Genomic DNA, 71,059 nt, shown 5'->3' with positions numbered 1-71,059 from the left:
AATTTTCAGAAAACTTGCAGTAACAGACTTTTTCCCCCTGAGCCATTTGAAAGGCAGTAGCTGCTATGATTTCCCTCTCACCCCCACATATCCTGGTGCCCATTTGTTTAACAGACATTCCCTGACATGACTCCAATACAAACATCGAGATTGGGAAAGTAACACTGATACACTGGGGTTGAATCCTCACACCCCAGTCAAGTTTCTCCAATTCCCAGTAACCTGTGATCAATTCCAGCAGGGTTCCAGCACAGACCACATGTTGCAGTGATTTGTCACGCTTTCTTTGTCTCCTCCTGTCTTTCCTTGACTTGTACATCCTGAGCACTTTGAAGACCAGGGCCCAGCCATTCTGTAGAATGTCCTTAGCTTTGTTGTTTGTCTGATTGATTCATGAGTAAGAGACCTGTCTTTGTCAGGAATATCACAGAAGTGGTGCCATGTACTTAAAAAAAAATTATTTATTTATTTGAAAGGTAGTTTCAGAGAGGAGAGGGAGAGAGGGAGAATCCTGCATCCCCTGGCTCATTCCCCAAACAGCTGCAATGGTCAGAGCTGGCTTGATCTGATGCTAGGAGGCAGGAGTTTCCTCTGGGTCTCCCACCCAAGCACTTGGGCCATCCTCTGCTGCTTTCCCAGGTGCATTAGCAGGGAGCTGGATTGGAAGTGGAACAGCCAGGCCTTGAACCAGTGTCCATATGGGATGCCGAGGCTGCAGATGGCAGCTTAACCCACTACAGCACCATGCCAGCCCTGCCATGTACTGCTCATTGTGTCCTATCGAATGGCACATCTGCTTTGGCTATTACAGCACATGCTGGGCTGTTTTCCTACACAGATACACCTGTCATCCCACCTAGGGCCGGACATCCCTCATCCCCTGTTCAATCTGCCTGGACTCTCAACACCCACACTAGGCTACCCTTTTCTTTTCTTTCTTTCTTTTTAAAAAATATTTTATTTATTTATTTATTTATTGAGAGGTAGAGTTACAGACAGTGAGAGGGAGAGACAGAGAGAAAGGTCTCCCTCAAAATGGCTGCAACGGTCGGAGCTGCGCCGATCTGAAGCCAGCAGCCAGGAGCTTCTTCTGGGTCTCCCACGCGGGTACAAGGGCCCAGGCACTTAGGCCATCTTCCACTGCTTTCCCAGGCCACAGCAGAGACTGGATCAGAAGAGGAGCAGCCAGGACTAGAACCGGCGCCCATATGGGATGCCAGCGATGCAGGCGGAAGATTAATCTACTGTGCCACGGCGCCAACCCATAGACTACCCTTTTCAAGAACATTCCCCTCACTGCACGTGGGCTTTGAAACACCATGCCAGGCCACACCTCCACCCTCAGACCATCAGTGCTCCACTACCCTGAGCCACCTCAGCCATCCTCCAAGTCTTCTTTAGCTCTGCCACTCTGAGCTACGCCGAACCTCTGCATGGGCAGCCCCGTATCCCACTTGAGCCCAACTCCTTGCACCAGGCCTCCCTCCTTTGTGGAAACTCTCGCACCCCACTTCTCTGATATTCTAATTCTGTAAAGATTTGTCCTGTCTATTTGTATTGTCACTTTTCTCTCAAACTAGAGGAATCTGTGGATGTGTTAGTAATAGTCTCTCAGTAATGTATCGTGGTTTTTTTGTTTTTTTTTTTTTTCAGCAGATCTAAAGTACTTACAAAATAAATATAAGCTTATTGGTTCACCTGAGATGTTCATTTTATAAACACATCATGATCCCTGATGAGGCGATACCAAACATTTAATGCATTAGTAGTCATTGTGTTTGCATGGCCTTCCATCAAAATCATGAAACCCATTTTGCTTTCTGTTTGATAAGAATCACAGTGAATTATCTTACCAGTTTCCAAGTTATAACTGCTCTTTTTCAGTGGTAGGATGCTGAGTTCATTCTGTTAATTTACTTAAGTTTATTTTGGTTTTCCATCATAAAAATAATCATGCTACTTTGATTGTCATAGACTAATGAGGAAAGAACAGGGCCAGCTAAATTCACAGATGATGCAAGTGAATGCCACATGAATAACGGTGCCCAGCATAAATGAGGCTTTACAGGAGTTCAAACAGAGAGACATGGCCGTAACACTGAGTCACTGCAGGACGCATGCTAGCATGGGCTGAGCTCAGAGAAGCCAGGCAAAGCAGGTCATAAGCACACATATTCGTTTGATTCTGTATTTATGTGACTTACCAACTTGTCAAAATTCTCCCTGAAGAACTTTTGTTAAATGCTTTTTTTTTATTAAAAAATATTTTATCAACATCATATCTGGAGGAGCACCATTTTTTAAATCAGTGGACCAATTAAAATAATGAGCTGATGGTTTTAACGAATAAACCTGATGGGACGATAAATGGTGACGACGACGACAATGATGACTGTGAGTCAGGTGACTGTCCTTCATGTTTAAAATCAAGTATGTCAGCCACTGACTGAGACATAAAATTCATAAAAATGTCACACAGTGCTTTTATAAGTGCATGTGTAAAGCATCACAAAACCCAACATTGGTTATTTAGTTTCAGCAAAATACTGTCATCTTCCCAATGAATTAATGCTTTTTATTTGAATGTAGCCAGTAATTTTATTTTTATTTGATCTGTAAATTTACTTTTTTTCCCTGTTGTTTTAAAAAGTTGTGATAAAAACACATAAAGTGAAATTTAGCATTTTAACTTTTTTTTCTTAAAGATTTACTTATTTATTTTGGAAGAGTTACAGAGGGAGAGGGAGAGACAGAGAGAGAAAGAGCTACAACTACCAGGGCTGAAGCTTGGAGCTTCCTCTGGATCTTCCACGTGGGTGGCAGGGGCCCAAACACTTGCGGCATCTTCCGCTGCTTTCCCCAGGCCTTTTGCAGGGAGCTGGATCAGAAGTGGAGCAGCCAGGACTCAAACTGCACCCATATGGGATGCTGGCATCATAGGCGGTGGCTTTATCCGCTAAGCCACAGCACAGGCCCACAACCATTTTTAAAGTATACAGTTCAGTAATGTTCTGTCTGTTCACTTAGTTGTGCAGTAGAGTGCCAGAAGTTTCCCCCTTTATATCGGTATAGTTTTTAATGAGCTACATGTATTTTAAAAATTATTTATTTATTTGAGAAGCAGAGTGACAGGGAAAGGCCGAGACAGATAGAGAAGGAAAGCTCCAATCCACTAGTTCACTCCCCAGATGCCCTCAGTGGCTGGGGCTGATCCAAGCTGAAGCAGGGAGGGCAGGAATTCCAGGTCTCCCATTTGTGTGGCAGGAACCCAACTGTTGGAGCTGTCACCACAACCTCCAAGGTCCACATTAGCAGGAAGCTGGAGGCAGGCACCAGAGCTGGGAATCAGACCCAGGCTTTCCAATGTGGGATGTGGGTGGTTTAATGGCTAGGCTAGATGCCTGTTGCTGTACAACTTTAAGGAAAAGCAAAGTGAAAATTATTTAAGTCAACCAGCAGAGCTTTTGAAAGAAATTTTTCTTTGATAGAAAGAAAAAAAAAGAGATTTAAGATACTGGGGGCCAGTGCGGTGGGTAAAGCTGCCGCCTGCAGTGCCGGCATCCCATATGGGCACCGGTTCGGTTTCTGGTTGCTCCTCGCCCGATCCAGCTGTCTGCTATGGCCTGAGGCAGCAATAGAGGATGGCCCAACTCTTTGGGCCCCTCCACCCATGTGTGAGACCCAGAAGAAGCTCTTGGCTCCTGGCTTCGGATTGGTGCAGCTCTGACCATTGTGGAGTGAACCAGCAGATAGAAGACCTCTCTCTCTGCCTCTGCCTCTCTATAACTCTGCCTTTCAAATAAATAAATACATTTTTTAAAAAATATACTCTGACCTGCGTAATAACAATTTCCCTTTAAAAATTTGTTCAACCAACCCTCCTGGCATTTCATCGTGGCTAGCTTCTGGAATGGGCTGTCTTGGAAATGACAGTGAGACCTCATTCCTTGCAAAAGCAGAACCAGAGGAGCGCATAGCAGTGTTTCCAATCTAAATTCAAATTTCCTTTTTAATAATAGGGATAATGTTAATACAATACTGCCTTTCAAATTGCTTTTCAAAATACTTTCAAATCCATTATCCTATTTTTTAGGCCCCATTGTGAATCTCAAAAGTAAGTCTTCTTTAAAGTCAAACATCATTGCCAAGTTTTGATATGCTATACCTTTAATCATTCTAGCCAGTGCTGCCAGGGGCCTCACTCCCCAGCAAGAGGTTAGCGGAGAGAAGGCTGCCTCCAGATGCTGTGATTGTTCTGTAGGGCTGCCAGGGAATCTCCCAGGTCTTATTAAGAAAACAAACTATGCTGAATAGCTCCTCTGAAAACTAGATCAGGTTTTAAGCTCTGATCTCACTTTGTTGACCTCTCCTAAGGCTTCATATTTAAAAAAACAGATTTATTTTATTTATTTGAATTACAGAGAGAGAGGCAAAAGAAGAATGGGCCGGGGCGGGGGGTGGGGGTGGGGTTGGAGAACCATTCAACAGCCAGTGCTGGGCCAGGCTGAAGTCAGGAGCCAGAACTCCATCCAGGTCTCCCACACCGGTGGCAGGGGCCAAGCACTTGGGCTATCTTCCATATCCTTCCTGGATGCATTAGCAGGGAGCTGGATCAGAAGCGGAGCAGGGCCGGCGCCGCGGCTCACTAGGCTAATCCTCCGCCTTGTGGCGCCAGCACACCGGGTTCTGGTCCCGGTTGGGGCGCCGGATTCTGTCCCGGTTGCCCCTCTTCCAGGCCAGCTCTCTGCTGTGGCCAGGGAGTGCAGTGGAGGATGGCCCAGGTGCTTGGGCCCTGCACCCCATGGGAGACCAGGAAAAGCACCTGGCTCCTGGCTCCTGCCATCGGATCAGCGCGGTGCGCCGGCCGCAGCGCGCTGGCCAAGGCGGCCATTGGAGGGTGAACCAACGGCAAAGGAAGACCTTTCTCTCTGTCTCTCTCTCTCACTGTCCACTCTGCCTGTCAAAAAAAAAAAAAAAAAAAAGCGGAGCAGCTGGGACTGCAACTGGCACTCTGATATGGATGTCAGTTACAAACAGTGGTTTAACCCACCGCACCATAACACAGCTTAATTATTTATTTATTTATTTATTTATTTTTGACAGGCAGAGTGGACAGTGAGAGAGACAGACAGAGAGAAAGGTCTTCCTTTGCCATTGATTCACCCTCCAATGGCCGCCACGTCCAGTGTGCTGTGGCCGGCGCACCGCACTGATCCGAGGGCAGGAGCCAGGTGCTTCTCCTGGTCTCCCATGGGGTGCAGGGCCCAAGTACTTGGGCCATTCTCCACTGCACTCCTGGGCCACAGCAGAGAGCTGGCCTGGAAGAGGGGCAACCAGTACAGAATCTGGCGCCCTGACCGGGACTAGAACCCGGTGTGCTGGCACCGCAAGGCGGAGGATTAGCCTAGTGAGCCGTGGCGCCGGCATCACAGCTTAATTTTTAAACAGAAAGCTTTTATGTTATTGTTATTAGGATTTGCTATTTGACTTCTTGGAAATAAGGTAATATTTAAGGTCTCCATAAATAATCATGGGATGAAAAGGACAAGAATGGAAGGAATATTGATTATTTACTGCATACCAGGTACTATTCTAGAAACTTTCTATTGTTCACCTTACCTAATTCTGACAACCTCCCTGGGAGTCAGTTCTGTTGCCCCATTTTACTGGCTGAGACTCCGAGAGGTCACATACCTCGTCAGTAAGTGAACTGAGGTTCAAATCTGGGTTTCTCTACACCATGCGAGTGAGAAATGGGAAAATACATCACAGTCTCAGCTTGGTCAGTGTTTCCTGCCAGTTTTTGTCTGGGGAACTTGGACAATGCCAGTCCTCATTCTTGGAGAGAGTTTCTTTGTCCATTCCAGCAGCTTATCATTTTCTGCCTTCTTGCTCTGTTATGTGAACATTTAGTGGACAGGCTCAACTTCAAACATTTCCCACACCCTACTTAGCCAGGTATGGAAATCACTTTGCTCCTCCCCTGCTGGGTTTCTGCCTTCCGGGAAGCAAAGGTTGCATTGCAAAAAGCATGTCCTCACATCCCCCACCCCCACTTGCTGTAATGCTGTGAGGCCCTTTTTGAGATAAAGCTCCACACTGCTCTTAAAAAAAAAAAAGTTATTTATTTATTTGAAAGAGTTACAGAGAGAGGAGAGGCAGAGAGAGAGAGAGAGAGGGAGAGAGGTCTTCCATCCGCTGGTTCACTCCCCAGTTGGCTACAATGGCCGGAGCGTCCACACTGCTCTTTAGAGAGGTGCGACAGATGCCTCGTGGCTGCATTGTCATTTATTAACTTCATATGCTCGGGCCGTGGTGCTTTTACATATGTTCTCCACTTCTTACATTCTGTCTCTTCATCTCGGATCTCATTTACGTGGTGATTTATAGAGACCTTGAATATTATCATCTACAGGGTGTGCGTGTGAAGGAGGAGTGAGCAGATCTTCTGTGTATCAGGAAACACCTGCTTCTTTGAAGATCTGAGCTGGAAACTGTGGAAGTGTGAACTCAATCCTGGGGCTTCCTGAGGATCCGCTGTCCCAGCGCGGTGGCACTGCCTGCCTGCCGCCTTAGGTGGTTCGTGAGCTCTTCCCGTGTTGCTGTCCTGTCTCTCTGCTAGATTTTACATAACGGGGAGGCAACAGCACGTGCTGGGCACAGGGCCTTGCGCATCGTACGCATCTCGTTGCAAGTCGGAGGCTGTTTGCTGCCCTGTTGGTTGCCATGGGTGCTGCTGAGCTCACACCCTGTGACCTCTCTGGGGTTAGCTTTTAGGGGGCAGTTTCACTGGAAACAGTGGCATGATGGAACCAGACACCACCCCCGCCCCCACCCCCGCCCTGATCACACTGGAGACTTCTGCTTCATGTGTCTTCCCAAAGAATGTCCCGGACACGCTGGTACCCAAAGACCCAGTTTAAGACCCTGAAGCCCACCTTGTGTTGCTTCCCGAGATACTGGGATGCTGGCTTACTGAGAAGTGGACTCATGGCTGCTTTTTAGACACTGTGTGAAATGACCTGAATACTCCCCTCGCTGAATCTATCTGCCTTGTGCCTTCTCCTTGAGTTTCTCCTTTGTGACACCTGCACAGAGCAGGCTGAGCAGCGCCCTAGACTGGGGGAGAGGGGGTCAAATGGGAATGGAATGAGTGACTGGCTTCACCTTAGGGAAACCTTGTAAATGAGCTGTGCAAATAGCTGCCTAAACAAAACCCGATGTGCTGAAGCTTGTCCAAAGGACTAAGGACATTATTTTTAAACTCAACTGTTCGTTGGGTGAACTGTGGTGTTACTGTTGGATGTCTTTTACAATTGTTTTTAGTTGTATTTATTTGAGAAGCAGAGAGACAGAAAGCTCTCCTCTGCTGGTTCACTCAGCAAATTCACTGCCTTCAACGAAGGTGAGAGCTAGGAACTCAAATCTCCAGGGTGCACATTAGCAGGACACTGGAATCAGGAGCAGAGCTGGGGCTCAAACCCAGGCACTACAATACGGAACACAGACATCTGAACCAGTATCTCAACTACTAGGCCAAGTACCTCCCCTGCGCTATTATCAGAGAATGTTTTTAAAAAATATTTATTTTTTATTTAAAAGTCAGAGTTACAGAGAGGCAGAGGCAGAGTGAGAAAGAAGTCTTCCATCTGCTGGTTTACTCCCCAGGTAGCCGCAACAGCCGGATCTGCGCCGATCCGAAGCCAGGAGCCAGGAGCTTCTTCTGGGTCTCCCACACAGGTGTAGGGGCCCAAGGACTTGGGCCATCTTCCATTGCTTTCCCAGGCCGTAGCAGAGAGCTGGATCAGAAGTGGAGCAGGCAGGACTCAAACTGGTGCCCATATGGGATGCTGGCACTGCAGGTGGCGGCTTTACCCGCTATGCCACAGCACTGGCCCCCATCAGACTTTTGAGCAGTATTTCTTACTATAGGACAAGAATACAAACTATTAGAAATGGTGGAAATTTTGATATGGCTGTTTTTTATTTGACCTAGGTGAAATTTAGATACAAGGTTGACTTTACAAATATTACTTTTAAAAGAAGGTTTATTTTTGTATTTGAAAGGTAGAGTAATGGGAGGGTGGGGAGAACAGTTATGTTACATCCATTGGTTCATTCCCTGACAGCCTGCAGCAGCCAGGGCTGGGCCAGACTGAAGCCAGGAACCAAGGATTCCAGCCAGGTCTCCCACATGGGTGACAGGGGCCATCATCCACTGCCTCCCAGGCTCATTAGCAGGAAACTGGATCAAAAGTGAAGTAGCTGGGACTCAAACCAGACTCTCTGATAAGTGATGCTGGTATCGCAAGTGGCAGTTTAACTCACTGCACCACAATGCCAGTCCCGTCACTATTTTTTTTTTTTGGACAGGCAGATTGGACAATGAGAGAGAGACAGAGAGACAGAGAGAAAGGTCTTCCTTTGCTGTTGGTTCACCCTCCAATGGCCGCCGCGGCCGGCGCACCACGCTGATCTGAAGCCAGGAGCCAGGTGCTTCTCCTGGTCTCCCATGGGGTGCAAGGCCCAAGCACTTGGGCCATCCTCCACTGCACTCCCTGGCCACAGCAGAGAGCTGGCCTGGAAGAGGGGCAACCGGGACAGAATCCGGCGCCCCAACCAGGACTAGAACCTGGTGTGCCGGCGCCGCAAGGCGGAGGATTAGCCTAGTGAGCTGCGGCGCCGGCCCGTCACTAATTTTTAAAACCAAAAAAAAAAAAATTGACTATTTAGTGAATCATTTCTCAGGCAACTTCAAAATATTTTCATGACAAAACCACCTTGTCAAAACGTCAGCTGTCATTACTGTCAGGATGCATTCTGGAACCCTTTCTCCGTGCAGTCCTCCTAAATTAGCAACTTCTCACCTACCGAGGGTTGGGAAAGCAAATGCCGGTCCTTGGTAGAAGCATGTGTACAGTAAGAGTTGGGGAGATCTGAGTGCAGGCCTGATGGCCGTCTTGGGAATAAGGGTGGGACAGGTGTAGCGCCCACACGTCCTGCATACTGTTTAGTCTGGGAGCATTAGCGAATGAGACCCTTCCCACCATGGACACCAGGACTTACTAGGGACAGAGGTGAGGTCGTGTGTGAAGCGGTGGCCAGGGCACTGTCTGGGAGAATAGGCCTCCAAGAGAGGGCAAGGGTGGTGGTGCCGCACTTCTGGTTGGTGGGGCGAGGAGCATGGGCAGAGGCAAGGGCAGGCTCTAGCACATTGAGTGTGAAGTACAGCTTGACAGTGATGCCTGGAGCTGGCCGGCCCTGGCTGCACCAGCTCTCCTCAGGTCAGTTGTTCTGCCACAACCTCGTTTACAAACTGTCCATTTTCCAGGAGCCCACTGAGAACGGGCATCTTGTTTTGAAAGTCAGTGTGAGAGGCCAACACTGTGGCGTAGTGGGTAAAGCTACCGCCTGCAGTGCCGGCTTCCCACGTGGCTGCCAGTTTGAGTCCCGGCTGTTCCTCTTCTGATCCAGCTCTCTGCTATGGCCTGGGAAAGCAGTAAAAGATGGCCCAAGTTTTGGGCCCCAGCACCCACGTGGGAGACCCAGAAGAAGCTCCTGGCTCCTGGCTTTAGATCGGTGCAGCTTTGGCTGTTGCAGCCATCTGAAGAGTGAACCAGCGGATGGAAGACCTCTCTCTCTTTCTCTCTCTCTCTCTCTCTGTCTGCTTTTCTCTCTGTGTCAGTGTGAGGCTAGAGTAGCAAAATTTTCCCTCTGAGTCAACAGTAGGAACAATGAAAACACGGGGTGGGGGGACATTTAGAAGTTGACAGAAACTGTATACGATGAAGAAACTCCACATGGACTACAATTGCTCCCTCCTATGACTCTCCTCCCTTGTCTTTTTATCTTGGCCATGTAAAAATGAAAATTTCCGTAGCTTGGAGCTGTTTGTAGGATCTCCACCTTGTGAGTAGGTTCCAGACCCGGGAATTGACCCGCTCCCCACTCTCTTCAAGTTCCTGAGTCACTGAACTTCATAGACAACCATCCATAGACCGGATGATAGAATCAGTGAATCCCTGAACTCAAGTTACCCTTGGCCCACATCCTGAATCCCACGGGTCCCAGCCTCACCTCAACACCGTTCTCTCACAGCGCCAGTGTGAGAGCAGGGCCTCGCCAGCACGCCTGGATGAGCACACGAACAAGCAGCTCTCTGCAGAGGGCCCCGCCAGGAAGGTTGCTTAGGCCAGGCAGTACCTGCGGCCCAGCTGCCGCTCCGTGGTGGGGCTGGCAGCCAAGCCAAGTGCCAGGCTTTTCAGAAACAGCCCTTTTGATAACACTGATTACATTTCCCCCGCTAGAGCCCTGGGCTCATTGAGCAACAGCCAGCTTCTCTGGGTAACAAAGAGGAGGGGAAAGGAATCCAAACACAGGTTTTATTATAAAAACCAGGGAGTGAGAAAAGGATGTTTATTCTGTAAGATAACACACCTGCTCGGTGCCCGGGAGGCTCATTTGCATCAGTTGCCATGGCAAACTCGTTATACTTCAAGGCCATGTGGCTTTGTTTCCTTTTGAGAGCTGGTCCTCCTCCTACCTTTCCCGAGGACTCCAACACAATGACACGGAGGCCTGCGACAGCATAATTGATTTCTCCTTCCCGCTCCGCTCCCGCTCCAGTTCCCATTCGTTGGGCACAGGCCCGAGTGTGCCTTCTCCTTTGAACCCCTGGCTAGCCGTGAAGGCACGCTCCAGAGAGCCATCCTCATTAACATTCCAGGTCCCTCTTCCCAGTCAGCGATAAACAAGCCCCTCAGCAATGGCCTTCTTCCTTCCAGTTTCACAAATGAATGGCTCAGTGCCATGTTTTGTTGCCGATCCAGGTGCCCAGGCGTGCATGGCGGGGCTAAGAAGCACGCCGGGAGAGACTAAAAATAGAACAGCAGTTTTGGACGCATACCAGAGCAGCTACTTCATCTCAACTTGCTTTGCTCACTGAGCCTAATAGGATCCATCAGGCAGTTCTCCCGTGCGCTCTCTCTCTCCCTCTTCCCCCCTCTCCCCAGCTGCCAGCCACCATCAGCGCCTTCCCCATGAATGGGAGCAAAGGGAGGTCAGGCAAGGGACGAGGAATGTGCGCCCTCATGGTTTTAGTTTACAAGCCCCGAGGGATCCGGGGTTGCAATCACTCCTGCCACAAGAGCATTTCTGGAAAAGAGCGGGCGGGCCCATCACGCGGTCACCTTTGCCCAGGTACGCTGTGGTGCAAGACTGTCACTGTTTAGCAAAGACTCAATTATCACTTCCTGACCACTCAACTACATGTGACCTACACCCACACTCACAGGCTCCTTGAGAAGTTAACTTGCAAACGAAACCACACCAAGTGTTCCTCCTGCAGCTCCCACCACCGGACGTGAGGCTAAGAATGCGGGCACAAGCGCTCGACCGCAGATGGGGGGGTCTGTGGCGTAGCCAGCGGGTGGCACACGACTGACTACCCCAGGTCCACGAAAGCCACCCGCCTCCACCAAGTAGCCTGCAGTTCTATCTGAGAGCATTTTAGAGCAGAAAATGGAACAAGTCAGTATGAAGATAGCAACCTGCTCTCCCACCTGGGCCCAGGGCCTCCTAGAATGCCAACTACACTGGTTGCAGAGGGCCCCTTGTGCAGCCGATGCCTTGTCCTAAAATGTTCACGCTGCCTGCAGTCTCCCCTAGCTGAAGGAGGGGTGGCATGACCCCAAGTTCTCTCATTGCTCCACCCCTGCCTTGTGCCAACCAGTGCCACTTTTCTGAAATCAGAAGTGAGTGTGTGTGTGTGTGTGTGTGTGAGAGAGAGAGAGAGAGAGAGAGAGAGAGAGAGAGAGATGAATATCACAGTATTTCAAAACAAAAACCTTTTCCATTGTTGATGTTCTGGAGACTGGCCAGATAAGACTAATAGCTGATTTCATCTGTAAGCTTCAGGAAGGTATCAAGAGCTTTTAAATTGTGCCTCAGCTTCTCACAGTACCTATCTAAAAGAAATAGGCCAAGCCACTTCAAGAAAAGTCATACTCCATATAATCACAGCAATAATTAATCCCCCAAGGAATGTCCCGCAGAACAAGTTGCAACCTGATCACTTAATCCTCCAGGCCCCAGAGGACGGGACACAGCTTCCCTCAGCCTCCTGTGTTCACAAAATTCAGTCTACCTCAGGGAGATACTGGCTCATTTGTTGAACAAATCTACCATCAAAAGCCAGAAAGCGGGGGCTGGCATTCCACAGAGTGTCCAGGCCTCCGCCTGGGACACCCACATCCCATATGGGAGGGCCTGGGTTTCAGTCCTGGCTCCACTCCAGCTCCCTGCTACTGTGCACCCTGGGAGGCAGCAGAGGATGGCTCAAGTCCTTAGGTCCCTGCCACCCCCAGGGGTGACCCAGATTGAGTGCCTGGCTCCTGGCTTTCCCCTGGCCCAGCCCCAGCTGTCAATGGCATCTGGGGAGTGAACCAGCAGATGGGTGCTGTCTGTATGCCTGTGTCTTTCTCTGTGCCTTTCATATTAAAACAGAAGAAGAGAAAAACCAGAAAGCTTTCTGGGCCCACCAAATAAATGGCTGCAGTCTGGAAAGCAAAACGTCTAGGTTCTGGCCCTGGGGTGAGTTTGACAAGCCATGGCCTCTCTGGGCCCTGCTCTCTTGGTGTTTAAAACAAAGCCACGGGGGCCAGCGCCATGGCTCACTTGGCTAATCCTCCGCCTGTGGCGCCGGCATCCCATATGGGCACCGGGTTCTAGTCCCCATTGCTCCTCTTCTAGTCCAGCTCTGTGCTGTGGCCTGGGAGGGCAGTGGAGGATGGCCCAATTGTGTGGGCCCTGCACTCGCATGGGAAACCAGGAAGAAGCTCCTGAATCCTAGCTTCGGATTGGCGTAGGTCCAGCCGTAGCGGCCATTTGGGGAGTGAACCAATGGAAGGAAGACCTTTTTCTCTGTCTCTCTCACTGTCTAACTCTGTCAAATAAATAAAAAATTAAAAAAAAAATAAAGCCACGAAAGTATATGATTCCTAGAATCCCTTCCAGACTGAAAATTCCATAGCAGAAATTAATGATGTGCAACTGAAGACTAGATAAAGAGGTCACAGGACATGTGCACCATGGAATACTACAAAGCAGTAAAAAAATGAAATCCTGTCATTTGCAACAAAATGGATGAAACTGGAAAGCATCATGTGTAGTAAAGTAAGCCAATCCCAAAGGGACAAATACCATATGTTTTCCCTGTCTTTGATAACTAATAGAGCACCTAAAAAGTAATTTATAGAAGTGAAATTGGCACTTCAAGATGCAATGACTTTGAACAGCCCTTTGCCTCGACTGCTAAGGAGCTGGTTTTTTTTTTTTTTCATACAATTTGTTGAACTCTTTACTTAGTATATAGTTAATCATATGCATAAAATTATTTGAAAATAGATCTTAGTAAAAAAATGAGAATGGGAATAAGAGAGGGAGGAGGAAGAGAGGTAGGAGTGTGGGTATGGTGGGAAGAATCACTATATTCCTAAAGTTGTATTTATGAAATGCATGAAGTTTGTATTCCTTAAATAAAATACCTTCAATAAAAGATTTCTGGAAAGGAAATTAATGACATGAAGATTGAGTTAATTTGGTGCATTCTTTTTTCCATCTCGTTGTTGCTTGCTTGCTCGCTGGTAGACTCCCACAGAACCGTGTGTCTGGAGAACCAGCACATATTTCTCCAGGCTGAGAGGCATGTCTTCTTTGTGGGATTTTCCCACAGGGCAACCTTCCCTCTCTTTTCATCTGGCACTAGGAGGTGGGTCTCATTGATTCTTCTTGGCTCGTTAAGAAGAGACAGAAAGAGCCTCTGTTTTGAGAGACTCTTTCCGGATCATTTCCCAATGGTCCTGGAACTTGGCAGGCCGTTTGGCAAAGGTGATGGTGAGAAGGGGGTGTCTGGCAGAGTGGATGAGGTGACTGGCGAAGTGGCCGGGGTTAAGAAAAACACTCATGGAAAAACATCCTGAAGCAAGGGCACAGTGCTCACGGCAGAGGACTTGCATCCCTTGCTGAGATGACGCCAACAAAACCTCCCTCTTTAAAGAGGACATTTACTTAATAGGAAACAAAGGCAAGGGTATCAACAGCAATCGTTTTTCTGAGCCCTGAGCTAAGAAACAGCTGGTCTAATACTGGTCCAATACTCAGGACAGTAGCCACGTCCTGAGAGGTCTTTGAACAATATAAAAGTCAAATTAAATGAGACAAGCATGTATTTTGGAACTAGTCATGAAAACTAACAATTACATTTAAAATTCTAAATTAGTCACCAAATAGGAACTCTGCATTCTGCACACTTCACCCCCAAAGTCAGGTTAGGTCTGAATAAAGCTTTGACGCGAGTAGGTTATTTTTACTAAGTCAGCCCTTCCACACTTCCACCCCCAGAATATCTACAGAAGAATGCGTGAGCGCCAGGGTTGCATCTGGAGGTACCAAGTGCTAATCTGAGTGTCAGTGCTCTCAAAGACTCGTTGAAATCCCTTTGATGTTGGTGGTCATCAGATTTCATAGAAACTTCAGGGGCTGAGCTCTCATCACTCAGCCAGGTGGTTTTGCCTCTGTGTGTGTGTGTGTGTGTGTGTGCGTGCGCGCGCACACGCACGTGTGTACTGTTCTTTTTTTTACTACCCACTGCAACACTTCAGTGACTATTTGTTGAGCACCAAGGACCTTTCTTGTCAACCACGTGGGGTAGGGAGAGCAGCAGGAACAAGTAGATAAGCGTTCAGAACAGGTCAGTGAAGGAAGATTAGTAACGTCCCATCGCTACATCTCTGCAAGCTAAAAACATTTCGGAGTACCTACTGCTGATGTCATTCTATTTATGAATATCGGCAGAATCATTAATGATGGTGCCACCACAAATAAAAAATAATAATACTCTGTTGACCAAGAAATAAGAAAGGCAGACGTCTTTCGAGGCCAGGATGCAGTTCCTGGTTCCTGGCTTCAGCCTGGCCTAGACAGCTGTTGGGGCCTTTTGGGCAGTGATCAGTGGTTGGAAGATATTTCTCTCTCTCTCTCTCTCTCTCTCTCTCTCTCTCTCTCTCTCTGTATTTCTCCCTCTCGTTCTGTCACTCCGCCTTTCAAACAAATAAATCTTTAAAAACAAACAAACAGAAAGAACCATAATCACACTGTTTGGAGCTGGTTGTGTAGAGTTGTTTTATTACAGATCTCTACTGCAGGGGCAGGCATTGTGATGTAGCCAGTTAAGCCTCCACCTGGGGCACCTGCATCCCATATAGGAAGGAGGGCCTGGATTGAGTGCCTGGGAAAGCAATAGATGACGGCTCAACTTCTAGGGCCTCTGCCACCAACGTGGGGGACCCTGGTGGAGTTCCAGTCTCCTGCTTCGGCCTGACTCAGCCCCAGCTGTTGTAGACATTCGGGGAGTGAACTGGCAGATGAAAAATCTTTCTGTCTCCTTCCCTCCCTCTCAGTCACTCTGCTTTTCAAATAAATAAATCTTTGAAAAAAAAAATAGAAGTCATGGCAAAAGAATAAAAGTAGGAAATATTCCCTCAAATTAAAAACAAAACTTCACTGCAAGAAAAAACTTTCATGGTTATGTGAAAAAGGGCTGTTTGACTAATCTGGCTTTAATCCTTTAATTCCGAGTCATCTGTTAGATTTCTCTAATATATCTAAGCAGCTTTGTTGATGTCCTGGGAAGCAAGTACCACATCACTGGACATTAGTTGGTATGCATCTGTTTCCTTCGAGAGATGGGAAACACACTCTTAGAAAAGAGTAAACATTTTTATTTTACTTGTTCAGGAATCAGTTGGGTCTGAGGATACACAGGCATCTGGGAGTAGCCCGAAGAGATAGGAGTGTCGGTGGTCTTTACATTCGCTTTGTGAGATCACTTAGGTCATCTACTCGCCTGGCACAGCAGCTGTCAGGAGGAACCGGTTAGACACCGGCACCTGCCGAGGGTTCTGTGGGCCTCCGGTTTGCAGACAGGGCCTGGGAGGTGCCAGGAGGCAGGTGCTTGGCAAACAGTTTTCCTGGGGCTGCAGAGTCCCTCAGGGAACGGCTGAAAAACGGCCGCCAGCACTCCCCGGGCAGCCTCAGCTAGAAGGCAGTGGGGGCACGACAGGGCCTCTAACATGACAGGCCCCAGGGGATCTGGGACGGACAGTGTCACAAGGGCACCACCTGGAGGGTGGGCAGAGGCCCCCGGGGAGGAGCCACAAATTCCTCCTCCCGGAGCAGCCGCAGCAGGATGTTTTTCTTATTCTTGGGCCAGCTGTAGATGTGCGTGTTCTGAAGCCAGGTGGGCACGTGCTCCTGTGGGAAAGACAAAGGCAGGCACGAAGGTTGTTATGGAGGAAAAACCCAGACCGCACGCAGGCCCCGGGCATCCTGGCTCGCCCTCTGCGGGCGTTCCATCTGGCTTCTGGGAGGGTTTAGCCTGGAAAGCGCTCTGGGCTTCAGGTGCAAGCTGCAGCGCTCCTGATGGAAACCACATGTGCACGGCATTTTCCGCCCGTCTCCCAGGCTACCTGCCCTCTGCGTTTCAACGTGCTTTTCACCACCTCACATGAAAGGGGTAGGACAGGGGTCACACCGAGTGATGCGAATTCCCCTGACAGTGGGGGAGAAGCCTGCCAAGGCTGTGGGCTTAATCCGATTCATCATCCTTTCCCTCCAGCCCTGGGTCTGGCTTGCAGTAGAGGGAACCCAGCAGAACTGTTACCAGGCTTGTGATTCTAGGAAGGCGGGGGGCGGGGGAGTGCAAGTTCAGGCCCCCTCCCCCTCAGGGAACGAGTGTTCTGGCGGGGCAGGCGTTTGGAACAGTGGGTGGGATACTGCTGGGGAACACCACCATTCTGTATCAGAGGTACTGGGTTTGAGTCCCTGCTCTGCTCCCAAAATTCTTGCTTCCTGCGAATGCACACACTGGGAGGCAGCAGGTACCATGGGTCTCTACCGCCCATATGGGAGATCTGGATCCAGTTCCCAATTCCTAGCTTCAGCCTGGTCCAGTCCCAGCAGTTGTAGGCAGATGGGAGCTCTGTCTGTCTCTCTCTCTTTCAAATAAATTAAAAAAAAATGCTTTTTTAAAAGAGGCAGGTAATAAATGAGTAAAATGGAGTGTGTTCAATAGTAATGGAGGAAAATAAAACCGAGCAAGGAGATAGGGAGTCCTGGAGTTTGTAGTTGTAAATGGGATGCTTAGGAGATTGGGCAAAGAGTAAAAAGAGCAGAGGGAGTGAGTTTTGCGGTCGCTTCAGTTCAGGCAGATAGAAGAACCAGTGCAAAGGCCCTGTGGTGGGAGTATGCTGGGTCTATTCCAATGCCACAAGGCCAGAGTGGCTAGAGCAGAGAAAGTGGGACTGAGCAGGGGAGGAAGTTTGGATGGGAGTAGACAGGGTGCATCAGACAGGTCCTCATGGGCCACTGGATGCCTTTGGTTTTTGCTGTGAGCTGAACTCCATTTTAGAGATTAAAAGGAAGTTTAGAAGCAGTACCTACTGTATGTCAGGCCCCAAGCTGGGTACTGAGAATCTCCAAATGAAACAGACACAGTAGCTGCTGAGAGAAGTGTGAAATCTGAGGATGAAAGCAAACTGTAAAAAGACTATTTTCTGGGGCCGGCGCTGTGGTGTAGTGGGTAAAGCCACCGCCTACAGTGCCGGCATCCCATGTGGGTACAGGTTCAAGACCCAGCTACTCCACTTCCGATCCAGCTCTCTGCTGTGGCCTGAGAAAGCAGTGGAAGATGGCCCAAGTCCTTGGGCCCCTGCACCCGCGTGGGAGACCCAGAAGAAGCTCCTGGCTCCTGGCTTCGGATGGGCACAGCTCTGGCTGTTGTGGCCATCTGGGGAGTAAACCAGCAGGTGGAAGACCCCTCTCTCTTTCTCTCTCTCTGTAGCTCTGCCTTTCAAATAAATAAATCAATCTTTAAGAGAGAGACTATTTTCCTGGCAGTGACGTGCTGAGGGGGCCAACGGCATGAGGGTGGGGAGGGGGGAGGCCTGCTCTGAGCTCAGGCCATCAGGTGAATCACCTGGAGGGGACTGTAAACTATAGCACAACCACCGGGAAGTTGGTCTGTTTTCCCTATCGCCACGCTCCAAGTAATTCTAAGCAATTATTCCCAGAGGGTCCCCACCCCCACCCCTGCCAACTGCATACCATTGACTCAAGGTACTATAATTAAGAGTTCTCAAGAGAGGGACAATGAAATACACTGGCATGGGGGTGGAGAAATCTCAGGGGAGGCAGAGAGCTGGGTGGATAAAAGCATAAGCAAGAGTTCACAACGCAGACAAGTTAGGGAAGGGTGCTGCGAGCAGAGGGAAGACAAAGGGCAAACATGCAGAGACCACGTGAGGGCATGCTGGGGTGTCCAGTATGGTCAAATCGTGGAGCACCTGTGCCCCAGGGCACAGGAGAGAAGACTGTGCGAGTGGGCACAGCACTCTCTGAGGGGGCGCCTACGTCACACCAAGAGGGGCGGATGTGAGCCTGGAGGCACAGGAAACCAGCACCCAGTTTTGGAGCTGGAGAGAGACAGATCAGATCAACATTTTGGAGGACCCTCTGTGCAAAAGGTGGCTAATCCAAGGGCACAGCGGAGACGGGAGGCCAGGAGGGAGACTCAGCGGCAATGAGCGCAATGAGACCCTAAGCAAGGGAGCAACGGAAGGTGGAAAGGTGGATTAGTGTACAGGCTGTGCACTGTACAAACCTGGGGGGTCTCAGATACGTGAGACCCGCCCTCCTCCAGGGCAGAGCTTTCCATACAGCCCTTTGCCATGCCCGTCCTCCAAACCTACCCACAGACCCTGGTGCGCAAACCTTCACATGAACCACAGCCAAGTGCACTTTGGTTACTCTGGAGATTCGACTCCGTCATTCATGACTTGGGAGAACTGAAGTGTACGCAGCAAATACCTTCATAAACAGCCAGCAAAAAACGCCCACGGCTTCACTGCTCTGTCCAAGAGATAGGGAGCACCCAACGAATGGGCTCTTTCTCTTTGTGAGTTAAAACACAAACTACTTCTTTGTGGGCAGCGGTTGCTTGAGCAGTCAGGGCGGCCACGATCCCATCAGATAATACTTTCAAACCTTTCCGATTTGAGCTACTGAACCGAGTGGTACAACTTGTTGATCTTTCTGGCAACGCTGTTATCGCTAAAGGCTTGACAAAAGGTAGACAAGGTTTTCCACGTAAAATCCCAGGTGACAGACGTAGGCCAAAGACCGAATTATATGGGTTTTGTTTGTTTCTTTGTTTACCTTCTTTGCATTTGGGAAGAGCACAGGGATGAATCTGAAGTTCATGCTTCCTTGTTTTATGAACTCAATCTGCATCTGAAACCAGACAAATACGAAGGTTGAATTTCAGGACTGAGGACGCGCAGTCAATGATACCCAGGGTCATACCAGCCCACACACTATTTTCATCCTGGTTTCCTTATTTGGGTGTCACATATTTACAATAGTAAGCCCTCCCTCTTGTGCATCTCTACCTTTTGCTCATTTATGGCCTACTAAAGTGATTGCACCAAGCCCTTGGATCTGCAGGATTCGCATGCCCTCGAAGGTGTGCTAGAGTTGGCTGCAATCAGCTTGGGGGGGGCACTCTTCCCAATTCTGTGTTCAAGGACTTCATATTAATAGCCTGAAATTGGGGTTCAGTGCTGTGGCCTAGCGGGTTAAGCTGCAGTGCCAGCATCCATATGGGTGCTGGTTCGAGTCCCGGCTGCTCCACTTCCGATCCAGCTCTCTGCTGTGGCCATGGAAAGCGGTGGAGGATGGCTCAAGTGCTTTGGCCCCTGCACCTGCGTGGGAGACCTGGAAGAAGCTCCTGGCTCCTGGTTCCTGGCTTCGGATCGGTGCAGCTTTGGCTGTTGTGGCCATCTGGGGAGTGAACCAGCAGATGGAAGACCTCTCTCTCTCTGTCTCTCTCTGCCTCTCTCTGCCTAACTCTTTCAAATAAAAATAAACAAATAGTTAAAAAAAAAAAAGAAACTGGCCATGGTAACAGCATTTATACCATGGGAATAAATGTTACAAATCAAGATTTTTTTTTTTAATTCAAGAGACAGAGAGAGTGAGAGCAAGAGTGAAAGAGAGAGGCCGGCGCCGCGGCTCAATAGGCAAGTCCTCCACCTAGCGGCGCCGGCACACTGGGTTCTAGTCCCGGTCGGGGTGCCAGATTCTTTCCCGGTTGCCCCTCTTCCAGGCCAGCTCTCTGCTGTGGCCCGGGAAGGCAGTGGAGGATGGCCCAGGTGCTTGGGCCCTGCACCCCATGGGAGACCAGGAGAAGCACCTGGCTCCTGCCTTCGGATCAGCGTGGTGCGCTGGCCTCAGCGTGCCGGCCGCGGCGGCCATTGGAGGGTAAACCAACGGCAAAGGAGGACCTTTCTCTCTGTCTCTCTCTCTCACTGTCCACTCTGCCTGTCAAAAAAAAAAAAAAAAAAAAAAAGTGAAAGAGAGAGGAGAGAGAGACAGCCAGACAGACAACTGGTTCATTCCCCAAATGCCCACATCCACATGGCTGGGGCTGGGCTGGAGCTGAAGCCAGAAACTAAGACAGAATCTAAATCTCCCATGTTGGTGGCAAGGACCTAACTACTCAAGCCATTAACTACTACTCAGGCCTCCCCAGGTCTGAACTGGCAGGAAGTTGGAATCAGGAGCTGGTGCCAGGAATCAAATTCATGCACTCTAATGTGGGCTACAGGTGTCTCAACTACTAGGCCAAACACCCTCAAATCTGGACTTTTATTTTTATGTTTTGGATTGGCAGTTGTGCAGAACACCGGTGAGACAGTACCTATTCTCTCAAAGCCAGCAGCAGCGAGCAGGAAGACAGGTAAATTACCAGCCACGGTGTGGCATGATGAGCATGAACAGTTGCTTTGGGAGCCCAGATAGGGGCCATCCAATCTGTAGCAGGGATTTCTAGAGCAGTTTCAACAGAGGGGTCATTTGGATAATGAAAGAGCGGACTTGGGGCAAGTAGGGGGAACAGAGCAGAAGGGAAGGATCTTCTCAGGGAAGGGAACAGTATAAGTGAATACCAACTGGGATCGGCTGGTGACCCACAGCAGCCAGTCAAGGGCAGGCCGGGCAGGGAGGCAGGGAGCCCCCCTGTGAATCGCTCCATGTGCCAAGTTTCTAGGTTCCCCACTGCCCTTCCAATTTGCACTGCCACTGTGGTGGCCCAAGAAGTCTTAGCTGCCAAGAACTCTATCAAAATCAGAATTTTCAATATCAGGGGAGTTAGTGCCTCCCAAATCCTGCGACCAGCACAAAGCTTTCAGTCATCTGGAGACAAGGAGAAGAGGAATGATGTGTTCCCAGCGATTTCATCTCCCCATTGATTTTTATAACTGAGAAGTCTTCACTGTGCATGAGAATCAAAGCAGAAAAGTGTCAGTGGCGACAACTGGTTATTGAAATCACCATAGAAACTCCTCGTAAACACACAGCCTCACATACTGGCAGGCACACACGCACCATCACATTTACAGCACACACAAATCCTCCACGAGGCTTCTCAGAACCAGCTCCCTTCAAACATCAGAAGACAGCACCAAAAACGTGTTTTCAAGTGATCCAAGGAACTGGGCCACAAAAGGACCGAGCCAACCACAGAGCAGACGGTAAACCCATCAGAGAAGCAGCACAGTGTTCATAAGCCAAGAGTGACCTGGGTTTGGGTTCTCACTTCTAGGCCACCGTGTGCTGGACAGCTGGTTTGGCTGCTGGGCTACCCCGAGTGTTGAGGGATCGGCCGGCAGTAGCGCATTTTAATGATGCCTCATTCTTCCAGCTGCTGGCTTTCTGTGAAGCAGTTTGCTCCACGATGCAATTACTCCTGGGTATCTCTTCGCACTGTCACAGTCATGTTCTTACTGTCTCAGGGTTTTCTGTGGCCTGGAGGGGCAGCAAGTCAGCCGGGGGTGGGGGCAAGAAAGAGCTTCTGTACTTAGCCTCTTCAACTCCTTCAGGGGATAAGGAAGGGCCCAAGACATCATTACCCAGGAAGCCAAGCTTGGAGACAATCTGATCACAGCTGGCTGCGCTAGGCAAGCTCTGAGGCCGAGCTGTGTGCCACTGCCTGGCTGTGCAATGCACCCGCAGAGCTGCACAGTACCCTCAGGAACGGCAGGGGCCTCGAGCCCTCCCGTGCACCAGCTGTCGGGACCTGGGATTGGCAGGGATGCAGACAGGACACAGGTACTCTGGGGCCATACCGACATGGACAAGCCAGCTAAGGGGTGGCATCTCCCAGAGCAGCCCCAAGACCTGTTTACCTCCAAAAGTGGGGCCTTCTCTGGGCCCTCGCCATGGCTGTCAGGCTAGGGGAGGCCAGAGCAGGAGGCAGAATTCTCTCCTGCTTCCTTAGCCTTAACTTCGCCACTTGGCCTCCGTTTTACTTTGGGTTGGTTTTGGGCTCAAATGAGTGGTCTGTACTCAGTGGATGAAGAGAGAGAGAGAGAGAGAGAGGGGGAAGGAGAGAGAGAGATAGAGAGACCCTGAAGATTCTGATGGAGAACACCCACTGCCCTAGCCTGCCCTATTCCTGTGTTCCTGACACACAGCACAGTCCTGGGGGGGTGGTCACCTGCACATCCCCCCAGGGTAAAGCTGCATGTCCCAAGGTTGCCCACTCACTCCATCTGGGCCACTTCCGCTCCACGCCCATCTCCCGGTCTCAGCCAGTGATCCCTCCCACCCATTCCAGGAGCCCTCCCCCACCGCTGCACATCAGGGCTGAAATGGATCTCACGAGCTGTGGTCCTGTGATTTTGCCCAAGCCTTTTTAAAATGTCAGAATCCTTGGTAAACAAACAAGCCTGAGAAAGGCAAACCAGCTCTGGCTGAGGGGAGGAAGGGAGGCCCAGAGCCAGGACCCCTGCCCCAGCACGTACAGGCACCCATCAGGACAGTTTTGACAGCCACAGGTCTGGCAGAAACTGTGTCCACAGCACCCATGATCAGGCGGAGCGAGTCTAATCTCCACATTTCTCCCACGGGGTTTCAGTGGTGCAGGCCCCATAGTCCAGGTCCGGCAGTGGACAGTTCCCCATGTACCATGAGCAAAGAATGGCCCCTTCCCTTGATTAAACCCCCGACATGTGCCAGACACGTCCCACGTGTCATTCCACGTAGTGACCCATTCCGCGGGGTGCTGTGGCACAGAGAGCTGGAAACAGCTGGGGCACAGTCACACGCCCTGTACAGAAGGAAGCCAAATTTGAGCCCAGCCCTGCCTGGCACAACGGCACATGCTCTTCACTACCCCCACCCCCGACCTCACGGAGAAGGCAGGGGACAGAATGTGACACGGCCACAGGAGCCCCCCTCTCCTCACGACGGCCCTGCCGTCCACCCTGCTGGGACTTCACATTGGTTAGCCAACAACCAAACCAGCAAACACTGCTTCCCAGCATCTGGGATCTCAAGCTGTCACAGGCTGATCTCCTCCTGTTATTGATAGGAACACTGAACCTTGGAGATGTGGTGACTGGCACGTGGTCCCATAGGTAGACAGAGCCACCACTGACATCCCCCTTGATGGGGGCGGGGTCCTTCAGCAGGCATCACGCCGCCTTCAGTTGGTCCCCAGTGAAGAGCGAGTGCCCAGGGCCCAGGGCCAGTGAGGTGCCGTGTCCCCTCCCCACTCACCATGCGATGGATGTACTTAGTATGTAAGCCATGCTCATCCTCGTCCAGCTGCGACTCAGCGCCTTCCACATCCTGTTTGTATTTGGGGCTGATTGCCACGATTATCATCACTGTCTTCTGTTAATGAGAAGGGGGGGAACATGTTTATGGAAGTGGAAAGTGTGGTCCATTTGGTGAAGGCAGGCTGGACAGCGGCCAGCAGGGCTGCAAGCGCTCACGGACACCCTCCCAGATGGAGGGTCGGGCGCCCCCTGCGTGGAAAGTGACAGGCACGCAGCCGCTCGGCTTCTCCCCTCTGCCTCCCCGTCCCCCTCCACCGCGCAGGGCTACAGATGTGCCTCGCCCACCATTTCCCACAAGCTGCGTTAGCACACTGGCTAATGAGAGCCTGAATCATTAAGTGAGTCTGCACCCGGGCAGAAAGGCGCTGAAATCCAGCCCTGCCTCCCGCCCTGGCCGCAGCTGGAGCCGGGCTGTCAGGCGCTACCCCGGGCCACCGGTCCTGCCTGGCCTGCGTGGGCACTGGCGCGCGCGGGGCGTCAGCCGCGGACCCTCGGGCACAAAGCCAACATCGGGCTGCAGACAAAAGGAGGAGCAGCCACAGGCCCCCCCCCCCCGCCCCCACTGGTGGACACGGACACGCCGGCAGCAATCAATTTCTATCTTGTTACAGCACAAAGTGTCCCGGTGGCCGGTATGGATTCTGTCAGTGGAAAACAAATCATGGAGGGGCGGCAAGGGGGTGCCTCGGGGGCCAAGTGCTCTCTGGCCCCATCCTACAAAACACGTGGGGTGGCCTCGGATTAAATTGCATTCTGTCGCTCCCTCCCCACTCCCACCTTCATTTCCTCCTTTCCTATTCTGGTCACAAAAAAAAAAAAAAAAAAAAAAAAATTTGTTTGCTCTGATTGTTATCAACCACCTGTGTCTGGTTTGACTGTAATTTCCTGCCTGTGCCTGTCCAGGAGGGCAACCCCATCCTTCCTCTCCACGTCCGAGGGAGGAGCTGGGCTTCAGACGCAGGTGGGCGTGCCAGCGCTGCTTTCGTAAAAATAACTTCACGAGCCATTGTCTTGCTGCAGAGTCTGAGCATGCACTTACATCCCTTAGGTAGCGCTCCATCCACTTAATGATATCGATGCCTCGGATTCTGTCCTCAAATATGTCGATCTGCAAGGCAGAGAAGGGGGAGGTGGTCCTTGGTGAAAAGCTCTCTGGAGGTGCAGAGCGCCTACTCCAAACCCACACAGCAGTGCTTTGTGCAGCGGGAGCACCAAAGTCGACAAAACAAAAGTAGAGTGCTCTTCAAATAGTCCCGATTTCCACGCTGTAATTCATCACTAGGATGCAGTGGTACCTAGAAAAATGTTTCTGACGCTCTAGGTAGTTGCTTTAAAAAAATCTGAGGGACCCAGGACACCACCACATTGGACGGAAGCCAGCCATATCCATACAGTTTTAGACGTGTATCTAGAATTTGAAAATTCGAAAGGCAAGCCTACTTCTGGAACGTTCAGTGGATGTGTGGTACACAAGAACTGGGACACAGCTGCCCTGCTCACTTGCATGAGTTAGGTCATTACTAAGGTATTATGTCCAGTTTCCATCTACGCGTTTCAAAACGATTGCGTGAAACTTGGAGCAGATCCAAGCAACAGTCACAGAAACAATTACTGAGAAGGCAAGGAAAAGGTTTATGATGAAAGTTAAGAAGTACAGCTCTTGGGCCTTGAAAAGACTGATATTTAATATCAGTCTTCAAGTCTTTGGAAGGATATACAAAGAGGGAAAAATAACTCACTCTCTGCTTTATAGAAGACCAAATCAGAAGGTCTTTCTTGGGCTCGGGTGTGTACTGCAGCACAGACACTATGTGAGTGTGTGTGGGTGGGTGTGTGTATGTGCATGAGTGTAGAAGTGTATGTGTGTGTGTACAGGCACTCTTGATTGGAAGGGGTATCACACACTGGAATGGGTGGCTCAGGGAGAATGTTCTCTGGGAGATGTCACTTGGTTCAGCCACACTGCTCCCAAATTAATTGTCCTAAAATGTCACTCTGCTGCTGAGGACAGATGGAGTCGAGTGACAGCAATTCAGCAAACTTTCTGTGCCACCTATGATCTCTTTCCCCACGTGCCCTGTCTACTCCCTCATTAGCACAGCTTAGGCCTCCCTGCCTTGGGAGTTCTTTCCCCACAGTGACCTCCTCCTCCTCTTGCTCATGTCACCTAACTGTGCCCCTTCAGGTTCACAGCGGTACTGGACAGCTAACACATTATTGTGACATTCTTCCATGTACTAAGTGTCTCATTTATGTCTACCTTGTCTCCTCAGTCTGACTGCAGGCTTCTTATGAAAAAGATACCTTGAGCTCCTGAACTATCAAATAAGTACAGGACCAACATGAGTTTGAAGGGTGCCTCTTTAATGATGGAACATTGTTGGTTTGGATAACTCCGGTTGTAAAATGTGTGGCGGCCAATGGCTGCATTAGCCATCCTGGGGCAGCTTCTGCAGCTCTCCGTGGCTGTGTGCATACCCCAGTTCTGTTATATGGGAGAGGAAAAATACAGGGCCAGAATGGCGAAGATTCGGTCAGCTTGGGTTCTGCCCTTGGCTCTGGCACACCCACCTGCGTGACTTTGGAAATGTCCATGAAATTCCATCCTATTATCTTCGTTTGTAACATGTGGCTAATAAACCTCCTTTCGGGGTGAGGATTAATGTCCTACTGCCAGGTGTGGGATAAGCACTTGGTCTACAGTAACTATTATCATCGCAGCATCTAAACTATCCCCTGCTGCCGAGGTGGACAGGGTGGGAGGCGCAGTGTGCAGGACACCTTCCATCTTTCTCTCTCTCCATAGTTCATGTCATCACAGTTGCTCTGCTCACAGCCACCAAAAGGAGCTGAATTGTGTCCCTCCAATTCCTCGGCTGAAGCCCCCATCTCCAGTCCCTCAAAATGTGACTGCGACGCCATATGGGTGGGCCCTAAAACCCGGCGGGTCAGGAGCTGGAGACGCAGTCACATGAGCACACAAAGGAGACCCCATGTAAAGACAGGGGGAGAACACAGCTGTCTACAAGGCACAGAGTGAGGCCTCAGGATGAACCCAACCCTACTTAAATGCTTCCAGAACTGAGTAACTGGTGTGCGCTGGCAGCCCTCGCAGGCTCCAGGAGCCATTGCTCTCCCGCCTCTGTAGCTGCAGGGGCAGTGACAACTCCCCTGCTCCCACTAGAGCCCCGCGGATTCCCTGAAACCTGCCCAGCTCTCCGTGCCAGTCCCTGCATTAAGCTCCCCCGTAAGTCACCCACCAAGAGCTTCATTCCACTAAGGGGCTCTCGATGTTGTCAGGAGTAGCTTAGCTGGATAGGGCTGGGGCTCCCAGACTGCGGGGCGGTTCCTACTGCACCCTGAGGTTTCAGAGTGATGAGGGGCGAGGACAGATTTGAGTTCTGCCCAAACAGCCCTGATCGTTAAGCTAAACAAAGCTTGGGCTCTTCTCGGGGGAAATCAGTATTGCTTATTTGGAAAATGATGAAAAGTAAGATCTTTACAGAAAGCTTGGCCTTATGTCTTACAATTTGATTTTATGTCATGGCTACCATAGTGCTTTCTTATTCCAGGAATGAGAAAGTGAAATATCGGTCTGTATATAGTCAGGAGGTTGGGTTGTATAAATTGCATCTTTTTTAAGAAAAGCTTTCAGATACCACTATTTTTTTAAAAATTATTAAAGAACAGGGGCTGGGGCCAGCGTTGTGGCATAGTGGGTAAAGCCGCCGCTGCCTGCAGTGTCAGCATCCCATATGGGTGCCGGTTCGAGTCCTGGCTGTTCCATTTCCCATCTAGCTCTCTGCTATGGCCTGGGAAAGCAGCAGAAGATGGCCCAAGCCCTTGGGCCCCTGCACCAGCATGGGAGACCTGGAAGAAGCTCCTGGCTCTTGGCTTTGGATCGGCGCAGCTCTGGCCATTGTGGCCATTTGGGGAGTGAACCAGTGGATGGAATCTCTCTCTCTGCCTCTGCTTCTCTGTAACTCTGCTTTTCAAATAAATAAATCTTAAATAAATACTTAAAATAAAAATGGAAGGAAGCAAGGAAGGAAGGAAGGAAGGAAGAAAAGGGGCTGGCATTGTGGCTTGGCAGGGTGGACCACTGCCAGTGCAATGCTAGCATCCCACATGGGTGCAGATTTGAGTCCCAGCTGCTCCAGTTCCAGCCCAGCTCCCTACTAATGTGCCTGGGAAAGCAGTGGAAGATGGCCTAAGTCCTTAGGACCCTTCCATCCCTGTGGACGTCCCGAATGGACTTCCAGGCCCCTGGCTTCCGCCTGGCCCAGTCCCAGCTATTGTGGCATCTGGAAAATGAACCAGTGGATGGAAGATCTCTCTCTCTCTCTATGGCTCTCTTTCCCTGTCCCTCTCCTTCTCCCTCCCTCTCTGTAACTCTGCCTTTTAAATAAATAAGGAAACCTTTTTAAAAATTATTAATCAAGAACGCTTCCAATAGAACTTCCAGTTAAACAATGCTAACTGACCTTGGAAACTGATATTTAGTTGCCAAGTGTGCTTTATCCTTCCACATTCCTAGTCGTAGGTATTTTTCTCAAGTTTTTCACTACTCTGTAGAACTCACTGTCCCTAAATACCTAGAAGAGGCCTCGGAGAAGGGAAAGGAGTGATGTCATCATTTGAGAAAAGCCAGTCCTCTGAGAAGTGTCCTGCGGTATTTTATTTATCCTAAAGAAAAACTCGCAAGGCGGTAAGCTGTGCTGTTTCAAGGGGCTGCAGGGGGATGGAAGGAGAAAGGGCCACGACCACCGTGAATTCACAGGGCTAGGTCATGGCAGCCTCGCCTTGATCTAGACCAGACCAGCTGAAACCCTGGCCTTGTCCTCCCTGTCCTGAAACGTCTCTGGGGCACAGAGATGTGGAAGGGCAGCTGTGAACCTGGGGGACCCAGGCTGCCGCGTTTAAAATTCATGATCCACAGCACAAGGAGGGAGCTTGTTAAATTAAACAAGTGACTGTGGTGAAGCCTGCAGCTGCGTGCATCAGAGGAAGCACAACAAAGTGGGCATGCAAGGAGAGAGAAGGCAAAGGCAGGGGCCAGCCTTACGGCACAGTGGGTTAAACCACTGCCGCGACACCAGCATCCCGCGTGGGCGCCGGTTCTTGTCCCGGCTGCTCCACTTCCGATCCAGCTCGCTTCTAATGACCTAGGAAAAACAGCGGAAGATGGGCCAAGTGCTTAGGCCCTGGCCACCCATGTGAGGGACCTGGATGAAACCCCTGGCTCCTGGCCTCGGTCTGGCGGTGGATGGAAGATCTCTATCATCTCTCTTGGTAACTCTGGCTTTCAAATAAATAAAAAAAAATCTTAAAAACAACAACAAAGAAAAGGCAAAGGCACCAAGTGTAGCAAGAGCCTGCCTTTTCTCAGGCCAGGGCCAGCTGCTTGTGTGGTCACCATTAGCACTATTCTTGCTGTTTGAGGGGCCTCGGGGGCACGCAGGATAGCACAGGGGGGAAAAACACTGCAGACATTGGGTGGTTTAAAATCTAGCAAGTAATTACCAGACGCCATGAACATTTAGCTCATAATCACATAAATCAAATGCAATCATTTAAAATATCAACAGCTATTTGTAGTTCTTGTGGGTTTCTTTCCACCGTTCTCGCTTTTAAATGTTGACTTTTCTCGTTGCACAAAATACTTACTGCAGTTTGGAAGCCATTGCCCAAGAGAAAGTTCACGAATTTCACCACCTCCATGGCTGTGTCCATAGAATATGTGATAAAGACTTTCCCTAGGAGAAATATTCCACATGTATTAGAAACTAGGCGAGTGCTTCTATTCTGAACACTTCTGAATTATCCACATGCCTTTTTGCTCTTCTAGAGTTAATACAGGAATCTTTGGAGACAGGGTGGTCCCACAGCTGGTACTTGCTGTGGGGGTAGGCTGATGTCCCCAGGGGATCACACTGCAGCCTGCTCAGGGTCAATGGAAACCAAAGGACCACAGGAGGGTCCTGGCAGGCCCAGGCAGCTCTAGCAGGCCTTCAGAAAGACCACCAGAGGCATTAACAAAAAACCCCCACCACCCAGAACCCGCAGGTCCCTGAGCGCAGGCTGCCTTCTGGTTTCTTAGAGACACTTGGCACAGCGCCCAAGGAGTCTCACAACAGACTGGGAAGCCAACCCGCTAAGGGGCCACCCAGGCAGTGTCCTCTTTTGATCTCCCACTGCTCTGTGCTGCCCTGAACTCTGGCCTGACAAGAGCAAGTAGGGGGAGAATGAGCGTGCGTGTGCACACACACACACACAGACACACAGACACACACATACCTCCTACTTTGGGAGGAAGGCCAGGAAGTGGGAGTTGACTAAAAACATAGCTCAGAAATGTCGGTAAAAACTCCAGTGCTGGAAGGAGCCCCGTGGCTCACACACTCCTTCACCGAGCCCTAAGCCCGCTTAGAGCTGGGGACGGCACAGTGGGGACCGGCTGGACCCAGTCAGGACCACAACCAGTGTTTCCTCAGGCTAACGTCTTAGGGGAAGACTGTGCACAACACACGAATAATCTCTGTGTGTGGGACCAGTTACATGGCAGGAATCCCCTGGGGCAGACAGGGGAGAGAAAAATAGGCATCTGTGTGTTCATCTGAGCGCGGGGCTTCGCCTCTTGTGTCTTGGAGCCCCAACTCCCATAGATGTGTGTGTGTGTGTGTGTGTGTGTGTGTGTGGATCACATTCACTCATTTAAGCAGCAAGGCATAGGGATGGTGTTCGATTCTTCTTCCCCCTAACACTCCTCTGATTCCTACTCAAGTGATTCGAGGACTCCCTTTATGGAGTATGATGAGACGTGCGTGATCCACGGACTGACAGCAGGGCTGTTTCCTGTGCGGGGCAGCACCTGCTCTCCAGAAATGCTCAGAATTAAAATGCAGAAGGTGTTAAGATGCTAAGAAACATTTTTGGCATGAAGGCAACAACGGTTCCTTGCCATGGAAACCTTTCAGAGTTGTAACTGACTGCAGATTACGATTCCCCAAAAGGAGCTGACAAAGGCAAAGGGCTTCAGAGCCACCCAGATTTGACAAGGGCTTATTAGAAGCCCCTGAGCTTTGGGGCCACCACTGTGGCAGAAAGGGTTAAACTGCCACCTGGGATGCTGGCATCCCATATGGGCACCAGTTCAAGTACTGCCTGCTCCACTTCTGATCCAGCTGCTTGCTAACGCACCTGGGAAAGATGGTCCAAGTGCTTGGACCCCTGCCACTCACTTGAGAGACCCAGATGGGGTTCCAGGTTCCTGGCTTTAGCCTGGCCCAGCCCCAGCTGTTGTGGCCATTTGGGGAATGAACCAGCAGATGGAAGATCTCTCTCTCTCTCTCTCTCTCTCTCTCTCAGTAACCTTGCCTTTCAAACAGATAGATCTTTAAAAAAAATCTGAGCTTCTCTAGCAAGCACAACTGATAATAGTTTCACAAGTGCTGTTTCTTAAGATTTCTGGAACGAACTCTCCTGACTGACCTTAATCTGAGAACATTTTGGTGATATTTCAACATTTCTGGTTCTGGCAGCAAAACGTGGAAAAAGAATCATCACCTGACACAGCCAAATGTTTCCTTAAATAAAAGCCTTAGTTGGCTTGTGGTTGTGAAGCAGTATGGAGACTGCGAGGCCGATTTTTTTTCCAAACAAGATTGCTCATTCCTACAGGAAATGACCTCGTTCTTGACGGCTGCTGCTGGTTTACGGTGAGACACCAGGTCCGTGTCCAATACCCCATGGACGGCCAATCAATTTACCCAGGGACTAGTCCGCCCCAGAGCATCATTTAGCAGAGAGCAAAAGCGTTGGCGTTATTTGTTGGAGTATGTGTTCAGGAAAATCTAGCGGTGAGCAGTGTGTGAGCATTTCTGGAGGTGTCAGATTCACTGAAAACATTCCTACAACACGCGGGTTACTCTCTAAGCAAGAAGCAAAGAAGGACATTTTCTTTCCCCGTGTCTATGAGCAAGCTCTGAGGTCAGAGTCGACAAGACTGACAAGCAGAAGGCGAAAACAGCATTGCAAACAACTTACGCAACTCTTCTGGCAAATTGCTTGTCCTCAGAGTGCCTCTGGCTGCAGTGTTGCTGGGGCGTCGAGGTACAGCAGCTGGGGACAGAGCCTGGGCACGCTCCGAGGACTCCTCCAGAAGCCCGGCCCTATTGGGCAGCTGGGGGTTCGGCTGGTCCCTGCGGAGGAACACGTTTCAAGGAAATGTTCATTCTGCATGGAGGCAAACCTTGAGGGGCGCTAAGGCTCTAAGAACCATGGGAAGGGATCAGCGGAAGATCGCTCTCCTCTGCCTCCATTGCTTAGCCAAGACAGAAAGAAGAGGGGCACCCCAGGGAGCCTAAATCAACAGCAGTTAAGCTGGCCTTGAGCTCCTTGTGGCGAGGGGGAAGCAGTTCTGATTTCTCCATTCAAGGACTAGTTGGGAAACTAAGTCTCATTCCCAAGGCACACAGGTCACCCACAACACACGGACAGCTGATGTTAAGGGCATTCAAATAAAAAGAGGTACCTTCTAGCTCATGATGGGTAACATTCCATTATGTATCAAAAGGTGAAAGAGGCCATGAAGATTTAAAAGGACCCCTGCTGTTAATATATGAATGAAAACCTTTGCAACACGGCTTCTGTGTGATGATGTTGGCTGCCAGCACTGCCACAAACGTTGTGCTGAGATGAACCGTCAGGAGGAGGGTGTGGGAGGCAGAAGGGAAGGAGAACGTGGCTTCCATTGATAAGCACAGTCATGAGGTCACAGGTGTTCAGGGCAGGGCCTGGGCACCCACTTTTTCCAGGGCAGATCCAGCCATTGCCAAGGATGTGGTGGTGTTGACTTTGATTCCCACCTTCCTCGCTGCACCCTTGGTTGTGGGGGTGGAGCACGGGGTGGTCCTATTCTATAGTGTTGCTCAAGTCCAACTAACGCTTGCTTCTCCAACCTCCAACAATTTTGTAAGCACTCATTTCCCTGTATTAACTCCCCTTCTGCTTAAATAGCAGGAGCTGCTCCTGTTTTCTCTGATTGAATCCTAACTTGTAGCGGGACCAAAACTGTAATTCTTAGGCTTTATTCCATTAAAAAAAAAAAAAAAAAAACTCTGAAACTTATGACCACACGTTAAGATTTTAAAAATCTAGGTAGGGGTGTTTATTTCTCTCTTGGAAGCCCCCCTCCATGCCTTTGACTCTAATAAAAATCTAGGTAGAGCCTGCAGCCCATATTGGAGTGCCTGGATTAGATTCCTGGCTCCAACTCCTGACTCCAGGTTCCTTATCATGTACACTCTGGAACACAGTGGTGATGGCTCATCACCTGCCACCCACATGGGAGACATGGATTGAGTTCCCTGTTCCTGGCTTCAGCCTGACCTGACACTGGCTGTTGGTATCTGGAGAGTGAGACCAGCAGATGGGAGCATGTGCTCTCTCTGTCTCTGTGTCTCTGTCTCTCATAAATAAATAAATAAGGGCCAGCACTGTGGTGGAGCGTGTTAAGCTGCCATTCACAGCACCAGCATCCCATCTGGGTGCCAGTTTGAGTCCTGGCTGCCCCACTTCCAATCCAGCTCCCAGCTAAGGCACCTGGGAAAGCAGCAGATGACCGAAGTACTTGGGCCTCTGCACCCACGTGGGAGATGTGGAGCAAGTTCCTGGCTCCTGGCTTCGAATGAGCACAGCTCCAGCCGATGCGGCTATTCGGGGAGTGAACCAGCAGATGGAAGATCACTTGTTCTTTCTGTCTCTACCTCTCTCTGTAACTCCGCCTTTCAAATAAAATCTTTAAATAAATAAATAATCTAGGTTGTGAGAACATGGATTGGTTTTATTTGTTGTATATTTGAGATTGTTTCATATAACTTTGAAAAGTTTTGATTATAAAATCCATGTGCCCCAGTTTTGTAGATTATTGCATATGCTTTCACATTTCTTACCCAAAAGAATAATAAAAACTTCTGAAAGCCTTATGTAACAGGATATAAAATAAACAGAATTTCAACTATTTTCAACTATATTTCCAAAATATGAATGTTTAAGATCATTTTTATTATTTTAGACAAAATAACTCCTATAAAATATGCTTTCATCTAATGCAGATCCACACCTTATTAAATTATTTTTTACCCAAAGTTGCTTAGTTGTTATAAAAGGTGATTTCTCATTTAATAGAGAAATGTTAATGCCTTGATCATATTCAAAAACTTCCATAGAAAGCGATATCATAGAGATTAATGACAGAGTAAACATTCTGTATTAAGATTCTCTTTTAAATTATCAGAAAAGGGAGAATTAGCTTCTTTACCTGAACTCATTTTTCATTATCCTAAAATGATGAAAGAAATCAAGACGGCCACAGCAGGCTTAAATTGTTGCTATGAAACCAATTACTCTGCTCTGTCTTTGCAATTCTTCTGTAAATCTAAAACTATTTCAAAATAAAAGTTTATTTGAAAAATTGCTTTTGCCTTCCCTATCAACACCAAACTTACTTCCTAAAGATGCTTAAATGTTGTTTGTGTTCTGGAGTTTTAGATATTTCTTCTGTAAGAGTCCTTATCCTACTGTAAAATCACATTTTGGGTAATCCCAGATGTTAGACCCCAGGTATTTCTGTTTTGTCTGTTAATCTGTAGACTTTCCAGTAAATGGGGGACCAGGCATGTACTTTATCTGCCACTGATAATAAAGTGGGCTTTATTTTTATTTTTTCAATAACATTTTTGAGCTAATGACCAATTTCTGCGCTTCAGAAAAAATCTACTTTTATATGGCCTCCAGATATCATTCTATTCTATGAAAACAGAGAGCAGTCTTACTCTGAGTGGTATATGAGCAAAAGCAAACATTTCATGTGTTTCCTTTCCAATTTTGTCATAAACTAGGAAGCTCTATTTGCGTGACTTTTCCCTGGTTTTAGATACATCAGTTAAGGGAAAGAACTCAGGAAGAGAGCAAATAAGGAAAGAACTGATTAAAGGGTGCTATGGTTTGAGTATGTCCCCCAAGGGTTCAGGTGTTGGGAGCCTGGTCCTCAATGTGGCGGTGTTGGGAGGTGGTGTGGAACCTTTAAGAGGCGGGGCCTTATGGGGGTGGGGCACAGAGTTGATTCTCCTGAGAGGGTTGTTGGAAAAGAGCAAGCCTGGCCCCTCCCTGTCCCTGGCCACCTGTCCTGCCAGGAGCTCTCTCCCTCTTGCATGCGCTTCCACTGTGACGCCATTTGCCATGATGTGACACAGTCGAGGAAGGCTCAACAAGGGATAAATGGGTGGGGTCAGCTGATCCCAAACCTCCAGCCTAAAAACCTGTGGGCAAAATACAGGCATGTCTCGATTCCAACATTTTTTTCTTTTTTGAATCAAAATACACTAATCTTTTAAGTCCATTTTTTACAAACCTTTTCTTTAGAATTATGTCCTGAGATCATATCAGCTACTTTTATTTTTCACTTTATTTTTAAAAATTTACTTGAGAGGGAGAGAGACCGATATAGAGACAAAGGGAGCTCCCCTCTGCTGCAGCCAGCCGGAGCAAAGCAGAGAGCCAGGAAACACAACCCAGGTCTCCCATGTGGGTGGCAGGAATTCAATTAGTTGAGCCCTCACTGCTGCCTCCCAGGGTCTACACTAGCAGGAAGCTGGAAACAGGAGCCAGGGCCAGGTATTCCAATACGGGGTACTGGTGTTTGCATTGCTAGCTAAATGCCCACTCCCCACAAACTTTTTGAAGTACCCTTAAAAACTTCTCTTTATGAAGTACCCAGCTTCAGGGTATTCTGCAGTAGCAACGAAAAATGGCATGAATACAACATCAGGAAACTGAAGTCATGAAAAATTGCAATTGTTTTTCTGGATGAAGTGTAGGAGAGACCCAACAATGGTGTTCCACATGTAGGAACGTTTTCATTACAAAGGAAAATCATAGGCTATTTTCAATTTGCACTGTGAATTCATCAAATTCCAAATTTTTAAAGTCAGAAATAGGTTGAAGCAGACCCTAGAGATATAAAGAACTTGCTAAGAGTCAAAGTCATTGCCATAAAAACTAAAATCTATTTCATGGGCTCAAAGTTCAGGTGGTCTGAAAGGCAAAGGAGGTATAACTAGATTTTCCTTCAAGAGTATTTTGACTGGTCCTGAGTGCTTTTTATGTCACCCAGGTTCTGTGTCCTTCTGACTTGCAAATGTTCTGGCAAACCACGGGAGCATTTTGGGCCGTGCTGGTTGCATTGCACAATTATTTTTCATGTTACAGATGTCTAATGGTTGGCCCTGAGGTACGTACTGATAGCGTGGAGGCCCGGGGAAGGAGCACTCCCTGTGTGCAGGTCTCTCTTCTTGGTCCCAGGGGCTGGGATAATTCAGAACAACCTTGTGCACGGGGTGCGGGCCTCTCACACTGGCTCCGAGCCAGGGCTGCCCAGGTCGAGCTGGCTGTATGGCTTGCTGGCAAGGTGCTCCAGGGCAGTGGTGGCCATCTGTGGGAAGACAACAAAGAGAGCGGGGAGGTTGCCTCTGGCTTTTTCACGTAGAACGAGAGGTACGCTCAGGACACCTTTTCTCTGGATGCTAACTGAGGGGCCCAGCTTTTTCTTTTTTCCAAAGATTTTATTTATTTATTTGAGAGGTAAAGAGTTACAGACAGTGAGAGGGAGAGACTGAGAGAAAGGTCTTCCATCCGCTGGTTCACTCTCCAAACAGCTACAATGCCCAGAGCTTTGCCGATTCAAAGCCAGGAGCCAGGAGCTTCTTCTGGATCTCCCACATGGGTGCAGGGGCCCAAGGACTTGGGCCATCTTTTACTGCTTTCCCCAGGCCATAGCAGAGAGCTGGACTGGAAGAGGAGCAGCTGGGACTAGAACCTGCGCCCCTATGGGATGCGGGTGCTGCAGGTAGAGGATTAACCTACCATGCCACAGTGCCGGCCACAGTGCAGGCCACAGCGCCGGCCCCGGGACCCAGCTTTCCTTGACCATCTCCATGATGTGTGCCAAACTTTTTTGTACTATTCCTTGAGCATTTTCATGAAATGAATTTATTTTTTCCTAAATAAAGACATGGGTGAAATCACAACACACACACACACACACACACACACACGCAATTTTTTCTTAGGAGCAAATAAATGCATGTGAACTTGGCTCATCCCTCTGGAAAGCAGCCAAGAGTTGGCAACCCCTTCGAGCTTCCTTGGTCCTCCCTTGCAAAAGTCCACATGCACTTGGGGCTAGGGAGGCTTAAAGAGGGCAGGGCTGGAGCAGAGCCAGGGCTGGCAGTGACTCATGTGAATGCGTAACATGAGAGAAAGTGGGTCCCAGCCAAGCCCGGGGACAGGAGAGTCCCAAGGGAAGATGGTCAGCCCACTTGACAGGCTGAGAGAACAGAACTCAGGGCCAGAAGAGAGATACCGGGAAGCCAGCAGGAGTGAGAGGGGAGGGCGCTGGCACCGAGGGAATCGCCCAGGCCCTAGGGGACCAGCGTGTTGAGAAATCGAAGTCCAAGGGGGTAGGTTGGGGCCAAGCGGGAAGCCCTGTAAACACTGCCACCTCTGCCCAAGTAAAACATGGTGATCCAGGAGGCGAAACTAGTTAGGACCAAAATGAACCTGGCTGTTTCAAAATAAAATTTCCTGGTCTTAGCCTCTTTGTTGATTGTAAAAGAAATCATCGGGGCTGGTGCTGTGGTGTAGTGGGTTGGGCCTCTACCTGCAGTGCCAGCATATCATATTGGTGCCGGTTCGAGTCCTAGCTCCTCCACTTCCAACCCAGCTCTCTACTTATGGCCTTGGAAAGCAGCAGAAGATGGCCGGAGTCCTTGGGCCCCTGCTCCAGCATGGGAGACCTGGAAGAAGCTCCTGGCTCCTGGCTTCAGATTGGCCCAGCTCCAACTGTTGCAGCCATTTGGAGAGTAAACCAGCGGATGGAAGATCTCTCTGCCCTCTCCCTCTCTCCTCCGTAACTCTGCCTCTCAAATAAATAAATAAATCTTAAAAATAAAGAATATTAGATTTTAAGAAAGTAAAACTGTCTCTCAACAAAAGGATAATAATCAAGTTTACTTTGCTACAGAAAAGCAATAAAAGCAAGAAAAATTGGCCAGCGAGGATGTACAGTGAAGTGAAATTGGCAAGTAAGCAAGAAAGCGCGAGAGGAAGGCTGTGGGAGGATGAGAATGTGGCCAGGAATTCTATTATCGATTTAGGCAGCAGTCAGAAGCCATCTAAGTTTTTGGGGGGAGGGGACATTCAGGGGAATGATGTCCTCTGGTTTAGAACAGAAGACACATACCAGGGTGGCTGCCTCCAGGTCCCCCTATCTGGACTCAGGAAACTTGGTTAAGTGACCCTGGCAATGTGCCCAAGCCAGTCTATCAAGCCTGGCCAGATTCGCTGAACTCCATCCATTGTCTGCTTTGACCGTGACACCAGCTGCATCCTGCCTGTCACGCTTCCTCTCCAGCAAGTCTCCACGCACCTCCAGCCCAGGCTGTCTCCTAGCTATGACCCATGACCCCTGCCCTGCTGTTGCTAAGGCCTGGTCATGACAGGAGCCGGGGTTCAAGGGGGAGGAGGGGAAGAGAAAAGCTTCAGCCTGGGCCCATCTCAGCACCTAACTGACAAAGGAGACCAGGACTAAGGGCACGGCTCTGAGAGTGTGGAGACAGGACCACCAGGACCAGTCCGGTCAGGGGCAAGAGGTACCACTCGAGCTAAGCGCAGGTTAGACGGATCCCAGGGGGTCCAGAGCACCTGCTGCAATTTCAAGGCAACAGGGCAGGTCAGTATTGCTGCTCCGACCAGAAAGGGCAAAAGCGCTGCTGTCATCAGGTCCCCAGGCAAGGGCCAGCCCTGCTTTTGGATGAGCCGCGCATGAGTGGACCATTTACAAATCCAGCTGTACACGTGAGGCTTACTTCAATAGTTCAGTGGGATTAAAAGATAAATTTATTCTGGTGCAAAACAGGTTGAAATCCATACATAATTTTCTCATATTTCCCATGAACTTTTTGAAGGTCTCTTGCACAGCCTTCTAGAGAGCTCCTATTGCATTAAAAAAAAAAAAAAAGATTTATTTTATTTATCTGAAAGGCAACGTCACCGAGAAAGAGGGAGAGACAGAGGTCTTCCATCCGCTGATTCACTCCCCAGATGGCTACAAAAGCCGGGGCTGGGCCAGGCCAAAGCCAGGAGCCAGGAGCTTCACCTGCTCACCCGCTTTGCTGCAGGGGCCCAAGCACTTGGGCCATGCTTCATTGCTTCCCTTTAGCAGGGAGCTGTAAAGGAAGTAGAACAGCTGGGAATTGAACTGGCGCCCAAATGGGATGCCAGTGTCACAGGGGGTGGCTTTATCTGCTATGCCACAGCACAGTCCTCCTATTGCACTTAAGACCCAGTCTGCTGGAGGCCGGCGCCATGGCAAAGCGGGTAAAGCCGCCGCCTGCAGTGCCGGCATCCCATATGGGTACTGGTTCGAGTCCCGGCTGCTCCGCTTCCAATCCAGCTCTTTGCTATGGCCCGGGAAAGCAGTAGAGTATGGCCCAAGTCCTTGGGCCCCTGCACCTGCATGAGAAACCTGGAAGAAGCTCCTGGCTCCTGGCTTTGCTTCAGTGCAGCTCTGGCCATTGTGGCCAACTGGGGAGTGAACCATTGGATGGAAGACCTCTCTCTCTCTGCCTCTCCTCTCTCTGTGTAACTCTGACCTTCAAATAAATAAATCTTAGGCCGGCGCCGTGGCTCACTAGGCTAATCCTCCGCCTGCGGCGCCGGCACACCGGGTTCTAGTCCCGGTTGCCCCTCTTCCAGGCCAGCTCTCTGCTGTGGCCAGGGAGTGCAGTGGAGGATGGCCCAAGTCCTTGGGCCCTGCACCCCATGGGAGACCAGGAGAAGCACCTGGCTCCTGCCATCGGATCAGTGCGGTGTGCCGGCTGCAGCGCGCCGGCCGCGGCGGCCATTGGAGGGTGAACCAACGGCAAAGGAAGACCTTTCTCTCTGTCTCTCTCTCTCTCTCACTGTCCACTCTGCCTGTCAAAAAAGAAAAAAATAAAATAAATAAATAAATCTTAAAAAAATTAGAAAGAAAAGACCCAGCCTGCCTGCGCAGGTCCCTGCCTGTCTTGATCTTGTCTCCTCCTACTGCGCTCTCCCTGGCTCCTCAATCCCAGCTTCATCCTGAGCCCCAGCTTGCTCCCACCGCTGGACCCCTGAATTTGCCATACCCTCTGCCCGGAATGTTTCTGCAAACTGACTTCTTGGCTTGTAGGGCTCAGCCCAAATATCACCTGCCCAAAGATGCCCGCCCACCCCTTGGGCCTGCTACCTAGTCCGGTCCCCTAGTTTCTCCCTCACTCATGCGTTTGTATCAGTAGCATGACCCTCAGCCAAGTTCTTGCTGGCCTTCCCTGCTGGGCTCTGTGGAAGGAGGGATCACATCTATTCCCCACCATTCTCCCAGCATGGAACAGCCACACCAGATGCTCCACAGACGAAGGAATGAGGACGGAACAGTCACAAAACCAACCACACACACAGGAGAAGGGAAGCCACTTAGGATGGTGCAGGGTGCTTGTCGGGTCCCAGGTGTCCTGGACGTCTACTTGTCACCCGACATCCATGGTGGGTGGGGGAGGGCATGTTACCACTGTGTCCCTCCAAAAGTAGGAGGTAAAAGAGGAGAAGCTTTGCCAGGGGCCTTGAAAGCTTTTGCAGTGGGGGTTGGGGGAAGGGGCGATGACCAGTAAGTCATGCAAATGAAGTTTTTAGTGTTTGGAGCCATTTTGCTTTCCATATCCATTAATGAGTGGCTAATAACAATTTATTTGCTTTAAAAGGACTACCAAGCTCTAATCATAGGGTTTGTTTCTCTTCCAGAGAGCGGATGTTAGTGCTGTTCATCAAAAGCCTTTGAATCAAGGTCAGATGATTTCGAACAGAGTATTTCCCGCAAACATGTTTTTGTCTCATAGCAACAAATCGTATCATTAAAATCATGAAAGCATGTGGGCTGAGTGTTTGATTAGCTGTAACTTTCATTTCTGAAATGGCCACCTGTGGTCAAGAGTTAGCTGGCTTCTGTGAGCAGATGACAATGATCCACCTCATTGATTTTTAAAATTAGGGTGCTGACCACACGGTGTTCCATGCTGTCCGCTTATTGCTTAAAACAAAGAAATACTGACTTACCAGAGGGGCCCTCAAAATCAAGCTTTTCCTTTTCTAAGTGGAATTTGGCTAGTTGGGTGGGAAAGTTGCTAATTAAAAACTGCTTATCAGGTAACTGAGGCTTTTCAATGCCCAGGTGTTAATCATTCTGACCCATTATTAGGGCTGAGCCTCACTAGTTCAGCTGGGTACTGTTTCATAATAATGGCTAACATTCATTAATCACTTGCCACCTGCCAAGCACTGTGCTATCTAAGTTTCTTATTCAGAATTATTGAGTTCAATGTTCTGTTTTCCTAAAAGAGATGTCTGATTCAGAACAGAGTCCTAGCTCCTCGAGAGGGCCTCTGCATCCTTCACCTTCTAGCACATTCTATCTCTGCTCGTCCTCCAGGCCAGCCACCCTGCTTTGGCTAACTTAATGACATCAAGCTCCTTGTGTGCCTGACCTTCTCATTCTTTCAGTTTCAGCTCAAATATCAGAGACATTCTCTGGCCTCTCTATTAAGGTCTAACGCTCAATTATTCCCTTGACAGCACTTAACAATTTATCATTTTGTTTTCTGCTTCTACTTCTTAGCCGCTCCCCCCCCCCCAGTAGACTGAGAAATCCACGAAGACAAGGTCCATACATGTGCAGTATTCACCACCGTATACCCAGTGCCTAGCAGATGACTTGGCAAATAGAAGGGGTCTTCAAAAAAGTTTGTGGAAAATGCATACTATGAAAAAACTGCATGCATTTCAAAAATGTGTGCACTAAAATAATTTCACCTTTCAACTGCATTTTCCACGAATTTTTGGAAACACCATTGTATCTGTTGAATGCATGGATAGATCAACGGCCAGGTTGTGCTTCCAAATTCCAAGGACCTCTCTTCTTACTTTCTTCCCCAGACAATTAAAGATGACCTTTCCAAGGCCGCACATCACAAAGGCTCTACTCACAATGAGGGATTACTCCTTCCCCCAGGAAGTAGAGAACAGCTTTCTTTGTATTCATTCAACAAATATTCATACGCTGAATATACAGCGAGGTACGAGGTGAACAAAAATGAATAGGATCCGGCTCCCTTGAGTAGCTCAGAATCAATATACAGAGAGAAGATTTTTGAGTCTGTGGGTGTCTGTGTTTAAACACAAACCCACACTAATCTGTGTGCAAGAAGAGGAGGCATGAACCAGAGCCACCTACTCACTCAAGAATCACTGCTCAAAAATAGTTTCCCCAGGGACTCGTCCCCAGTCTCTAAAATTCCACCCCAAGTTCTCCCCGTGGGAGATGGAGGGTGGGTGATGTGATACACAAACCGATCTGTCAGTTCTGAGGCAGTGTTAAGCACAAAACAAAAATGAAAACCTTGCGTAATCCTAAGTGGGAGCCCAGCACTGGGTGTTATTTGTCAATCCCGTGATCCGCTTGGCTTGAGCACACAGAGGCTTCATGTTACTGGGCTTTTACCACTTGGAATTTGTAAACCAAATCCCAAACGAGGTTTTCCATTTATCAGTGAAAGCATGCGACATTTTTCTTCCTTATTAAGAATGGTATTAAGAGCGTTTATGAGAGAGAAAAATAAAACCTGATTTCCAAGTTGTCAAAAAAAACATCATGATATAATGCCATCAGTTTAGCCAGCAAACAAAATGGCCAGCATAAACGGTTACAGGAACTCCCACAGCTGTGAGCAGCTGCCGTTGCAGCAAGGCAACTCCTTTCTCTATCATTTCTTCCATCTGGTTTATTTCATCGTGCAAGCACTCTAGCACACAAAGCGGCACTCTTTTGGGGACGGCAGGATGCGAATGTACCCACAGCTTCGTGTTATTCAGTCTCCCAGATACAGAGAGCAAGACTTTTCCAGGAAGATAAGGGTTCACTCGGCTTAATTCCCTTTTCCCCGTCTGTTTGCACCAGAGGTTTCATTTGGTTGCACAGTCCTGATCTCCCGTCCGGTAACGATGACCTTCAGTGGAAGGATCTGAGGCAGGAAGGGGCTGACTTCGCTAGGGGGTGGGCGGAGGAACAAATATAAGCTATTGCACTTCTCATTTTCACCTGCTTTGAAAACTTTTTTCTTTTTACATGAAAGGGGTGGCCAAGAACCATTTTTGCTTTAACTTGCAAAAAGCTAGGCTACGCCATTTGCGTGGTGATCATTATTTATTTATATACTCATTAATGGGTAAGGAAGTAAGGCTCGTCTGAAGCCAAGCAGGACCCCTGTAGCCATGGTTTCCAACGGCACGAGCCTCCCTTAGGTGAACAGCTCTTTGCAAGTGGTTTTGTTGGCAATTAAGCACGGTTACAGCCCTGTGAAACTAAGCATCTGTACACCTGCTCTGAATGCTTAGAACCAGTGCCTGCGAGAGGGATCTAGAAGTCCAGGCAGGCTCTGCGGGGCTGGGCTGCAGGAGCCACTTAAATAATCACAGTAATAACTAAGAGCTGCGAGCGTGGAGGGCTTGCTCCTTAGTGCCTTTACTACATTATCTCATTTAATCTTCCCAGTCAGCTTCGCAGGAGTCACTGCTGCGGGAGGCCCCACAGACATTCTGGAGTTGAGTGCCCTGTAGAAACACCTGGGCACCTGCCCCTCTTCCCCGTGCCCGGATGCAAAGCCCGTGCAGGGTGAATGAGGGCAAGCTCGCCTCCCCCGGGCTTTGCTTTTTCACTTTTCAACTTGTAATTATTTTCTAATTATAGAAGTAATGCCGGCTTGCTGGAAAAAAAGAAAGAGAAACCCACAGGAGTATAGAAAGTTAGAAGACTAAATGCCCCATCTCTTCTGAGTTCCCCGCTCCCTCTCATGACCGCTGTTAACAGTTGGGCTGAGCCATCTAGACTTTTTAATGTGTATGTAAACACATGCAGCTTGCATGTGTTTTGCTCTTCAACTCAATTTTTTTTTATGTCAGAATGTGCACGGTCTTCTATTCTAGGTAACAGGGGCCTACTAGTACTTTGTATAAATAAATCTCAGATTCTAGATGCCGCGCAAGTTACAGTGCAGGGCGGGGGCCAGCCCAGTAAGTTGGAAACATCGGACATAAAAACGCGTCCGATCCGCCTGACCTACTAAGCCCTCTAGGTAGCAACACGGGACGCTGGAGCGTCTGTCGCTCCCCCTCGTGATCTGCCTGGCTGGGAGCTGCTGCAGCTGCCCAGCTTCACAGGAAAAAGCACACTGCACATCACGAGCCCGGGCAAAGATCCAAGTCCAAAATTCAAACGCTCCCTGCTGAACGCGTTTCGCTTTCACGCCATCCTAAAGTTGGAAGGTCGTAGGTCAAGCAGCTTGAGTTGGGGCTGGCTGTCATTATGTGGTGGCTTACTGACAGGCACTGCAGTTGTTCTCATGTGTGCTCGAATACGACAATGCTTTAATCAACGCCCTTGTCTCGATGTCCCTGGATTCCGACATGCTTGTTCAGTGTTTCTGTAGGGTGGATTCCTACCGGAAGCTATTGGACCATAATAGAAGCACATATACAATTTTGATAAATAATGAGATTGCTTTCTAGAAGATTGTACCAATTTATACTCCTGCCAAGAGGGTATGAGAACATTCATTTTCAATAGAACTCTCCTGGGAGTTGTCTCAGATTTTCATTTTTGCACCCCTAATTAGGGAAAAGGTACCTTGAAAAATTTTGCATTTTGGGGGTGGGTGTTTGGCCTAGTGGATAAGAAACCCTTGTCCCATATTGTAGTGCCAGGTTCTATGCTCAGCTCTGGCTCCTGACCCCAGCTTCCTGCTAAAGACCCTGGGAGGCAACAGTGATGGCCCGAGTCAGTGGGTTCCTAGCGCCCATGTGAATTGAATTCCCAGTTCCTGTCTTCAGCTCTGGTACAACTCTGATCCTTACAGGCATCTGGGGAACCAGTGGATGGGATCTCTGTGTCTCCCTGTCTTTCTCTCTCTCTTTCTCTAATAAGTAAGTAAATAATATTTAAAAATCTGCCCGCCTTCAACGGAGTGACGCTAAGCATGGTTTCTTTCACAGGCATGCTGGCTGTTTGTGTATCTTCTGTGAATTATTCCTGTCTCCTGTGCAAGCTCCCTCCTCTCTGCCTCTCATCACCTCTCTGCATTCCCAGGATCTCGACAGTCCCCGCCCACCTCACTTCAATAGAAGGAAATAATACGGAGGGCAAGGGCAAGGGCAAGGCTGAAAGAAAGCAGGTCCTGAGGTATCAGAGAAAGGGGCTCCCGGGCTCCCACGCGGGAGCATTTGTCTTTTGAAGGCACCTGCCTGAGAGGCAACGTCACCTCCAAAAACTGGATCGCTAATGGCACCATTCCAGGCTTCAACGGGAAAAATACTTGCAGTGGGAAGACCTAGCTGGCACCCCCATTATAATATTGAGTCAACGCTTTCTTTTCTATCTTTGTTAGTAAACAAAGCCTTTAGCTAAGTATTCACACTTCCACATATTAATCGAAGGAGTCCATCAGAAATGCAGACAAAAACAGCAGTATGCGATGCTTGTCAAAGCGTTGCTTACTGGATCAGAACACTGAAAACTATTTTAAACGTCCATCAGTGAAGAACAGGTTAATGACAGTTTAGCTGATACGTCTGAGGCAATGCAGTTCAGAATCTATAAATGATGCTGGAAGAAGTATACATTCCACGTCGCTGGAAATTCACTTTACATTAACTACATATATGCAAAGTGGAAAACCCACCAGAGGTAAATGTATTAAAATCCCAGCAAGGAATTATATCTGGGGAACAGAGACATAGATAACTTTTTAATTTTCGTTTTTGGACGGTTGGGCATCTTTCAATTTGAGGAGTGAACACGTAGTACTGTCTGAACAGAAAAGTTACCTTTAAATGATAGAAATCCTAAAAAATACTTTATGGAATTATTTTCACAGATCATTCCCTTTGAACCTGGAGATCACTGAGAAATCACACAGCTCCTGCCTTGCCAAGGTTCAGTGCTCAGTGACTCCTACCTGAAGGAATCCATGGCCACACCCATCTGTGACTGGGACCACGCCCTCCAGGCGTCGCCTTCCCAACACCCAACTCCTCCAGTCTCTGCGGGAGCCTCAGGCTCTCTCCCTCTCCAGCCCAGGGCCCCACTCTCCCCAAGCCCTGTTGCGCCCCCAGCTCCTGGCCTCACTCTTATCTCACTCACTCTTACCTGGGTCCTCCAAGCATCTTCTAAGTTATATCCCTCAACCCCCCCTCCCATTTTTTAACAATAAGTTTATTTATGTGTTTTTATTTATTTGAAAGGCAGATACAGAAAGAGAGGGGAGAGAGATCTTCCATCCACTGGTTCTCTTCCCAAGTGCCTGCAACAGCTGGGAGTGGGTCAAGCCAAAGCCAGGAACCAGGAACTCCATCCAGTTCTCCCACACTGGTGACAGGGACCCAAGTACTTGAGCCATCATCTGCTGTCTCCCAGGGTGTGCATTAGCAAGAAGCTGAATGAGAATTGGAGGCCAGACTCAATCCCTTATGGACTGGGATGCCAGTACCCTAAGCAGAGGCTTGACTCACTGTGCCACCATTCCTATCCCACCAGTCTCCCCTCCACCACCGCAAATTCCATTTCAAATTGAATTTCTATATTGCTGCTTCCACTCTAGGAAGCTTTATAATGCGTGCACAAGCAGCAATACACGAACTATGGTTGATTACACATTTGTGATTATTTCTGTAATTTATTTTAAAACTAGGCATCAAACCTTTGGGCAGACTTGCCTACGCTATTTGAATTGCCTAATGCACAGTGTTTATTTGCTAAAACTGTCACATCTCACAGGCCTGTGTTTCATCTGAAAGCCCTTTTGTTATTTTCCAGTGGCCTCAGCACAGTTTTAACATCAAGAACGGTGCTGGACCTTTTATCTCTATCTAAGACTTCATCACTCTCAGAGATACTGCACTGATATAGAGCACTGCTTCGGAAGGATTTGACTGGCTCTGTTACACGGCAGGCACTGTGCTAACTGCCAGGGAACTACGGAGTGAAAGTGCACCTTTGCTGATATGCAAAAGCTTACAGTGTGGATGGACAGGCAGACAAGTCCCTAATTTGATGCCGTACTGGTGTTAGGTGTCCCAGCTTCTAACCACACACACAGCACAAGGGAGAGAGGACCTGAAGGAGGCTGTTATCCGGGGAGGTTTCCAGGGGGACCCTTGAGAGGTCTTAAAAGGTATATGTAGTGCTGGCTGTATCACTCTGTAAACACTGTAGCATTTATTGGATCACATACTTAAAATGTGCAAAGGGTGGACTTTATAGCTTGCCAATTAGATCTCAACAAAGCTATTAAAAAAAAAAAAAAGATGAGGGCAGGTGCTTGACCTTGCAGTTGAGATTTCCTTGTTCTACATCAGAATACCTGGGTTTGATATCTGGCTCCACTCCTGATTCCAACTTCCTGTTAATGCAGACCCTGGAGAGCAGGGATGATGGCTCAAGAAACTGGGTCCATCCCACTCACACAGGTGACCTGGATTGAGTTCCTGGCTCCCAGCTTTGGCCTAGGCCTAATCCCTGAGCCTGTGGTCATTGTGGGGAATGAGCAAATTAATAGAATATGCCACCACTTGCATCGCCAGCTTCCTATTGAAGCAGTAGTTCAAGTCTTGGCTGCTCTGCTTCCTATCCAGTTCCCTGCTAATGCACCTGTCAGGGCAGCAGAAGATGATCTAAATGCTTGGGCCCTGGCCACCCACGTGGGAGACCCAGCTGGAGTTCTTGGCTCCTGGCTTCACCCTGGCCCAGTTCCAGCTGCTGCAGCCAGTTGGGGAGTAAGCCAGCAAATGGAAGATCTCTCTTTTTTCTCTCTCTCTGGTTCTTTCTCTCTCTTGCTCTGCCTTTCAAATAAATAAATAAAATCTTGTAAAAATAAATATGTTAGAAAATGTATAGACCTGGGTCAAATACACAAGAGGGGAAAGAACATCTTAGAGAGCGAGGAAGAGCAAGGGCAAGTATGAAGCCAGGAACCAGTGCGACAAGTTGGGCAGCCTGCCAGTCCTTGGTGAGGTGGGACTGTAGGCTAGATGCAGACAGCTCAGGTCTCCAAAGGGATTTAAGGAACAGAATCACAGGAGCAATTTGGCGGTCATCGCATGAATGCAGCGACAACGATACGCTGGGCACCTGCTGTGGTTTTTTTTTTTCTTTCTGTTATTGACCCAAGGCCCTTCCTCTGCCAAGTCTAAAATAGGGAAGAAGTTTGAAGAAAAGAAAGAACCCAGTTGCCCAAGCACTCAAACACAAAAATGTTTTCTAGAAATCATTGAGGTCCCACCTCCCTCCATCTAGGCAGATTTCTGTTAAACCATCCTTGACATGCCCTGCTGAGGCAGGGTCCCCGTGGGATGGCCATGGGCTCAGAACAAGCATTCTCCTATGGCCCCTTGCAAGCCCAACCACACACGGGCAGCCCCTGAGAGCAGAAAGTGCTCTTTGCCTCGTGACCGTGTGTGCTGGTCCAGTGACACGAAGCACGGATGTGAGGCCCTAGCTTCCCAGGAGCTGAAGATCACTTACATGGCACCTGGTGGTTGGGGCCTCTGGGACAACAGTAAGCAGGGTTCCACGGAGTGTGTGCGCAAGGGTTGCAAGGCTGCACATGTGCACATGCTGAGTACCTCTGGGGGAACTCCTTGGACTGGAGCGGGGCCGGAAGGTCCTGAGGGTAACACACAGAGGTCAAGGGCAGAGGCCTTTCCAGCTGCCGGATGCCCAGGACATCTTGGGGCTGGGAATCGTCTGTGCTGGGCGGGTCTGGGGCTTCGTGGTTCCTGTGGGGCTGGGCCCACAGCCATGTCTCTTGGCCGCTGCCCCGGGAGTCTGCTGAGGCATTAGGTAAACTTTGGTCGGATTTGTTGGCGTCATGGCTAGCGTCACGAGAAGCTGCTGAAAGCTGAGATCCCAGCCACGGATGGTGCTTTCCCAGAAATGAAAACTGACGCTCTGGGAGGAAGGCGCCAGCCCCACTCCCAGACTCCTGTGCGCTGGCTGCAGAGGAGCCCGAGGGATGGTCTTCGCTGGGCTCTGGGTGCCTGCTGCAGAAGCTGTCGTCACTCTCCTCCAGGATTCTAGCACGCAGGCAGGTGACCGCCTGGGACACAGGCCACTGCGGGCTGGCGAGCGCCAGAGGTGGAGGAGCCTGAGCTGAGTCCCCAGGGGAACCGTCAGGGGTGCGGGGTGCCGACACACCGTGGGGTGCCGTGTTCCTTGTGCCGGGAGCAGGTGGTTCTGATTCCGCTTCCAGGGAGTCCTCTGGGATTGCCTTCAGCAGCTGGCTGGGGTACGGTTCTGACTCATCAACCTCCACAGGAATACTTCGGCTCATTCTAGTTCCTGGAACAAGAGAAAACATGCCACAGCCTCAGCAGACAGGATCAGTTCCCGGAGTCCCCACTTTCTGACCTCAGGGGAACTCACTCAAGAAGTGGTTTACATCAACAGTCGTGTGACACTGGTGGGGGTGCAGAGCCCCGATCCCATCAAACTGTCTCCTTATTCCCCCCACCCTGGGGCAAAGGCTCTAACGCTTATGCAGGTATTTTATCTGCACGGCAACTCAAAGGCAAAAACACCTGGTTTGTGACTGGCTCACCCTGTGGTGGAAGGCAATCCTCAGCGGGTGGAAATCAACCGCCAAGTACTAAGGAAAGAAATTATATCGTGACGTGGGCTGCTCCTTGTGTGTTTGGAATCATGGGGAAGTAAGTCCCAGTAACTGATCCAGAGTGAGCTCCAAAACCCATGAAGTGACAAACAGGAAGCAAGGTGCAGAACACGCACGCTGTGCACATTTGCAAGCGCGTGTCTGCTCGTGTATGTTCCGCGCACGTCTGGAGAACCCAGACAGAAGGACACCAGCTGCCTCTGAGGATGGAACCAAGCCGGGAGGGGTGACTGGAAGGAAGAGTTTGCATCTCTCGAACTTGTACAATTTGATTGTTGCCTAATTAAAACAATCAATAACAGTTAAACAACAGCAAAAGCAATCCCAAGTTGAGAACATGTGGAATAAAGGTCACAGTGACATTTTCGACTAAACGACTTGGGGTCATTTGGAGGATTTAATTCCTTCTGGGCACTGTGCCTGCAGCGAAGGTAGCACTGGCCATCTGGTCTGTGATGAAGCAGTTAAACTGAACCTGGCCTTTAACCACAGTCCAGGCAAGGTGGCTTTTATCCATAACAACAGAACTCTTCAGCAACCTGGCAGGCTAGGAAAGAAAGCAGTCTCCCCCCATCATTAGTTGGGTTGAGATGATGCCTTGGCTCAAGGGCTGGAGGGAAGCAGGCCGGGGAAAAGGCTACACGCAGGAGCATCTGGAAGCTTCCAGAAGCCTGCAGGACAGATGTAGTGAAAGAGCAAACAAGTAAGTGAAAAAGAAAAAAATAAACATCCCAGAGGCTTGGTTCTCGGTCAGGTCTTGCACCTCCCTGGCTTCAGGTTGGAGAGGCGGGGGGGACTGTGTGTGGATTTCTACTTGGGAGCCACACAGCGTTTCAACCACAAATGTTTATGGAAGGCTTGCTGTGCCTCAAGCCACGAAGCACGTAAATTATTGTTCGAGGACAAGCTTTAAAGAGTATGCATTCACGTTCCCCTGCGTCCTGTGCCCGGTCCAAAGGGATGATGAGCGCTTGCGCGGTGTGGCAACGCTCCGCTTCGCAGAGGTGGAGGCTGCAGTTTGCCACCGGAGTCCTCGCTGCCTACGGAAAGAGACATCTCCCCTCTCCAGTCCCTGCCAAATGAACCATCTCTGACACCTGTCACCCCAGTTCGTGTCCAGTGCACCCACCCACTGCTGCACAACCACCCTGGCACTGCTTTCTCACACAACAGGAAGCGCCTTCGGCTCCTAACTCCTGGCCAACCTCCCTCCGTCTTCCCCTTCCCTTCCCAGGCTACGTGTGTGTCCCTTGCCTCCCGGTTCATCACTTCACCTGATTGACCTTGCAAAAATTCCCAAGTATCTAACTGCAACCAAACATACTGCTACTTTTTAGTGTTTAAGAATGGTCACCACTCTTTTCCTTTCTTTCCCAGGATTTGTCTACAGCTACGAAACTCGATATGCCATCAGCTGGGCAGGAAGCCCCAGTCTTGTCTCAAGGGCTGGCTGAGTGCCCTGCAATCTCCCGTGAGCGTCTGGGAGCCCAGAGCTGAATGGGACGGCGAAGAGAGGCAGAAAGGGAGCCCGCTCAGGGCGGACTAGCTCCTGCTGCCGGTTTCTCAAGATGTGATTCGTTTTCATTCTTGGCACTTCAGGTACAACTGTTTACTTTCACCCTGGGTTTTCCAACATGAATGTGCTTCCCTTCCAAGAGAAAAAGCTGCAAATTCTATTCTTCGAGCTGAGGGGCCTCCAGGGCTTGGAGGAAGCTCATCTAAAAGAGGACAGAGGTGGGCGTTGGGCCTGGCAGTTGAAACGCCACCTGGGATGCCCACATCCTTTCCTTCCCTGGGAGTGCCTGGGCCCAAATCCCAGCTCCCTTCTGGATTCCAGCTTCCTGCTAATGTACAACCTGGGGAGTAGCAGTGAGGGCTCAAGTAGTGGGGCCTCTGCCACCCACGTGGGAGACCTGGATTCTACAGGCTCAGTACTCATCAGAAACCAAAAAGCACCCGCATGTTTTAAACACGCCACTAGCAAATATCTAAACAGCAAATGATGACCGAACTCCGCTCTGTGTTCAATTTGGTGGTGTGTATCCCCCTGCTGAGGCATGCATTTAATTCTTTTTTTTTTTTTTTACTTTTTTAATATCTATAAGTGCTACTTAATTCAATAGGAACAAAAGCTATACAGTGAAAATTCACAAAATTATTTCCACAGACACAGACACTGTCCCTACCATCCAGGTGCTAAGAGAGAAAACAAACACACAGGTGAGCAGCGGCTCTACCCCAGGGCCTTTGCTCTTGCTGTCCCCTCTCGGAACACCATTTCCCCACACATCTGCCTGGCTCACTTCTGTTCTCTTCCAGGTTCTCTCTCTCTCTCTCTCTCTCTTTTAAAAGATTTATTTATTTATTTATTTATTTGAAAGTCAGAGCTACACAGAAAGAGAAGGAGAGGCAAAGAGAGAAAGAGAGAGAGGTCTTCCATTTGCTGGTTCACTTCCCAGATGGCCGCAATGGCCAGAGCTGGCCAATCTGAAGCCAGGAGCCAGGAGCTTCTTCCAGGTCTCCCACGCAGGTGCAGGGGCCCAAGGACCTGGGCCATCCTCTACTGCTTTCCCAGGCCATAGCAGAGAGCTGGATCGAAGTGGAGCAACTGGGTCTCCAACCGGCGCCTGTGGGATGCCAGCACTTCAGGCCAGGGCTTTCACCCGCTGCATCGCAGCGCTGGCCCCTCTCCTCCAGGTTCTTGCTCGGATGTCACTTCCCATCATTTTTGCCTATGTTCCTTCTCTTCCCCCTCTCAGAGTCATCACCACCTTAGATCCTACCCAAGGCCTATTATAAATACATGAAAATACCTAACAATCCCTTGTTTGTTTACTCCGTCTGCCCTCCCTCCACTATTCACAACCATGTTCCCAGCACCTAGAAAGCTTTCTGGCCTTAGTCAGCACTCAGTGCAGATTTGCTGAATGCAAGAATGAGTGATGAATGAGGACGATCAGAGAAGAGACAGAGCCATTCATCGGAGGGGTCACTGACAGGGAGAAGGCCGTGGGGGCGGGGCTGCAGGGAGGTCCCAGGGGCTAAACTCTCAGGCCACTTGGGTGACCCCTCCTCCTCCCTCTCACAAACATTATTTATGTCCACTAGGGGTCAAGCCTCCATGGTGGTCCTGGGCCTTATCTATGAGGTCCTGCCCATGGCAGCATCTGCCCCAGGGCACACATGAGGGAGGGGCACTTACTGGGGTCACAGAGGACAATTATACCCCAAGGTTACAGCAGGGGGGCCACAGCAGATTAGTGGATATGTCAGAGCCAGCAGTTTTATTTGTTTTGTCTTTATTACGCTGTGGCATAGTCGGTTAAGCCTCTACCTGCAGTGCTGGCATCCCATTTGGGCACTGGTTGATGACCCGGCTTGTCCCCTCTTGCGACCCAGCTCTCTGCTGATGGCCTGAGAAAGCAGTGGAACATGGTCCAAGTCCTTGGGCCCCTGCACCTATGTGGGAGACCTGGAAGAAGCTCCTGGCTCCTGGCTTTGGATCATCCCAGCTCTGGCCGTTGCCACCATTTGGGGAGTGAACCAGCGGATGGAAGACCTTTCTTCACTGTCTGTAACTCTACCTCCCAAATAAATGAATAAAAAGAAATTAGGGACAGACATTTGGCACAGTGGTTAAGTTGTAGCTTGGGAAGCCTGCGTCCCATGTCAGAGTTCCTGCTACACTGCTCCCAATCCAGCTTCCTGCTAATGTGTACCCTGGGAGGCAGCAGGTGACGGCTCAGGTACTTGGGTCTCTGCCAGCCACATGGAGACTTGGATTATATTCCAAGCTCCTGGCTTCGAAGACCTGGCTGTTGCAGGTATCTGGGGAGTGCACCAGAGGATGGAGGATCTTTCTGTGTTTGTCTCTATGTCTCTGTCTCTGTTCTCTCTCTTTCAAATAAAATGAAAATCAATAAATTTTAAAATTGAAGCATACTGTGTAGGTATGCCACCCTTTGTATAAGACTGTAGATGAGGGTACTTCAAAAGAGTTGGTGGAAAGTGGAATTTAAAAAGTTAATTTGGGTGCAAAACTGAACATGCACATAGGTGGGTATTAAGCTAGGAAGAGGCTGGTCCCAGCGAGACCCAGCCAGCCTGAAACAGTACGCAGGCTGGGCCTTACTCATTCTGATCTGATTCCAAAAGCAGTCGTTTCTCTCCTCTGGAATCCCATCGCCCGAAGGACCGTGATCTCTGAAGAGTCTGACCAGCATCTTTCTTTAAACCTCTCTGTCACGTTCTCTCTCTCCAAAGCCTCTCACTTAGGGCTTCCTTTGTCTGCCTGGGCCCGAGACTGTCTCTGTCCAAGCAGCCTGGTTTTGCAGATCTGATCTTATGCACACATCAGCAGCCTTGACATCCCACGTGACGGCACTCCCCTGCTGTTGCGTTCGCAAAATCTCCCATCCTCCTGCACCTCTCCCCTTTTTTTCTGCACACAGCTCTCTGTCAAGCTCCTTGAGCTCCTGGCTCATGTCTGCTCCTAGCAACCTGTTCCCCCTCTGGCACATCCTGCCTTCAATTCATAGTTTCTCCAAACAGAGCCAGTTCATTTTCACAACACCACATTTCTCATCTCATTGCTCTTCCCCAATCTGCTTTTTCTCCCATCATGTGGCCTCCTTTGGTGCAGGCCCAGTAGACCCCGGCCTGCGTGGGAAGCAAGTCACTGGCAGGGCACATGCGAGCAGATCTAATACCCACATCCACAGTTAACTGTGGCTTCTGCCTTCCAGATGGGCTTGCCCTGAACCAACATGGAGTTCTAGGATGTGGGGAAATATGCAGTACGTATGTCAGTGCTTTGGATTCAGACTCCGTATGCTGAAATTCTTTCTCTATCTGCTGCACAGTCAGACCTGTGACCTTGACAAAATTATTTCACCTCTCTGAGTCTCATTTTCCTTGTCTGCAAAATGGGGGGAAAAGCAACACTTGCCCTATAGGGGTGTCATGAGAACAAAAGAATATGTAAATCACTGAATGTAGAACGTGGCCCACATCAAGCCCTCAAAAAACAATGACTATTTTGTTCTTTCTTACTGCAAGAAATGATTTGGCTATAGAACTTTTTAAAATAGATTTGTTTACTTATTTGATGCAGAGAAACAGAGAGAGCACGAGAGAGAATCTTCTATCTGTTGATTCACTCCCCAGATAGCCACAACAGCCAGGTCTGGACCAGGTAGAAGCCAGGAGCCAGGAACTCTATTCTGGTTCCCCACATGGGTGGCAGGGGCCCAAATACTTGAACTATCATCCTCCACTACCTTCCCAGGCGCATTGGCAGGAAGCTAGATTGGAAGCCCAGCAACCAGGACTTGAACCAGTGTTCCAGTATGGGATGCAGGTGTCACACGTGGGGGCTTAACCTGCTCTGCCACAACACCAGCCCCCTGTGGAACTCTTTCTTTAGACTATGTTCCCTGGTTTTATACACAGGTGCTAACATTATTACATGAACTCAATGTATGGAGAGTGTATATATATATATTTCTTAAAGATGTATTTATTTATTAGAAAGGCAGAGTTACAGAGAGACAGAGACAGAGGGAGAAGCACAGAGAGAGAGGTCTTCCATCCGCTGGTTCACTCCCCAAATGGTGGCAATGGCCAGAGCTGGGCCAATCCAGAGCCAGGAGCCAGGAGCTTCTTGCTGGTTTCCCAGATGGGTGCGGGGCCCCAAGCATTTGGGCCATTTTCCACTGCTTTCCCAGGCCATAGCAGAGGGCTAGATTAGAAGTGGAGCAGCCGGGTCTCAAACCGGTGCCCAGATGGGATGCTGGCAGAGGCTTTACCCGCTACGCCACAGCATCGGCCCCGGAGATTATATTTTTAACCAAGAAATGTACAATGTGAGTCATTTCCAGCACATTCTATACATAACATCTCATTTGGTCCTTAAAACAAGCCTGGGCCATAAGCAAGGCAAGAGACACCACTTTGGCATTCTTATGTTACACACTGTGCTTGGACACTTAAACTAGCCTAGATACATTAACCAGCTTAAACACATTAACCAGTTTTTCGAAAGTCAGATCACAAGTGTTTGGTGAAGCCAAATCTGGCCTATAGATCTCCTAGTTCTTTCCAGTAAACCACATAGAACAGGAGTTGGCAAACTCTATCTGCTAAGGGCCAGAGAGTAAACAGTTTCCAGCCATGTGCCATATGCTGTCTCTGTCTCATATTCCGCTTCTTCTTAAAAATGCAAAACCCATTCTTAGCAATAGGCCAATGCAAAAAATATCATGGGCTACCTTTGGCCCAACGGTTGAAGTTTACCAACTGCTGATATCGATGATGCTGATAAATCAAAATGCAAAGCTAATGACATACTTAAGAAACTTCACCCTGTGTTAGCCAGCATTTGTTCATATTCATTACATGGTTACTGTGTGTGAAGCACTGTTGTAGGAGCTGCCTGTATTCACTTACTCTATTCTCACAGCTGCCCTATTTGATTGTTACTGTTGTCAGCCCTGATATTTTGCAGATGGAGAAATTGAGGCACAGAGTAGTTAAGTAACTTTCCCAAGGTCGTATGTCCAGTAAGCAGCACAGCAAGGATTCAAACCACACCTGCGCACCTGGTTGGGAGCACTGAGCTGGTTCAGCTATGCAGGTGGGAAGGGGGAGTCACACAGCCCCTAGAAGCTTCTGGAAAAATAATGTGTTTGTGAACCATTCACCTTGAGGCTTAAAAGACATGGAAGCACACCACCTGTGTTCCGTACAGGATTGCCAGGCGGGAGCCCTAGGGTGGCTTTGCTTCATGCCCTTACAATGGAGGGTAGGGGATGAAACTGCAGAAGCATCTTGATTTGAGAGAAGCACTTGATTGGATCTCATTAAATTTTAATCATAAACTGAATTCAAAATAAATTGAAAACGGGTTGACAGAGCACAAACAAAGGGTGATGATGAATGGTGGTGTGCACAGAGAGGGGAGATCTTCCAGGGGACGACTCTGAAGCAAGGACGAAGGGATTTGATGAAGGTGTTGTGTCCCTGGAAGAAGACAAATCGCATCGCAAGGAACAGAGGGAGGGCAGGAGTGCACAGCCTGAGTAATTAATAAACCGCGTGAAAAGCTCCTAAATAATCATGCTCGGGGCTCGCCAACCGCTGGGATTTTTTAAAGCATTCTTTAGGTCAACGACACAGTGGAAGAGGCCTAGAGACACGCAACAGGAGTATTGCAGGTGGATTTCATTAATAAATATATGAATTTACAGCGGGGAGGATCAGATACTTTCAAATGATAGATTCTCAAGGCTTTATATCATTCCCCCAGAGAGCAATTTTTATGAGCATCTCAAAGTCATGGATTTAAAAAAAAAATCTGTAAACCCATTAACGTTGGTTCTTCATTCACTATCCCAGTACATGCAAACGTCCATAACGCTGGTTGGCTCCATGGACGGTTGGTTTTGAGTGAACTGTTAGGCTGTAATTCAAACTCCCATGATCAGATTCTTCCAGGTTTCCTTGCAGAATTTCCCTGACAGACAAGTTCTGCCACTAGGTTTGCCAGAGGATTGGCAACCGCGGTGAGCCCCGGAGACCAGGGGACACTTACTGGCCTTGGACACAACCCTGCACCGTCAGCTCCCCAGCAGGCTGGAGGCCCTGACCTGCCGATCTGCGTCGTGGGTCTCGGGGAGGCCCTAAATGAGGAGGAGGTGGACTAGCGGCCTGTAGCAAGCATTTGGAGAACAACCTCAGAACAGGCCACGGTTCCGCGCTGTCATCGTTTTATTTTCTTTTTTCAGATAAGACGGGTCTCTCCCAGCACACATTTTTCATCCCTAATTCAGTCCAGGCCGCACAGGGGAGAAGAGGAAGGGGTGAAAAGGGAGGGAAAGGAGGAGAAGAGAGTGGAAGGGGAGACAAGTAAGGAACCTGGGGAGACCCTGAAGTTTTTACTGCCCTAGGTAGGGATTTGGAGAGAGCCTTTTTTTGTAGTGGAATTTGGGTATCTCCTTGGGTCTGAGAAGGGCAGTGGGAAGGGAAGGAACGGATGCAGGTGAAAGGCAAGTGTGTTCTAGGCTAAGCCGGTGGCCAAGAAGGGCCGGGAACAGCTCAGGGTAGGAAGAGAGGTCAGCGATGGGAGGGGGAACCTTGACGCTAGGAGGGGAGCAAGGAAAATACTGGAATCCTGAGCTCAGGAAAACAATGAGGCAGAAGCTGCCAAGTTTCCCTCATCGCAGGAGGAGCTGCCAAGACCCCAGGCAGCCTGGGCCTGCGGGGTGGGGGCTCCAGTCAGTCCCTTCCTCCCAAATAGCTTGATTTCAGCTGCCTTATCAGGGAACCAGGCCAATTGGCCCAGCTCTGAGCGCCGCCACGTGGGTGAAAACCCACCCTTTCCCGGCCAGTTTACAATTCTGGTCTCCCGCAACGTATGCGCGCGCACACCAGAGTGTGCACCCACCCACCCACCCACACACGCACACGCGTGCGCGCGCACACACACACACACACACACACACACAGGCACAGGGTGGGCTGAGCAGCCAGCCAGCCAGCCGAGCACATGTGGGCTCCTGGGAGGCCTCCGGGCACGAGACACAAAGAATGTGGGAGGGAGACAGGACAGCCTGGGTTTCACCAAGTAAAAATGTCTTGGTGACAAGGCACTGGGAAGAAACAGGAGAGGCCCCGGGGACAGCTTCTGGCTTCCAACCCTCAGATGCTTTCTCAGGGAAAGGCTGCAAGATTGTTTGGATAAGGAAATGCGATCAAACAGTAGGGGTCACTTCCCTGGGCCTGGAAGGAATGTACAGTTGCATGTGCCTCCCTGGTGCTCTTTCCCCCTTTCCTGGACTTGCCTGCGGTGGCCTGCAATCCGCATGTGTTTTTCAAGACTAATCTAAAATTGCCTGCAGCAGGAAAATGATTTGAATCCAGGATAGTTCTGAGATTTCCATTCTGGGAGGGGCAAAACGTAGATTTAATTTAGACAAACTACCTTGCCATGATCTATCTTTCTGAGTGCCTATTAAAGAGCGCCCACGAATATGACTGCCTCCTCCTCCTCTTTTAATTTTCAGAGCATCTGAAAGTCACTAACTCCTTGATCCTGGGAGAAGCAGCCATTAACTCTTGCCATCTTAGCACCCTCCGAAAATGCATAGCCCTGAGTGAAGAATCTTTCTCCCCGACTTGAGCGTACCATGCCCAGCCTCAGCAGCCCACGCAGCAGAGTAACGGTGCCATGCCACCTCCCCCCTCTCCCCCCATGAACAAAGACTGGGGTGGCTTTTGTGGATCAAAGCTAGGCTGGCAACCCAACAACTAGCCTGATTTCAGAAAATACTGCGTCCTTACTTGAAAGTAAAACCAGGAACTCATCGCATTGAAAATATCTTGCCATTGCTGGCTTCTCCCATCGCGGGATGGTGGTGGGGGGATAGAGAAAGGCCACAGCAGGGTCTTGATACCCCCCACAGAAACAGGTTAGCCTTTCTGAAGCCCTGCACCAGCCCCACCCATCAGCTAGAGCCTGGACTGACAGCGAGTAATCATCCCAAGGAAGCAACAGCCATGCAAAAAACACAGTGGTGCTTTGGAAAAGGTTAAGAAGTCCATGTACACGCCCTCTAATGATGCATCTCGTCACAGTCATCACCCTCACGAGGGGTCAGCATGTGTCTCACCGTTTCCTTCCCATCCCGCTAAAGGCCCCCACACACTGACTGCTGGGGCAGGGGTGGTTTCCAGCTCCTGAGGAGCGGGCAACGCTGGCTCCCGGAGCCGGGGTGCCTGCCAGTTCTCTGGCCCATGTTGATTTTGGTAGCAAATGTGTGGGGACGATCCTTCCTTCCTGGGTAACCCAAATAGGATGTGAACTAACTCAAGAAATCCCTGGTTTTCTCCATTATTGTCCAGAACTAACACTGGTGCCTACAGTCAAGGCAGCCGGGCCCCGGGTGACTTGCCTGGGCCCCCGTGCCTCGCTCCAGCTTTTGGCCTGGAGAGCAGAAAGTCAGGAGGAGGCAGAGCCCCTGTGAGGCCTTTGATGGGTGCTGGCTTGAGGGGAGGGGTGCAGGGAGGGCAGAAAAGTACGAAGGAACCAAGTCCTTTTCCTCCACGGGCTAACGAACTGGTAGCAGGACGTAAAATTTATATAGGTGAATTATCAGCGAACAAAACAATCTTCTAAGACCACCCACTACGGCTACCCCTCCGGGAGTACCTTACCCTTGTTTTGTTAGAAGAGAATTTAGACCTGGTGAGTTCACCCTCCACCCGCCCTGCCCCCAAACACTTGACTATGAAGAAATCCAGGCTCCAGGAGCCAAAATCAATTGCCTAAGTCATGGCACTCCAAGGAGTGGAGCAAGAACTTGAAACCAACTTTCTCGTCTTCCTTTGTATTATTTATTTGGCCTCTTTCCTCCAGTTCCTTTAAAATAATAATAATAATAATAATAGCCTCCTAATCCACAAGACCACCTTGAACTTGAAACTCCCAGGAAGCCTGATCAGCTTCTAAGGTCAAGGACTAGCATTTATCCCCTTCGCTGGTTGCTTTTAGCGCCAGCAGTGGTCTGGACCGCTGCTTGGGAGGCGGGTGGGGGCTGCGGGGGAGAGGCCCGGGAGGCAGCTCGCAACTTCCTGGCCCAAGAATGTCATGTTGATTTTTTTTTAAAACCCCCCCCACCCCCGCAGGAAACTGGGATAGAGAAAATCTGGGAGTTTTCCTTCCCAGGCTGCCGCTGGCTGACGTGTTCTGAGGCTGGAAGCCAATGACTTAATCCTTGCCATCCCTGGCTCCCTCCTCGGAGAAATGGGGCTTGATTTCTTGCTCGAAACTTGTGGGGACACCAAGTACCTAAACAAATGGTTCCCAGGCAGCTCTGAAAAGTACCGGCGTGCGTGCCTCCTCTCCCCCAAACAGCTCATCGCGCCTGGCCCGTCTGGAACCCTAAACCAGCGGCACGTTCCCGAAGCACAGAGTCAGCTGTCATTTTCCCAGCCCCAGCCGCTCTCCGCACGAACAAGTGAAGTTTCAAGGCCGGCAGGGGCGGTAGGCAGAGGCCAGGAAGGCGGAACGTTTCAAGAGAGGAGAAAAGACAGCGTTTTGGAAAATGGGTCAGTGGTGAAGCAATCAGGCCGGCGCGCAGCAAAGCCGGGTAAACTTACCTTAGAACCGCCACGGCCGGACAGCCCGGGGCCCCAGGGTCGTCGGCCTCTCCAGGTTCTCCGCGGCAGGTGCCTCCCTCCGCCCTCCCCAGGCCCAGGTAAGTTGAAGAGCAGGATCTGAAGCCGGAAGTGGAAGTTGTATGCAAATCTCTACGGAGGCTAGGAAGCTTCGGCTCAAAATCTCCCTGTGGGCAGTGAATCAACGGGCGAGGAGTCACTTTATTTCTTAAAACAGAAACCTCCTGCGTTCACTAGAGAGGGCCAGTGGCCAATAAGGCTGCGTTTTTGGTGTGTGTGTGTGTTTTTTTTTTTTTATGTCACCACCCAGCTAAGAGGCTGCGGAGGAATATGGGGCCCGTGGTGTGACGGAGGGGCCGTGGCCTGAGAAGGTGTCTCCAGGACCCGAGGAGATGGGGCAGATACTGGGGAGGGGTGTGTCGCTAGAGCTTCTTTCTGTCTCCTGGGACTGCTTAAAACACCAGCATTTGCTCCAATAACCGTGGACGGGGGACTCACTGCCTGTGTTCCCACACTGCTCACGGGCACACACACACACAGAGTCCTCCCCTGGCGGCATTTTTCTTCTTTCTTCATTTTTTCTTTTAAAGATTTATTTGTTTGAAAGGCAGAGTTACAGAGAGAAGGCCAGAGAGCGAGCTCTCTATCTTCCATCTGCTGATTTATTTCCCCAAACGGCCGCAACAGCCAGGACTGCGCTAGGCTGAAGCCAGGAGACTGGATCTCCATCAGGATCTTCCATGTGGGTGGCAGGAACCCCAAGTACTTGGACCATCTTCCACTGCTTTCCCAGGTACATGAACCGGGAGCTGGATCAGAAGTGGAGCAGCCAGGACGCGAACTGGTGGTCATATGGGATGCCTGCATCACTGGCAGCAGCCTAACCCACTGCTCAGGCCCTGGGGCCCCTGGCTGCATCTTCCACAACCTCGTTGTTTAAACCCTACGGGATTTATCATGCGGAAGAGCTGCTGGGAGCAGGCTGATACCACAGCAATGCGCGGGGACGTGAAGATGGCTAACATGGAAGGCAGCACAGGTGCCAGGCGCTTTGGAGGGAGACCGAGGGAGGTACAAACCCAGCCGTGGCACTGGGCCACTTGCGGTGCTCCTGGGGCTGAACTTGTCTGCCTGTTGGGGAACTCTGAGGGTCAGCTCCCTGAGCTGGCTCAGTCTCCACCCTCATGTGCAAAACACTCCCTAGAGCACCCCACCCGACGGGGCTCAGCAAGGACATGTGAGTCAGGTTTTCTATGTCCTAAAAGTAGGAGACTATGAGGGGACTTCAGGAAGTTCAGGGAAAATGGAATGGAAAGATAAAAATTTTAAATATAAACTTCATTTCCCAACATAAACTCTACCAACTTCAAGACATTTTTGTCAATAATACCAGCCAGTTAGTCCATCCCTAAGGAGCTGAGAGTCCTGAGAATTTGTCCCGAAGCAGTCTTTCCCACCATTGACTGGAAGCAAATGAGTGCCCTTTAAAGTGTGTGCTTGTGTGTGTGTGTGTGTGTAACAAAAAGAAGTCAGAAGTAGCCAAACCAGGACAGTAAGGTGAATGCCTAACAATTTCTCATTTAAACTCTTGGAAAATCGTGCTTATTTGATGAGAGGAATGAGCCAGAGCATTATTGTGGTGGCAAGCAACTCTCTGATGAAGCTTTCCCAAGCATTTTTCTGCTACAGTTTTGGCCAGCTTCTTCAAATCACTTTTTTTGAAAAGCAGAGTTACAGAGAGGCAGAGGCAAAGAGAGAGAGAGTCAATCTTCAATCCACTGGTTCACTCCCCAGATGGCCACAATGGCCAGAGCTGAGCTGATCTAAAGCCAGGAGCCAGGAGCTTCTTCTGGGTCTCCCACATGAGTGCAGAGACCCAAGAACTTGGGCCATCTTCTACTGCATTCCCAGGCCATAGCAGAGAGCTGGATCAGAAGTGAAGCAGCCAGGACTCAAACCAGTGCCCGTATTGGATGTTGGCACTGCAGGCAGGGGCTTTACCTATTTACGCCACAGCTCCGGCCCCTTCAAATCACTTCTGATAAGTAGATGTCACCATTCTTTGACCTTCTAGAAAGTCAACAAGCAAAATGCCTTGAGTCCAAAAAAACCTGCTGCTGTGACTCTTGACAATCTGCTTGTGCTTTGACTATTTCCATCTTTCAGTAGCCGTTGCTTTGCTTATGCTTTGTCGTCAGGGTATTACTGGTAAAGCCTGGATTCACCTCTTTTTATAATTATTCAAAGAAATGCTTCTGGATCCTGATCCCACTTGTTTAAAATGTGTATTGAGGGGCTGGCACTGTGGCCTAGTGGGCTAACACTCCACCTGTGGCACCAGCATCCCTTATGGGTGCCAGGTCTTGTCCTGATTGCTCCTCTTCTGATCCAGCTCTCAGCTATTTCTTGGGAAAGCAGTGGAAGATGGCCCAAACACTTGGGAGACCTATAAGAAGCTCCTGGCTCCTGGCTTTGGATTGGCCTAGTCCTGGCCATTGCAGCCATTTTGGGAGTGAACCAGCAGATGGAAGATTTCTCTTTGTCTCTCCTTCTATCTGTAACTCTGCCTCTCAAATCAATAAATAAAATCTTTTTAAAAATTTGCATTGAAAGCTGTGCTCCTGTTTGCAGCTGACCAGGGCACAATGATTTGGGAAGCCACCAGGCAGAAAGTTTGCTCTACTTGCATTTTTCAGCCAGAATTGTACAAGCTAAATGAGTTGAGCTGTCTATGATGTTGGCCGTTGTTTCTGTCCTATTCTTAGGACATGAACAGGAACGATCTTTTCTTTGCAGACTGATGTGCCTGGTCTACCACTGGGGGCTTCATCCTTACATCATCTTGGTCTCTCTTTAAAAGAGTCATATATCTCTAAACTGGGGATTTCTTTGGGGACATTGTCCCATTAACTTTTTGTAAAGCACGAAAAATGTTCACCATTTTTCTTCCACATTCCAGATTCACAATAAATTTTTTTAAAGATTTATTTTATTTATTTGAAAGACAGAGTTACAGAGAGAGGTAGAGACAGAGAGGTCTTCCACCCACTGGTTTACTCCCTAGATGGCTGCAATGGCTGGACCTGCGCTGATCCAAAGCCAGGAGCCAGGAGCTTTCTCTGGGTCCCCCATGCGGGTTGAGGGTCCCAAGGACTTGGTCCATCTTCCACTGCTTTCCCAGGCCATAGCAGAGAGCTGGATCGGAAGTGGAGCAGCCGGGTCTTGAACCGGCGCCCATATGGGATGCCAGTACCACAGGCCAGGGCTTTAAACCACTGCACCACAGCGCCGGCCCCATAAACTGGGGATTTCTTTGGGGACATTGTCCCATTAACTTTTTGTAAAGCATGAAAAATATTCACCATTCTTCAACACTCAAGATTCACAATAACTTTGATGTCTGTTCTTACCTCAATTTTGGCAGAATTCATGTTGCTGTGATAGGAGGTCTTTTCAAACTGATGTCTTACTCTAGTGTCTCAAACTAGATCCTGTTGAACCATATTATAACAAGTTAGTGCAGGTTTATTTTGGCATAAGAAAGTGTTGAGGTGTTGTGGCATAGCAGGCTAAGCTGCCGCCTCCAACACTGGCATCCCATATGGGTGCTGGTTCGAGTCTCAGATACTCCACTTCCAATCCAGCTCTCTGCTAATGCTTCTGGGAATGCAGCAGAAGATGGCCCAAGTACTTGGGTCCCTGCAGCCATGTGGGAGACTTGGTAGAAACTCTTGGCTCCTGGCTTCTACCTGGTCCATTCCTACCTGTTGTGGCCATTTGGTAAGCAACCCAGCAGATGGATGATCACTGTGTGTGCGTGTGAATGTGTGTGTGTGTCTTCTCTCTCTGTAACTCTGCTTTTCAAATAAATAAAAAAAATTAATTTTTAAAATTAACTTTAAAAAATTTTTTATTTAAAATTGTATTTGTTTATTTTATTTATTTGAGAGGCAGAGAGAGAGCAATCTCCTATCCACTGGTTCACTCCCCAGGTACTTGCATCAGCTGGGGCTGTACCAGGCCAAAGTCAGGAGAGCCGGGAACCCTAGGTCTTCTGTGCGGATGGCAGGGACCGAGTACCTAAGCCATTACTTGCTGCCTCACAGGGTGTGCATTAGCATTAGCAGGAGTCTAGAATGGAAAGTAGGGCCAGGACTTGAACCCAGGTATTCTGGAATGAGGGAGTCCCAAGTGGTGACTTACTTGTTGTACCAGATGTCTATCCCCTTGAATTTTGAAAGTCTACTTGTATGACTTTTTTTTTTAAGCTAGCATATAGGGGGATAGGCATGTGGCACAGTGTTTTATGTCATTGCTTGTGACACTTGCATCCCATGTCAGGCTGCAATTTGAATCCTAGATGCTCTGGTTTCAATCCAGCTTCCAGTGAATGCATCCTGGGGAACAGCAGGTGATGACTGAAGTTCTTGGACCCGTGCCACCCATGTAGGAGGCCCAGACTGTGTTCTGGCACTTGGCTTCATCCAGGTGCAGCACTAGATATTGCAGGCATTGGGAGAGTGAACTAGCAGATAGAGGATAACTACCTCCTCTTTTTCTGTCACTCAGATTTTCAAATAGATGGAAATCAGTAAACATTTAAAAATAACATAGATGTGTTACATATGTTTTTGTACTTCCTTACACCAGAATATTATGTATGCAGCTGTTAAAAATCATAAACATTGGGGCCGGCACCGTGGCAAAGTAGGTTAATCCTCTGCCTGCAGCACCAGCATGTGGGTGCCGGTTCTAGTCCTGGCTGCTCCTCTTCTGATCCAGCTCTCTGCTATGGCCTGGGAAAGCAGTATTAGATGGCCTAAGTACTTGGGCCCATGCAATCCACCTGGGAGACCTGGAAGACGCTCCTGGCTCCTGGTTTTGGACTGGTGCAGCTCTGGCCATTGTGGCCATTTGGGGAGTAACCAACAGAAGGTAGACCTTTCTTTCTGTTTCTCTCTCTCACTGTCTGCAACTCTACCTATCAAATAAATAAATAAAATCATTTAAAAATCATAAACATTTATTCATGTATATACATATCTCTGCTCATTAGCATGGAAAAGTGGCTCTGAGACATTATTAAAAAGCATTGCCTTATTTTTGCCTATATAAGACAGCTAAACGCACACATACTCACATACCTAGATTCATGTTTGTTCATCACTAGTCCTCAGCTTTTATCACACTGCCCAGAACACTGTAGGCAATCACTATACATCTGCTGAATAACCGAGTGGGAGATGTCTGGAAGGATGTATGCCACACTGTTTCGGGGTAGTCACCTCAAGGGAATGAGATTGGAGGAACTAGGTGAGAATGGAGGGTTGTTCTATTATATACATGTATGCGCTCTTTGTGTTTTTGTTTCAACTATTTTAAAAATTTACTTGAAAGGCAGAGACACACACACAGAGAGCAAGAGAGACAGATAGATCAGAGAGCTCTCCCAACTACTGCTTCCCTCCCCAAATGCTGAAGCTAGGAGCTGAGAACTCAATGTGGGTCTCTTATGTGGGTGTCAGAGACCCAACTTCTTGGGCTGTCTCCCAGGGTCTGCACTGGTAGGAAGCTGGAATTGTGGCAGAGATAGAATCAGTCCCAGGCACTACAGTCACAGTGTGGGCATGCCAAACAGCATCTCTGCCATGCTAAACTTCCTCACCTTTAAAATTTATTTGAGGGCCAGAACTGTGGCGTAGCAGGTAAAACTGCCACCTGCAGTGCCGGCATCCCATATGGGCACCAGTTCAAGTCCCAGCCGCTCCACTTCTGAACCAGCTCTCTGCTATGGCCTGCGAAAGCAGTAGAAGATGGCCCAAGTCCTTGGGCCCCTGCAGCTGCGTGAGAAGACACAGAAGAAACTCCTGGCTTCTGGCTCCAGGCTCCAGATCAGCTCAGCTCCGGCTGTTGTGGCCAATCAGGGAGTGAACCAGCGGATGGAAGACCTCTCTCTCTCTCTCTCTCTGCCTCTCCTCTCTCTGTGTAACTCTGACTTTCAAATAAATCAATAAATCTTTAAAAATTTATATGTGTGTATATATATATATATGATTTATTGATTTATTTGAAAGGCAGAGTGGCTGGGAGGGGGTGGTGTCCGGGAGACAGAAAGAGATCTTTCACAAACTGGCTTGCTCCCCAGATGGCTGCAACAACCAGAACTGGGCAGGGCAGGGCCAAAGTAAGGAGCCTGGAACTTTATCCAGAGCTCCCATTTGGGTGGAAGAAGCCTATGTACTTGAGCCATCCTCTGCTGCTTTCCCAGGCATGTTAGCAGAGGGCTGGGTTGGAAGCAGAGCAGCCAGGACTCAAACTGGCACTTGGATGTAGGATGCTGGCGTTGTGCTGATGGCTTAACCCAACACAGGTGACAACATTTTAATTTATTTGAAAAGCAGAGAGAGAGGGAGACAAAGGCACTCTCTGATTTCTTACTTCTACAAGAAGAATGTGGTATTTTTTTCATTGAAAAAGAATACAATTTCTTTTTCTAAAAGAAGTGTGTATATATTGCCTTAGCCTTGAAATGTCTGCTTCAAAATTATTATTAGAATTATCTCTTGCGGGGGCAGGGAAAGCAGCATTCTGTGGGAGAGACAGTTGATGAAAGAAGGGCCAGGGGAGGAAGAGGGCGGGAACGAGGGCCGGGCAGGGGTGACATGCTCTTCCTTTCTCAGATGGCCTTAAATGGGCCGGGCTAAGCCTCCCAGCTGCTCCCTGCGGGGGCTCGCCTTGGAGTGCCATCCCTCAGGAAAAACCAGCGCCATCTTTCCTTGTGGTTCTCCAGCTGTTTGCCTGAGGGCCCTAGAGGGGGCGCACCAAGTGCTGAAGCTCCGCTTTTAATTGCTCTGAGCTGGGCCTGCCTCCTGTCCTCAGGTATCCTGCACAGCCAGGTGCCTGGGGGAATGAGCTCATGGCTGGGAAGCCTGCTTGGAAAGCACCCTGGGGTGTAAGCTCATCAGTGAGGGTGGCCTGAACCTGGGGCACTTCAGCCTGAACACCGGGAGACGGGATGAGGTAGGGTGAGGAGGTGGGAATGACAGCACGCCCAGCTGTCACTGTCACCATTCTAGGGGAGCACCTCGTCACCCAGGACTTAGCGCCCACACTCCCGCCTCCACCAGTCCCATGAGTTGCATTCACTGTCACACCTGCCTTACCTCTGAGGCATCTGAGAAGGCTCAGGGACATTGAGGAACTTCTCCCTGGGCACACAGCTAGGCCAGGAGCAGGATTCAAACCCAGAGCCTGCCTAACTTCCGAGTAGAGGCTATTCTGCCCCCCGCCCTCCAGTGCCTTGCTGTAGTCTGTATTTTCTACATGATTGGGTGGAGCCCAAGTGATTTGCTTTCCTTGCACACCTCTGGAGAGGGGAAAAAAGGTGTAGGCAATGAAACAGTGGGGTTGCTACTCTGCCAGTCACTCTGGTGTTGTGTTTCTACAGTAACAACTGCAGGATAATAACAGGTAGGGTAGCAAGATGTGACTCAGCCCTCTCCTGTTAAAAATCCACGAGATAGAGGGTGCTGGGCATTTGGTACAGTGGTTAAGACATTACATCCCATATTGAAGTGCCTAGGTTCGAGCCCCAGCTCCGCTCCCAGTTACAGCATTCCTGCTAATGCAGACACCGGGAGACAGCAAATGATGGCTCAGGTACCTGGGTCCCTGCCACCCATGTGGGAGACCTGGAATGAATTCTAGACTTCCTGCTTTGGCCAGGCCCAGCCTGGCTGTTGCAGGCATTCGGGGAGTAAACTAGTGAATAGAAGATCTCTTTCATTCTCTCTTTGTTGCTCTGCCTTTCGTGTGAATATTTTAAAAATTGGAATGCTGGCTGGTGCTGCAGCTCACTAGGCTAACCCTCGGCCTGCGGCGCCGGTACTCTGGGTTCTAGTCCCGGTTGAGGCGCCGGTTCTGTCCCTGTTGCTCCTCTTCCAGTCCGGCCCTCTGCTGTGGCCAGGGAGTGCAGTGGAGGATGGCCCAAGTGCCTGGGTCCTGCACCCGCGTGAGAGACCAGGAGAAGCACCTGGCTCCTGGCTTTGGATCGGCTCAGCGCGCTGGCCATAGTAGCCATTTGGGGGTGAACCAATGGAAGGAAGACCTTTCTCTCTGTCTTTCTCTCTCACTGTCTAACTCTGCCTGTCAAAAAAAAAAATTGGAATGCTTATTATATTTTAAAAAGCCCAGAAAACATCATGTATTGGTGAGGATGTGAAGAAACTGGCAACCGTGCACTCTGTTCAGGGGGCTGTAAAGCGTGCACCTGCTATGGAAAACAGATGGCTGTTCCTGCTGTGTGTCTAGATCTCTTTCAAAAGAACTGAAAGCAGGGGCTGGAACAGGCATCTTTACACCCATGTTTATAGCAGCACTAATCAAAGAGCCAAGAGATGAGTGGCTAGGGGTCAGTGTGGTGGCACAGCGGGTCAAACTGCCACTTGCAATGGTTTGAGTCCCAGCCACTCTGCTTCCAATCCAGCTCCCTGCTAATGTGTCTGGGAAAGCAGCAAAAGATGGACCCAGTGCTTGGACCTCTGCCACCCAGGTAGAAGACATGGATGGAGCTCCAGGCTCCTTTCCTCAGCCTGGCCTAGCCCTGGCTGTTGCAAACATCCAGGATGTGAACCAGCAGATGGAGGATCTCTCACTCTGACTCTCCCTCTCCCCCACCCCTTTAACTCTGCCTTTGCAATAAATAATCTCTTTTTAAAATTTATTTGACAGAGATATAGACAGTGAGAGAAAGAGAGGCAGAGAGAAAGGTCTTCCTTCCGTTGGTTCACTCCCCAAATGCTGCCATGGCCGGTGCTGCACTGATCCAAAGCCAGGAGCCAGGTGCTTCCTCCTGGTCTCCCATGCGGGTGCAGGGCCCAAGCACCTGGGCCATCCTCCACTGCACTCCTGGGCCACAGCAGAGAGCTGGACTGGAAGAGGAGCAACCGGGACTAGAACCCGGTGCTCATATGGGATGTCAGCGCCACGGGCGGAGGATTAGCCAAGTGAGCTACGGTGCCGGCCCCTATATCTTTTCTAAAAAGAGAAATGAATGGATCAACAAGATACTGTATATACACAGAATGAAATATTATTCAACTTTGAAAGGAGTCAAGCTCTGACAAATGCTGCAGTGTGGAGGAACCCGAGGGCATTCTAACATAGGTCAGCCATAGAAGGCCAGTACTGTGAAGCCCATTTATGTGGGGCTCCTAGAGTGGTGAGGAGTACAGAGCAGGAAAGCAGGATGGTGGTTGTCTGGGGATGTGAGGAGTGGGGGAGGAGGGGAGATGGGAAGCTGTCACTGAGTGGGCACAGAATTTCGGTTTTGCAAGAGAAGACTTTTGGGCCACATTGTGCTTAAGCCACCACCTACGAGGCTGGCATCCCACATCAGAACTCTAGTTTGAGTCCCGGCTGCTCCACTTCAGATCCAGCTCCCTGCTAATGCTCCTGGGAAAATAGCAGAAGATGGCCCAGTTCTTCAGCCCCTGCACCCATGAGGGAGACCCAGAAGAAGCTCCTGGCTCCTGGCTTTGGCCTGGCCCAGCCCCTGATGTTGTAGCCATTTGGCAAGTAAACCAGCAGATGGAAGATAACTCTCCCCCTCCCTTCCTCCCTCCCTCTCATTCTCTTTCTCTTTCAAATAGATAAATAAAAATCTTAAAAAGAAACAGGGTGGGGGGAGAAAGGAAGAAAGAGAGAGAGAGAGAGAAAGAAAGAAAGAGAAAGAAAGAAAGAAAGAGAGAAAGAAAGAAAGAAAGAGAGGAAGGAAGGAAGGAAGGAAGAAAGGAAGGAAGGAAGGAAGGAAGGAAGGAAGGAAGGAAGGAAGGAAGGAAGGAAGGAAGGAAGGAAGGAAAATAAAACCTGGCAAGTCCTTTAAAAAAAATCTAGAGGTAGATGGTGGTGATGGTTGCACAGCAGTGAATGAACTTAATGCCACTGAACTGTAGACTTAAAAATGGTGAAGATGGTCAGTTTTATATGTATATTATACAATTAAAAAAAAATTCCAGGGGCTGGCGCTGTGGTGTAGCGGGTGAAGCTGCTGCCTGCGGCACCCGCATCCCATATGGGCGCCAGTTCAAGTCTTGGTTGCTCCACTTCTCATCTAGCTCTCTGCTGTAGCCTGGGAAAGCAGTGGAGGATGGCTCAAGTCCTTGGGCCTCTGTACCCGCGTGGGAAGACCTAGAAGAAGCTCCTGGCTCCTGGCTTCAAATCAGCGCAGGTCTGGCCGTTGTGGTCGTTTGGGGAGGACCTCTCTCTCTGTGTCTCTGCCTCTCTCTATAACTC

General features: G+C 49.5%; 1 protein-coding gene and 1 long non-coding RNA gene across 2 annotated transcripts; both read right to left on the bottom strand.

The window, feature by feature from the left end:
* Positions 1-7,570: 7,570 nt before the first annotated feature.
* On the bottom strand, positions 7,571-10,827 carry LOC138849615 (uncharacterized). The gene is made up of 2 exons (XR_011388585.1): positions 10,078-10,827; positions 7,571-7,926 (listed from the first exon to the last, which is right to left on the bottom strand). It is a non-coding gene; the product is annotated as an uncharacterized lncRNA (long non-coding RNA).
* Positions 10,828-16,111: 5,284 nt separating this feature from the next.
* Positions 16,112-60,945, bottom strand: TRAF3IP2 (TRAF3 interacting protein 2). Its single transcript, NM_001270479.1, is given in 9 exon segments — positions 16,112-16,311; positions 19,273-19,347; positions 23,677-23,793; positions 24,778-24,846; positions 29,406-29,494; positions 31,785-31,939; positions 36,039-36,231; positions 48,445-49,260; positions 60,749-60,945. Coding segments are annotated over 8 exon segments (1,653 nt in total). The 5' UTR covers positions 49,253-49,260; positions 60,749-60,945; the 3' UTR covers positions 16,112-16,164.
* Positions 60,946-71,059: the final 10,114 nt, after the last annotated feature.

Source organism: Oryctolagus cuniculus, chromosome 5, assembly GCF_964237555.1.
Source record: "Oryctolagus cuniculus chromosome 5, mOryCun1.1, whole genome shotgun sequence".
Classification (NCBI taxonomy): Eukaryota; Metazoa; Chordata; class Mammalia; order Lagomorpha; family Leporidae; genus Oryctolagus; species Oryctolagus cuniculus.
Note: the sequence above shows the minus strand (reverse complement) of the source record. Positions and strands in the feature narration are given on the sequence as shown.